At 38.6% G+C, this 72,089-nt stretch overlaps 1 non-coding gene across 1 annotated transcript; it reads left to right on the top strand.

Annotated features, from left to right (window-relative positions):
* The first annotated feature begins 37,192 nt into the window (after positions 1 to 37,192).
* Positions 37,193 to 37,301, top strand: LOC132668106 (U6 spliceosomal RNA). The gene has a single exon (XR_009605473.1). It is a non-coding gene; the product is annotated as a U6 spliceosomal RNA (small nuclear RNA).
* Positions 37,302 to 72,089: the final 34,788 nt, after the last annotated feature.

Below are 72,089 nucleotides of genomic sequence, written 5' to 3'. Positions count from 1 at the left end.
ATCCTCTTACTTTCAATCTGATGGTGTCTTTAGGTCTAAAGTGGGTCTCTTGTAAACAGCCTATAGATGGATCTTGTGTTCTGATCCATTCTGTTACCCTATATCTTTTGAATGGAGCATTGAGTCCATTGACATTTAGAGTGAGTACTGAAAGATATGAATTTATTGCCATTATGTTGCTTATAGAGTTGGAGTTTCTGGTGGTGTTCTCTGGTCCTTTCTTATCTTGGTTGTTTTTGGTATTTGTTTGTTTGTTTGTTTGTTTGTTTATTCATTCATCTTTTCTCCCCTCAGAGAATCCCCCTTAAAATATCTTGCACGGCTGGTTTACTGGTCAAAAACTCCTTTAATTTTTGTTTGTCTGGGAAAATTTTGATCTCTCCTTCTATTTTGAATGACAGCCTTGCTGGATAAAGAATTCTTGGCTACATATTTTTCTGATTCAGCACACTGAATTTACCCTGCCACTCCTTTCTGGCCTGCCTAGTTTCTGTGAATAGGTCTGCTGCAAACCTGATCTGTCTTCCCTTGTAGGTTAAGGACTTTTTTTCCCTTGCTGCTTTCATGATTCTCTCCTTGCTTGAGTATTTTGTGAATTTGACTATGATATGCCTTGTTGATGTCGGTTTTTGTTGAATCTAATGGGGGTCCTTTGTGCTTCCTGGATTTTGATGTCTGTGTCTTTCCCCAAGTTAGGAAAGCTTTCCACCATGATTTGCTCACATAACCCTCCTACCCCTGTTTCTCTCTCTTCCTCTTCTGGGACCCCTATGATTCTGATGTTGTTCCTTTTTATTGAGTCATTGATTCCTCTAATTCTTAAATTGTGCTCTTTTGCCTTAATCTCCCTCTTGTTTTCTGCTTCATTATTCTCCATAAGTTTGTCCTCTATATCACTGATTCTCTGTTCTGCCTCATCCAGCTTTGCCCCTGTGGCATCCATCTGTGACTGCAACTCAGTTATAGCATTATTTATTTCATCATGACTAGTTTTACTTCTTTTATCTCTGCACAAAGGGATTCTAATTTATTTTACACTCCAGCTAATACTCTTTTTTTTTTTTTTTTTTTTATTTATTTATTTATTTTTTTTATTTTTTAATATATGAAATTTACTGTCAAATTGGTTTCCATACAACACCCAGTGCTCATCCCAAAAGGTGCCCTCCTCAATACCCATCACCCACCCTGCCCTCCCTCCCACCCCCCATCAACCCTCAGTTTGTTCTCAGTTTTTAACAGTCTCTAATGCTTTGGCTCTCTCCCACTCTAACCTCTTTTTTTTTTTTTTTTTTTTTTCCTTCCCCTCCCCCGTGGGTTTCTGTTATGTTTCTCAGGATCCACATAAGAGTGAAACCATATGGTATCTGTCTTTCTCTGTATGGCTTATTTCACTTAGCATCACACTCTCCAGTTCCATCCATGTTGCTACAAAAGGCCATATTTCATTTTTTCTCATTGCCACGTAGTATTCCATTGTGTATATAAACCACAATTTCTTTATCCATTCATCAGTTGATGGACATTTAGGCTCTTTCCATAATTTGGCTATTGTTGAGAGTGCCGCTATAAACATTGGGGTACAGGTGCCCCTATGCATCAGTACTCCTGTATCCCTTGGATAAATTCCTAGCAGTGCTATTGCTGGGTCATAGGGTAGGTCTATTTTTAATTTTCTGAGGAACCTCCACACTGCTTTCCAGTCCAGCTAATACTCTTATTATTGTGATTCTAAATTCTGCTTCAGACATCTTGATTGTGTCTGTGTTGGTTAAGTCTCTGGCTGTCATTTCTTCCTACTCTTTCCTTTGAAGTGAATTCCTTCATTTCATCATTTTTTTTCAATATATGAAATTTATTGTCAAATTGGTTTCCATACAACACCCAGTGCTCATCCCAAAAAGTGCCCTCCTCATTACCCATCACCCACCCTCCCCTCCCTCCCACCCCCCATCAACCCTCAGTTTGTTCTCAGTTTTTAACAGTCTCTTATGCTTTGGCTCTCTCCCACTCTAACCTCTTTTTTTTTTTTTCCTTCCCCTCCCCCATGGGTTTCTGTTAAGTTTCTCAGGATCCACATAAGAGTGAAAACATATGGTATCTGTCTTTCTCTGTATGGCTTATTTCACTTAGCATCACACTCTCCAGTTCCATCCACGTTGCCACAAAGGGCTATATTTCATTCTTTCTCATTGCCATGTAGTACTCCATTGTGTATATAAACCACAATTTCTTTATCTATTCATCAGTTGATGGACATTTAGGCTCTTTCCACAATTTGGCTATTGTTGAGAGTGCTGCTATAAACATTGGGGTACAAGTGCCCCTATGCATCAGCACTCCTGTATCCCTTGGGTAAATTCCTAGCAGTGCTATTGCTGGGTCATAGGGTAGGTCTATTTTTAATTTTCTGAGGAACCTCCACACTGTTTTCCAGAGTGGCTGCACCAATTTGCATTCCCACCAACAGTGCAAGAGGGTTCCCATTTCTCCACTTCCTCTCCAGCATCAATAGTCTCCTGATTTGTTCATTTTGGCCACTCTGACTGACGTGAGGTGATATCTGAGTGTGGTTTTGATTTGTATTTCCCTGATAAGGAGCGACGTTGAGCATCTTTTCATGTGCCTGTTGGCCATCCGGATGTCTTCTTTAGAGAAGTGTCTATTCATGTTTTCTGCCCATTTCTTCACTGGGTCATTTGTTTTTCGGGTGTGGAGTTTGGTGAGCTCTTTATAGATTTTGGATACTAGCCCTTTGTCCGATATGTCATTTGCGAATATCTTTTCCCATTCCGTTGGTTGCCTTTTAGTTTTGTTGGTTGTTTCCTTTGCTGTGCAGAAGATTTTATCTTCATAAGGTCCCAATAATTCATTTTTGCTTTTAATTCCCTTGCCTTTGGGGATGTGTCGAGTAAGAAATTGCTACGGCTGAGGTCAGAGAGGTCTTTTCCTGCGCTCTCGTCTAGGGTTTTGATGGTTTCCTGTCTCACATTCAGGTCCTTTATCCATTTTGAGTTTATTTTTGCGAATGGTGTGAGAAAGTGGTCTAGTTTCATTCTTCTGCATGTTGCTGTCCAGTTCTCCCAGCACCATTTGTTAAAGAGACTGTCTTTTTTCCATTGGATGTTCTTTCCTGCGTTGTCAAAGATTAGTTGGCCATACGTTTGTGGGTCTAGTTCTGGGGTTTCTATTCTATTCCATTGGTCTATGTGTCTGTTTTTGTGCCTCGTTTCATCATTTTGAAGGGAGAAAAGGAATTAATGAGGTAGAAAAATTAAAGTAAAAAATATTAAAATAAAAAAATATTAAAATTAAAAAGTTAAAAAAAACACACACACAAAATAGAATAAATGATACTAGATCCTGTGTGTTTTGATCTTGGTGTTGAAAGTGGCTTGACAGGTTAGAGAAAAAAGGGGAAAGGAAAAAAGGAAAAAAAGGAAGTTATTTGAAAATTTGAAAAAATGAATACACTGAAGTAGACTGAAATGACATGATGGAAGTAAAATAGAATTTTAATTACAACCAAACCCTCAGAAATACAAGCAATTATCAGGGAATACTATGAAAAATTATATGCCAATAAACTGGACAACCTGGAAGAAATTGACAAATTCCTAAACATGCACACACTCCCAAAACTCAAACAGGAAGAAATACAAAGCTTGAACAGACCCATAACCAGTGAAGAAATTGAGTCAGTTATCAAAAAACTCCCAACAAATAAGAGTCCAGGACCAGATGGCTTCCCAGGGGAGTTCTACCAGACACATAAAGCAGAGATAATACCTATCCTTCTCAAGGTATTCCAAAAAATCGAAAGGGAAGGAAAACTTCCAGACTCATTCTATGAAGCCAGCATTACTTTAATTCCTAAACCAGACAGAGACCCAGTAAAAAAAAGAGAACTACAGGTCAATATCCCTGATGAATATGGATGCAAAAATTCTCAATAAGATACTAGCAAATTGAATTCAACAGCATATAAAAAGAATTATTCACCATGATCAAGTGGGATTCATTCCTGGGATGCAGGGCTGGTTCAACATTCGCAAATCAATCAGTGTGATACACCACATTAATAAAAGAAAAGATAAGAACCATATGATCTTATCAATCGATGCAGAAAAAGCATTTGATGAAATTCAGCATCCTTTCTTAATAAAAACCCTCGTGAAAGTCGGGATAGAAGGAACATACTTAAACATCATAAGAGCCATTTATGAAAAGCCCACAGCTAATATCATCCTCAATGGGGAAAACTGAGAGCTTTCTCCCTGAGATCAGGAATACGACAGGGATGTCCACTCTCACCGCTGTTATTTAACATAGTGTTGGAAGTGCTAGCATCAGCAATCAAACAAGAGGAAATCAAAGGCATCAAAATTGGCAAAGATGAAGTCAAGCTTTCACTTTTTGCAGACGACATGATATTATACATGGAAAACCCAATAGACTCCACCCAACGTCTGCTAGAACTGATACATGAATTCAGCAAAGTTGCAGGATACAAAATCAATGTACAGAAATCAGTTGCATTCTTATACACTAATAATGAAGCAACACAAAGACAAATAAAGAAACTGATCCCATTCACAATTGCACCAAGAAGCATAAAATACCTAGGAATAAACCTGACCAAAGATGTAAAAGACCTGTATGCTGAAGACTATAGAAAGCTTATGAAGGAAATTGAAGTAGATATAAAGAAATGGAAAAACATTACGTGCTCATGGATTGGAAGAATAAATATTGTCAAAATGTCAATACTACCCAAAGCTATCTACACATTCAATGCAATCCCAATCAAAATTGCACCAGCATTCTTTTCGAAACTAGAAGAAGCAATCCTAAAATTTGTATGGAACCACAAAAGGCCCTGAATAGCCAAAGTAATTTTGAAGAAGAAGACCAAAACAGGAGGCATCACAATCCCAGACTTTAGCCTCTACTACAAAGCTGTAATCATCAAGACAGCATGGTATTGGCACAAAAACAGACACATCGACCAATGGAATAGAATAGAAACCCCAGAACTAGACCCACAAACGTATGGCCAACTAATCTTTGACAAAGCAGGAAAGAATATCCAGTGGAAGAAAGACTTCTCTTTACCAAATGGTGCTGGGAGAACTGGACAGCAACATGCAGAAGAATGAAACTAGACCACTTATCTTACACCATTCACAAAAACAAACTCAAAATGGATAAAGGACCTGAATGTGAGACAGGAAACCATCAAAACCCTAGACGAGAAAGCAGGAAAAAATCTCTTTGTACTCATCCGTAGCAATTTCTTACTTGACACATCCCCAAGGGCAAGGGAATTAAAAGAAAAATGAACTATTGGGACCTCGTGAAGATAAAAAGCTTCTGCACAGCAAAGGAAACAATCAACAAAACTAAAAGGCAACCAACAGAATGGGAAAAGATATTTGCAAATGACATATCGGACAAAGGGCTAGTATCCAAAATCTATAAAGAACTCACCAAACTCCACACCCGAAAAACAAATAAGCCAGTGAAGAAATGGGCAGAAAACATGAATAGACACTTCTCTAAAGAAGACATCTGGATGGCCAACAGACACATGAAAAGATGCCCAACATCGCTCCTCATCAGGGAAATACAAATCAAAACCACACTCAGATACAAGCTCACGTCAGTCAGAGTGGCCAAAATGAACAAATCAGGAGACTATTGATGCTGGAGAGGAAGTGGAGAAATGGGAACCCTCTTGCACTGTTGGTGGGAATGCAAATTGGTGCAGCCACTCTGGAAAACAGTGTGGAGGTTCCTCAGAAAATTAAAAATAGACCTACCCTATGACCCAGCAATAGCACTGCTAGGAATTTACCCAAGGGATACAGGAGTGCTGATGCATAGGGGCACTTGTACCCCAGTGTTAAAGCAGCACTCTCAACAATAGCCAAATTATGGAAAGAGCCTAGATGTCCATCAACTGATGAATGGATAAAGAAATTGTGGTTTATATACACATGGAATACTACGTGGCAATGAGAAAGAATGAAATATTGCCCTTTGTAGCAAAGTGGATGGAACTGGAGAGTGTTATGTTAAGTGAAATAAGCCATACAGAGAAAGACAGATATCATATGTTTTCACTCTTATGTGGATCCTGAGAAACTTAACAGAAGTCAATGGAGGAGGGGAAGAAAAAAAAAGAGGTTAGAGAGGGAGAGAGCCAAAACATAAGAGACTCTTCAAAACAGAACAAACTGAGGGATGATGGGGGGTGGGAGGGAGGGGAGGCTGGGTGATGGTTATTGAGGAAGGCACCTTTTGGGATGAGCACTGGGTGTTGTATGGAAACCAATTTGACGCTAAATTTCATATTTGAAAAAAATAAAATAAAATAAAATAGAATTTGAAAAAATTTACACAAAACTCAAAAATATAGTATAAAACTCTAAAGAAAAATATTTTTAATAAAAATTGAAAATAAAAATGTATTTTTTCTTTCTGTATTCAAGAAAAAGAAAAGAACGGGCGCCTGGGTGGCTCAGCTGATTAAGCGTCTGACTTTGTCTCAAGTCATGATCTCACAGTTCATGGGTTTGAGCCCCGTGTCAGGCTCTGTGCTGACAGCGTGGAGCCTGGAGCCTGTTTTGGATTCTGTTTCTCCCTCTTTCTCTGCCCCTCCCCTGTTCACGCTCTGTCTCTGTCTCAAAAAAAAAAAAAAAAAAAAAAAAAAAAAAAACATTAAAAAATCTACTTAAAAAAAAGAAAAAAGAAAAAGAAAAGAAACGAAGCGAAATGAAAAATAGAAAAAGAAAGAAAGAAAGAAAATTGAAGTTAGACCAGCTAACAGACTGAAATCCAACTGAAATTACTTCATTTTGTCCTAGAAGTCAAACTCTGAAGTACTTTATAGTCCATAAATTAAGTTAGCAGTGAGATTTTTGTTCTTGAAGAGCGAGGTTGGCCCAGTTGGACGGGGCTTAGGGTAATGGCTCCGTTTGCCACTAGATGGAGCTGTTTGCCTACTGGGGTGGATTGTTGTGGTGCTCGTAGGTGGGTACACGCATGTGCGGGAGCAATGGAAATGGCGTCACACATCTACCCAGTCTCTAGTATCAGATCTCTGTTCTCCTCAATCAGCAATCGCATACCTATCCTTCGTCTTCAGCTTCCGTCCACTCCATGCTTCCACACTGTCTGTGACCAAGCCCCAGACAGCACCTCCCTCCCATGTTTTGTCTCAGATGTGGCTGCCTTCCCTGGCCCCCCACTTCTGAGGGACTGTGGCTTTGACCTGCTCTGTCCTTCTGCAGAGGGTCTCACTGAGCAATGGCCGGGTGCTGGCTACACCCAGGAATGCTTGTGGGATTGTGCTGCTGCCAATGCCCAGAGAGTGCAGCCAGGTGCCAGTTTTCCCAGAAAAAGTTCTCAAGACAGTGTAGCAGCAGTGCCTCAGGGATTATGGAAAATCACAACACACATCTGGCACCAGGCTTCACCCCCAACATCCTTGTTCAAGCACCAGCAAATGTGGCAATTCTCTGGGGTCTGCTGGGCCTTGGTGGCCTCACAGCCTCTACCAAATGTCCTTCCAGCAGTGGAACCGCTTTTCCCCTTGTGGCCCGAGAACCTCCCAGACCCCACTCTGCTCCTGGGCATTTGCCCCTCCCACCAGAGCACCACCAGGTATGGAGCTGTGGAGTTTTAGATTCTGAACTCCCCCTGTTTACAGTCTTAATTGAATTTAAACCCTCTCCTTTCTCCCTTTTTAGTTCAGTCTTTGCAGCTATTTCCAATTTTCCATTTTCTCTCCAGCTGCTTTTGGGGAGGGGTGCTTTTCCCGTATTCTCCCTTGCCCCCATCTCCATCCTCTCTCTACACGCAAAAGCAGCTCCCTGCCCTCCACGGCTTCTCTTTCCCCAAGTTCACCTCTCCATGCCTCGTACCTGTTGATTTCTGTGGTTCACGTTGTGCAGATTGCTGTGTTAATCCTCAGATCAGTTTTCTAGGTATGTAGGATGGTTTAGTGTTGGTCTGGCTGTATTTCATTGATGAGAGACACACAAAAAACTTCCATGCTGTTCTGCCATCTTGCCTCCTCCTCCGAGAGAGAGAATCTTAAGCAGGCCCCATGCTCAGCACAGAGCCCAACATTGTGTTTGACCTCAGTGACCTTGAGATCATCACCTGAGCTGAAATCAAGAGTTGGACACTTAACCAGCTGAGATACCCAGGTGCCCCTTCATGTAAATCCTTTAAATCTGCCCTCTGTGCCTTCCTATCCCTTCTTCCTGTCTTATTTTTCTTCATAGCATTTATCACCATCTTATATATTATTAATTTGTTGATTTTTTTTATTATCTTTCTTTCTCAAGCTAGAACGTAGGCTTCATGAGGTCAGAAATCTCCTGGGTGCTTTTAACCGGTGAATTCCCACTTCCTAGAGAAGTATCCAGCACATAGCAGGCATTAGGTAAATCCTTGAATGAATGAAAAAACAGTCACAGGAATTGGCAACAGTATCTGAACATTAAGTTTCTTGTCCATAGACAGTTTCCCCATATAGGCAGATTTTGTCCTCATACCTATGAACCCTTGAGCTTATGGGTTAATGACCTTATGGGAATAAGAATTCAAATCTCAGTTGGAGTCCAAAAGTTCAAGTACCAGGAGCACCGATGTCTGACAGCAGGAGAAGATGAATGTCTCATCTGAAGCAGAAATAAATACACCCTTCCTCCACTTTTTTTGTTCTTTTTAGGCCTTCAATGGCTTGGATGATTCCCACCACATTGGTGAGAGCAATCTTCTTTATTCAGTCTACTGATTAAAATGCCAATTTCTTCTGGAGATACCCTCATAGGCAACCCCTGTGAAATGATGTTTATCAGCTCTCTGGGCTTCCAGTAGTCCACTCAAGTTAACACATAAATTAACCAGGATCCAGATTAACCTGGATCTTTTTTTTTTTTAAACCTGGATCTTTCATATGTGGGTCTTTCATATATGGATATTGAGGTATGTTCCTACTTTCTCAAGGGTTTTTATCAAGAAAGGATGTTGTATTTTGTCAAATGTTACTTCTGCATTTATTGAGAAGATCATGTGGTTCTTATCCTTTCTTTTACTAATGTGATGTATCATGTTGATTGATTTATAGATATTGAACCATCCTTGCAGCCCAGGAGTAAATTTTACTTGATCATGGTGAATAATTGTTTTAATGTATTGTTGGATTCAATTTGCTAGTATCTTGTTGAGAATTTTTACATCCCTGTTCATCAGGGAAATTGGTCTGCAATTCCCCTTTTTATTGGAGTCTTTTGCCTGGTTTTGGAATCAAAGTAACACTGACATCATGGAATGGAGTTTGGAAATTTTCCTTCCATTTCTATTTTTTGGAACAGCTTCAAAAGAATAGGTATCAACTCTTCTTTAAATGTTTGGTAGAATTCCCCCAGAAAGCCATCCAGCCCTGGACTCTTGTTTGTTGGGAGATTTTTGATTACTGATTCAATTTCTTTTCTAGTTATGGGTCTGTTCAAACTTTTTATTTCTTCCTGTTTTAATTTTGGTAGTTTAAAATGTTTCTAGGAATTTATCCATTTCTTCCCGATTGCCCAATTTGTTGGCATATAATTGCTCATAATATTCTCTTATTATTGTTTGTATTTCTGCTATGTTGATTGTGATCTCTACTCTTTCATTTGTGATTTTATTTATTTGGGTCATTTCCTTTGTCTTTTTAATAAATCTGGATAGGGGTTTATCAATTTTCTTAATTCTTTCTAAGAATCAGCTCTAAGTTTCATTGCCCACAGGGAGGCCATATATCCTCTACCAAATGTACTCCAAGCAGTGAACTGCTTCTCCCTGTGTGGCACAGGAACCCCTCAGACTGCACTGGCTCCTCCTAGGGATTCACCCTACTTCCTTGCAGGAGCACTACCAGGCACTGAGCTCTAGACTTCAGACTTTGAGCTCCACTGTTTATAGAAACCCGGGAGGGAGTGAAACCCTTTCCTTTCTCCCTGTCAATGGTCTTGAGGAACAGATTTCTTTTCCAGTCCCCTAAGTGTGTTTTCACTCTCTCTCTCTCTTTTTCCTCCAGCTACTTTCAGGGGGAGTGCTTTATTTGCTCAATCCCAAAGCTCTGCACTCTCTTCCCCTTTCTCTTTCTCTCTCTGTCCTCTCTCCACAAAAATGGCTCCCTAACCTCCATGGTTCTGTGGCTTTCTCTCCCTAATTCACCTTTCTGCACTGTATACCTGCCAGGCTCTCTAGGTCAAATTTTGCAGATTTGTTGCATTAATCCTCAGATCAATTTCCTAGGTGTTCATAATGGGTTGACGCTGATCTAGCTGTGTTTCAGGGACGAGACAAGCTCAGGGTCCTTAAACTACTCCACCATTTTAACCATCCTCCAATATTTATCATTCTTAATGCTGGGAACAGAAGGGTCTCCTCATCCTTCAAATAACCACTGGAGTCTATAAAGGGATTGAGACCAACAAAGTACCTAGTGACTCCAAAAGCTTCCTCATGTAGATGGCCCTCATCTCTTCTGTCTTGAACCCAACCTTAATTTCTTGGCATACTTGGTGAAGGTCCATGATGGGTGGATGAAGGCTGCTCTGTGGCCATAGTTTCTAATCCATCACACCAACTCACATACAAGTTTGGCTGGTTTCTCCTTTACCTCCTACTGCTGTCATGCTAGGGAAGAAAATGGCCAGGGGTCTCTTTTCCCCTAGGAAGGGCTAATAACTTGTAAAGTTTAGTTCACTTGGGTTTCTTTGAGTCCTTAGGTCACTGAAGGGGTTTCTTGTTTGTTTGTATTTTTGCAACTATAATTATATACTTTATATTGGTTGTCCTCATTGTTAGGGTGGGAGATCCCATATCCAGTGGCTTTCTAAGTGGAAGCAGAAGATCTGTGATAGGGATATGGACAAACAAAAGCTTATAAATACTCCAGGAAAATGTTATTCTATCCCTATCAATATTTTTTAAGTGAGAAAAATCAAGCACCATGCTCTTCTAGGCACTTAGAAAGTAAAAAAATAAAAGATGACAATCTGGGGCATCTGGGTGGCTCAGTTGGTTCAGTGACTCTTGATTTTGGCTCAGATCATGACCCCAGGGTCGTGGGATTGAGTTCTGCTGAATGTGGAGTCTGCTGAAGATTTTCTCTCTCTCTTCCTCTGCCCCTCTCCCCTGCTTGCACTCTCCCTCTCTAAAATAAAATAAAATAAAATAAAATAAAATAAAATAAAATAAGTGTGATAATCAACAGCTTTTCAGGTCTCAACTGTTGCATTTGCTAGCTGAAGAGCTCTAACAAACTTGAGATAATAATACATTCATTAAATTTCATTACTAATTTTAAAAATGAAAATATTCCTTTAAAATATAGTGCAATTTTACTTCTTTATAAATAGATATGATATAAATAACAGGTGTGATTTGTATTCAGTTTATAAAGCCAGAAAGTTCCTATATCCTGCCACACATGACAGTAACTTAAAATTTGTTTTGATTACAGAGATAAGTAATATTTTTAATGATACTTTTATAATTGCTCTAGAGTAGTTTGGTTATTTTTTCTAATAAAAGTCCAGGTTATTTTGAGCTCTTGTATATTTTCCTCTGTCAATTATTTCCATATATGTGACAAGAGCAAGGGCAAATAAAAACTTCTAAAATTCATTGCCTAATTTTGGTCTATAATACTCTTATTCCAACAAAAATCAAATGGAAACTTATATATATTATATACTATATAATATATGTGTAATCTATAACATAATGCAGTGAATAATATAAATTGAGGTAGAATCACATGAGAGATCTTATAAAACATCTGGTCCAGGGGTGCCTGGGTGGCTCAATCAGTTGAGCAACAGACTTGGGCTCAAGTCATGATCTCACAGTTTGTGAGTTTGAAGCCGGAGTCAGGATCTGTACTGACAGCTCGGAGCCTGGAGTCTGCTTCTGATTCTGTGTCTCCCTCTCTTTCTGCCCCTGCCCCACTCATGCTCTGTCTCTCTCTGTCTAAGAAATAAATAAACATTAAAAAAATTTAAAAAAACATCTGGTCCAAAAATATTAACTTATAGAAGGAACTAAGACTCTAAGAAGATAAGAGACATGTTTAAAATCACACAGCACACAGAAGCTCCTTAACACCTCCCCTGTCCTTGGAATGTGGATGATGCTTTCCTTTCCCATTCCCAGACGCTTTCCAAAGATACAACATTGAGATAGTGATGTTGTACTGAGAACATCTGCACCATACATATGTGACTGAACCCAGTTAAGTCCTCTTTAAAAATTTTTACGATCTGGTGGGCGGGTGCAGGGATTTATACATCTTGCTGCTGTCCAAGACAAGCCTCATCTGTAAGTTTCCTTGCTTATTAAAATGGGCCACCTATCATCCTAAAGTAGACTTCATCTTTCATCAGTCTTTCCCTGCCCTCTGAGTACAGGAGATAGTTCAGATTAAAACACAAGCTCCAGAGAGGCTTACCTCAAAGTCATAAAAATATTTTCCTAGATTATTCTAGAGCTTGATTTATTTTTAGCTTCCACTAAGAAACTAAAGGTCAATGATACACTTCAAATTAACTTTTATGTATGGTTTGATGAAGGATTCAAAGTTTCTGTTTTTTCCCATGTTTCTAATTGCCCCAGCATTATTCATTGAAAAGAAGTTCTTTTATCTTCATTGACTAGAAATGATACCTTTTGCTAAACCAAATTGCCATATATGTATGTGTCTATTTATGGCATCTCTGTACCATTGTTCTATTTTTCTAGCTTTGCACCGATGCCAAGATGTCTTAACTACTATAATATTACATCTTTATAGTAAGTTAAAATCTGGTGGAGGAAGACCTCCAGATTTGTTCTTTTTCAAGACTCTCTTTGCATTCTCATATACAGTTTAGAATCATGCCTGCCAATTTCCACCAAAAGAAAAAAGCTACTATGATTTTGATTAAGAATACATTGAGTTCAAAGACCAATTTGAGAATTGACAACTTAACCATTTGGGTCTCCCAATGCATTAATCTATAATCTTTCTCCATCTATACTTCTTTATTTAGGTCTTCCTTAATTTCTCCATTGTTATTTTTACTAATGGAGAAGTTTTCACCTATTTCATTAGATTTATTAGTAGGTATTTGACGTTCAGTACTGTTATAAATGCTTATTGTTTTTATTTTCCAACTGTTTGCTGTTACTACATAAAAATACAATTGCTTTTTATACATTGATCTTGCATTAAGTAATATTGCTAAATTCGATTATTTATAATACTTTATAGATTCTTTTGGATTATTTATGAAACATTATATATGGATAAAAAAGTTTTTATTTCTTCTTTTTAATCTATATGCCTTGTTTCCTTCTCTTGCATTATTGCCCTGGCTAGTTCTTTCAGTACCATGTTGAATAGAAATGGTGATAATGAACATCTTTGTTTTGGTGTCAGTCTCAGGGATAAACTTTCAATATTTTACCACTGAGTGAGTATGGTGGTAACTACCCCTCTAAAGTCCCCTCAATGTAAGCTAGAACTCTTCATTGAAGAGGAATGAAAAAAATTATTTTCACCAGCACAAAGAGATGACTAAAGGGCCTGCATCCTGGCTAAGGTTCTAAAAAATTATAGCAACCACATAATCTATGTTCATATAAAGTGTGGTATGAGTTAATGCTACCTACATGGTATAGAAAGCTCCTCCAATAGAAGTTACCTTAAAAGTTGGTCCCTGGGATATTTAGCATAATTAAATACAAAGCCTCTTTGGAGGGATGCATTCCTAGCCAATAGGGCATATTTCTTTCTTTTTTTTATTTATTCATTTAAATTGAAGTTGGTTAACATAACAGTAGTATTGGTTTCCAGAGTAGAACCCAGTGATTCATCACTTACATATAAATAACATCCAATGTTCATCCCAACAAGAGCTCTCCTTGATGCCTGTCACCCATTTAGCCCATCTCCCCACTAAACACTCCTTCAGCAACCCTCAGTTTGTTCTGTATTTAAAAATCTTCTATGGCTTGCCCCCCCTCTCTATTTTTATCTTATTTTTCCTTCGCTTCAACTATGTTCATCTGTAGTGCTTCTTAAACTCCACAAAAAGTGAAATCATATGATATTTGTCTTTCTTTGACTGACTTATTTCGCTTAGCATAATATACTCTAGCTCTTTCCACATTGTTGCAAATGGCAATATTTTGTTCTTTTTGATCGCAAGTAGTATCCCATCGTGTGTGTGTGTGTGTGTGTGTGTGTGTGTGTGTGTGTGTGTGTAAAACATATTCTTCTTTACCCATTCATCGCTCAATAGACATTTGGATTCTTTCCATAATTTGGCTATTATTGATAGTGCTGCTAGAAACATTGGGGTGCATGTGCCCCTTCAAATCAGCATTTTTGTATCCTTTGGATAAATACCTAGTAGTACAACCCAGCATGTGCTGGGTTGTAGGGTAGCTCTATTTTTAATTTTTTGAGGAATCTCCATACTGTTTTCCAGAGTTGCTGCACCAGTTTGCATTACCACCAACAATGCAAAAGGGTTCTCTTTTCTTTGCATCCTTGCCAATATGTATTGTTGCCTGAGTTTTTAATTTTAGCTGTTTGGACAGGTGTGAGGTAGTATCTCATTGTGGTTTTGATTTGTATTTCCCTGATGATGAGTGATGTTGAGCATCTTTTCATGTGTCTGTTAGCCATCTGGATGTCTTCTTTGTGAAAGTGTTCATTTCTTTTGCTCATTTCTTCACTGAATTATTTGGGTTTTTTTTTGGGGGGGGAGGGTGTTGAGTTTGATAAGTTCTTTATAGATTTTGGATACTAACACTTTATCTGATATGTCATTTGCAAATATCTTCTCCCATTCTGTAGGCTGCCTTTTAGTTTTGTTGATTGTTTTCTTCATTGTGCAGGACCTTTTTATTTTGATGAAGTCCCAATAGTTCATGTTTGCTTTTGTTTCCCTTGCCTCTGGAGACATGTCTGGTAAGAATTTGCTGCCTGTTTTCTCCTTTGGTGTTTTGATGGTTTCCTGTCTTACATTTAGGTCTTTCATCCATTTTGAATTTATTTTTGTGCATGGTGTAAGAAAGTGGTCCAGTTTCATTCTTCTGCATGTTGCTGTCCTGTTTTCCCAGCACGATTTGCTGAAGAGACTTTCTTTTTTTCAATTGCATAATATGTCCTGCTTTGTTGAAGATTAGTTGGCTGTACATTTGTGGGTCCATTTCAGGGTTCTCTATTCTATTCTTTATTTACATGTCTGTTTTGGGGAGTACATTTCTATAGATGAAGGCCCACTGACGATGAACTCACAATTTGAAACAACAAAACATAGAAGTCTAGAAAATCCAACCTGATCAAGAGAATTTATACTGAAAGAAACAAGATTTTTAGACCTTCAAGAACTGCAGATAATATAATCTGATAGACACTAAAAAATATGAGCATGTTAAAAATAAAATGAATCTGATTAAATCCATTCAATATGTGTAACAGGGATAGAAAAGGAGAGAAAACACTAAAGTTTTCATCTTAACACAGCAATGAGTCCATAAATACTTTTATTCATTCCTGAAATTAAAATTTTCATTTGAGCCTCACAGCTCCAGCTTTTCCTAGCATCCCATCTGACCTTGCTATATAATCATGGACCTGTCCTCTTAAGGACTGCTGTCATCCAGAAAGGGAGCTGAAATTGTATCAGCTGGGATACCATATTCTCTTAGTAGTCTATTTGAAAGAACCAATAAATGCATGTTAAATATTTTACTATATTCTATTTAGATGGGTATGTAGTAATATCCACATTACATTCATATAATATAATATAATATAATATAATATAATATAATATAATTAATATAATATATGTATAATCATACAGAGCATTAAAAAGCATTCACTAACATGGAAGTATTTCAACAACATGATGTTGCATATAAAAAACAGATGGCATAGCAGCATGTATAATATATCTTTCTATGTATCCAGAAAGCCTTATGTTGGTACTCACAGACAGAGGTCCATAGAATGCTCACCAAAACATTGATGTGACTATTTCAGGGTGGTAGGATTTCTAGAGACTTTTGCTTTTATTTCTATACCTTTTTAATTTATTTGAACTTGTATAGACAGAAAAATAAATACCTAAATAAAGGCCTAAATTAAAATTTGTTTTTAACTATTATATTTGGAATTGAAGCTGGCCTTTTCTTTAAAAAGAGTAATTGGTGTGGGAGATAAGAAGGGCTGCTTTAGCACTTAATGTTTAATGAAAATATTTAAGCCATTGATGGAAATTGGGAACAACAGTTCTAAAGCTTCAAAAACCTTCTAAAACTCCATAGCTTAAGCTTATATTTCTACTTAGCTCTGGGGAAGACAAGATGAAGAAAACACCAACATGCAGTATTGATAGAGATATAGAGAAGAAAACAGGATGAGAGGGGCCACCATAACCCTGAGGATTCACGTATGGTGGGGTCTCACCTCCAAGATAACAGAGAGCACAGTTCTCTGCAACCAGGCTCCTTAGCAGTATATCTGGTAAGTGGTCACTCAGCCTTTGTTTGAATAGGATTGAATAGGATAAAGAATTTACGATCCTACAGTAGATGCATTTGATTTTCAGATAGCATGGCTTGTTTAGCTGATTTATGTAATTTGATATCTGCTCCCTATGCCTATGACCCTCTGCCCCCAGAGCTGGAAGAAAGTCATATCACTCTTTACAGGGGAGTCCTTCAGACATTTGGGAACTTACCCCAGAATCTATTCCTTCACCTCCTTTCCTGGACAGAGTCTCATTCTCCAGGTTAAATATTTACCATCCTGGTCCTAAATCCCCTGCAAATAATTCATTTTATCATTACTGTCTATTCAGCATAGAATACAGTGAGACTTTCACCCCTCTTTCTGGACATTTTGATTCTAATTCATACTAAAGTCACATTAGTTTGGGCGGCAGTCTTTTCATGACTGATTATTTATACTGATCTTGTTAATTAAAAAAGTCTTAATGATAAGCAATAATACTTAGTCATATCTCTCCCACAATTATAGATACATTTTATGTTTTTAACTCAAATGCTGGCCTTTCATTTATACCTATTATATATTTTGTATTGAACCAGAACATCATTCTTTTGAATACTGAGACTGTATGTCTGATGTTTCCCCTATTCCCTACTTTTGTGACATCTTCAAATTTGTTAACATGCATCCTCTCTATCTTCAAAGTATTGATGTAATGTTGAATGAAGCAAAGACATAAATGGATTTCTTTTTTAAATGTTTATTTATTTATTTTAAGAGAGAGAGAGAGGGAGGGAAGGATGGAGAGAGAGGGAGAGAGAGAATGCCAAGCAGGCTCTGTGCTGTCAGCACGGAGCCCAATGCAAGGCTCAATCTCATGAATTGTGAGATCATGACCTGAGCCAAAATCAAGAGTCAGATGCTTAACCGGCTGAGCCACCCAGGCACCCCTGTAAATGGACTTCTAAACCATTAACCAATTCTTTTACTTTCTTTCAGCCCATTAGGGATCTACATAGTTTAATAGTTAATATTTTCCACATGCATTTATTACCGCTTTACTTGGTGTACCGCTTTACTTGGGGGTTGACCTGCACGGACAGGATCCCTGGCCTCTAACCTTTGGGTGGTTTGGCCAATAAGTGACACCAGGTGAAATCCACAGGTGAAGAGTGAATAACCCCTTTTGTAGTTTAAGTAATTCCCTTTGCCAGGTTGCTATGGTTTGGCTCCTTTTCTTCATTAAGTGCATACCTTCTGTCAGACCTCTATATAGGAATTCTCTCTGCCATCTGGTAACCTCTCTTTCTCCTTGCACATGCAGGCACCAGGTGGTAACAATTGTCCATTATAGCTAATCCCTCTGTACTACACCATCCCATGTGGGTTTCCCCTAAATGTGCTCCCACTTTGTAATTGTCCCTTTATTAAACTCTCTTAGGTTAACCTGTTTGAATGTTTCATTCCTACTGGGATTCTGACTGATTATTACCAATTTTAATACCATTCAAGCCACAGTTATTGATATTTTCAATATTTTAATCAGAATAACATGAAATGAATTTTTGGAACAAAACAAGCTAGATAAAATTTAAAACATCCTCTTTCTTTACCATTCTATTGACTTTGCTATAAAAGGAACTAGGGTTAATCATGTATCATTTTTGTGTTACTTATGCCAGCCTCCAACAGTCACCTCTTTTTACTCTCTAAGAATGAGATTTTTTTTCCCTAGAATTTTCATCAAGACTGACAAGAAGCTCATCACTACATGCTCTAAGATACCGAGTTTCTTGCTCTTTAAAAAAAAAAAATCAGGTTTCTTGCCTAACAGTGGAAAAGCCTAGAGAATAAATATGTTGAAGTAACATCTCCTGATATGCTTTAATATTAAAATGAAGAATTTTTCCTTTAGGGACCAAGAAGAGTAAAAGATAATAAGGAAGTTAGATATTTGTATAGGATTTTTGTCTTGTTTAAACTACTTTTCTGATTATAGTATTGAAGGAAACTTGTAAGATACAAAAAAATATAAAAAATAAAAATCACCCACATTTTTACAACTCAGAGATAGTATATATTTCCTTTATTTTTATTTGCATTTTGTATAACTGGAATCATTCTTTATATATAAAGTTTTATACCTCTCTTTTTTGAAAATTCATATTATATGTTAAGAGTAACATGGAAAAGCCTTTGATAATCTTTGAAGCCTAGGGTTGGGATTTCCATGCCACAACTCAGGCACAAAATCTTGGTGGCAGCATATGTAAATCATGATCTATAGAAGAAAACAGAACTCTTTAGAGCACTACCTCTCAAGCTTTAATGTGTACATGACACATCTGGGATCCTGTTAAAGCACAGATTCTGATTCAGTATATCTGGGGTGGGAGCTGACTACATTTCTAACATGCTGTATGATGTTAATGGTGCAGGTCTACAGATCACATTTTCAGGAGTAAGAATTCATATGCACATTAAAGTTTGAGAAGCACGTGTCTAAAGCATTGGTTCTCAACCCTGCCTTACATTTGAAACCGCTTGTAAGTCACTGAAAAAGAACACCCAGAGATTTGTTTTTTAAAAGCTTACCAGTCAATTCTGATGCACAGTAGAGGTTAAGAGCTACTTCTCTAGACCTAAATGCATAGTACATGTCAAATGTGGCAACTATAAATAACTCACATAGCCTTTGTTTCTAATTTCAGTTAGAAAGAAACAAAATAACAGCAACAGCCACAACAAAACAAACCACCTGACTATTGTGTAGGAAGGCTGAGGCCACAGCTGAGGAACCACAAATCAAGATTCTGATTTGGAGCACATAGGGATTTGAACTAAATTAGGCCACCTGAACCCAAAATTGGTTTGGAAATCTCATCTGCATGATTTACCCTGTATGATTTTCAAGGTTTCAGTTTAGGTTCTTTAATAATCAACTTGGGCAAATTTTAGAAGTGATACACATCTCAGGAAGGATTGTGTGAGTATTTGGTCATGACAGAGATCCAGAGGCCATCAGTCAGAAAAATTTGTGCACACAGTATTTGGAGGCATAGGAATTAAGAAAGTAATCACCAATTTTTCTCAGCATTAGCTCCATTATTTCAGAGAAGGACAGGTCAGTTTGCATCCAATTTTAGCTGGAAGACTTTGTAAACAAAGGCTGGAAAGAGTCAGTGCTTACAGAGTCCCAACTTTAAAATACCATCAATGACTTCGATTATATCTTTTCTTCCACCATCTGGACAGGACAGTAAATTAGATGAGAACGGCTGCTGCCTTCATTTCATAGAACAACAGAAAATGCACTGAAGCTTGTGAAAGTGCAATTTTCTTTGTTATGATGAGATGGCACAAGGCCCATGAATTGGCAATTTGGTGACCTTGCCGTAGACTTCTGGATCTACTTGCACTGTCTCTTGTGCATGACTGTTTCATGGTATCACCATACCATGAGAAGCCACATGAGAAGGCACAGGAGAAGCCTGAGGAGGAGCTAGCTCTCTGCTGGGCATCTCTGTGCTATACATTCTTCTGTCTGAGGGGCTGGGGCCAATTGGCAGGTCTGGCTCCTTGTAAGTAGCTAAAATCCAAACATCGTGACACAGAAAAGATAGAGAATGACCAAGAATCTAGAGATCTGGATCTAGACTTAGGTCTACTGCCTGACTTGGGACTGTCAATATGTTTCAATGAACCTCAGGTTCCTCATCTGTAAAATGAGCTAATTAGACAAAATTATATCTAATAGTAATGGTAATGATAATAATAGCTAACATTTAGTGGGCACTTACTATGTGCCCAAAACTATTCTAAATACTTTATGTGCACTGAGTCATTTGACCATTTTTTTAGTAAATACCATTTTATCCCGCTTTTATAAATGAAAAAGCAGGTTCAAGAGACAGGATTCTAACCCAACCTCAGATCTTTTTTTTTTTTAAGTATAATTTATTGTTAAGTTGGCTAACATACAGTGCATACATCGTGCTCTTGGTTTTGGGGGTAGATGCCCATGATTCATCGCTTACATACAAAATACCCAGTGCTCATGCCAACAAGTACCCTCCTCAATGCCCATCACTCAACCTCAGATCTTGAGCTCTTAATCACTGCAGTTATCACACACTGATATTTACATATTCTCTGAACATTTTATGGAAACTTGAGAAACATTCCATTTATAATCGTAGGAGATTCGCTAAACATTACTATTAAATAGCATCAAGAAAATTGAGCAAAGTAAAAGGCAGAATTCAGCAATGTCATCAGTAAAGTTCCTCGATAAAATTGCTCATGTTTCCATACCGACCTCTCTGATCAGCTTTTCCACTTAGGTGCTCCCATTCCAGCTGTTGTCTTACTTTACCAAAACTCTTCTTTGACCTTCCCTCTCATTGTTTTCCTTTTTAATCAGCAGCTTTCTCTCTTCACTCTCTTCACTTTCCATTATGGATTTCATGGTCTGTCTTACCACTCCTTTGCTCCATTTTCTTTCCATTGACTTGCCTAGAAAGAACCTCAACCCTTGATGATTCCACATGCCCAGTTCTCTGAACCCACACTAGGCTGCTGGAGAAAAATCACATAGTCTCCCCACTTCAGGTGAAAATGGGCTCCACTAAAAATCATGGACTCCTACTTAATCAGAGCTTTTAGTGTCACAGGCAAAATTTCTGCCCTTCCCTAATCAAGCTCTCTCTCTTCCATTCATTGCAGGGGACTACTTATGACCTTCACTTCTCACAACTCCAGTCCTGATAACTTTAAAAAAAAACAACTTTTAAATATTTATTTATTTTGAGAGAGAGAGAGAGTGAGCGAGGTGGGGAGGGGCAGAGAAAGAGGGAGAGAGAATCCCAAGCAGGCTCCACACTGTCAGTATAGAGCCTGACACAAGGCTTGATCTTATGACCTGTGAGATCATGACCTGAGCCAAAACCAACAGTCAGATGCTTAACCAACTGAGCCACCCAGGTGCCCCTCCAGTCCTGCTACCTTATGCCTTTGTTCACAGCAGTTGGTTTCTTCTCATTCTCAGAGAAAATAGAATTTCTCAGTTCCTAGAATAAACCTACAAACTTACCTGAATCCATCCCCTTTCCTTCCTTCCCATTCAGGAAAAAAATCTCTTCCCTTATCTAAAATCACACCTCTGCTCTGCCTGAATTTTGTCCTCCCACTTTCTCAAGAACTTGGATCTTTCAGGTGTCTTCTCACCCCTGTATCTTCAGTCTCTCACTCTAGTGCCTCCTTCCCATTGCAATTAACCTGCTCAAGTGCTCCATCTCCAAAATCAATCAATCAATCAATCAATCAATCAATCTTCTCTCCACTTCTCCAGTCACTCATTCATAATCAAACTTCTTGAAAGAATTACCCTCCCTTCGTGTCTCCACATTCTCTTTCCTACCCATTCCTACTCACTGCAAAATGGCTTCCATTCTCCTTCACTTTTCTGATTTCTCAGTAGTCATGTTGACTTTGGAGACCACTTCACCCTCCCTGAAGTGTTCCCTGCCCACTATGGGTTTCTATACCAGCACCTTCTCATGATTTCCCTCTTCCTTGGTCTCATACTTAGTCTCTTTTCCAGCCTTTTCTCTCTTTATCATGTAAACATTAAAGGTTAGAACCCTGTTCCTCAAAGTTATGATCTCCTCCTATTTTTGGGCCATCATAGCTACTCCCATGGTTTCAATTGTCACGTGTATGCTGATGATTCAAAAATATATGTTTGCATCTCAGGCTTTTCTCTTGAGCTTCTAACTCAACACATCTTTCTACTTGGGCATCTTCACTTAGAGGTACCACACATGCTACTAATTTGTCCAAAACTGAACTGAACTCATTATCTCATACCTGAAACATACTGTTCTCTTGTGTTCTCTAGTGGTAATGCCAGTGTCTTAACAAGATACCTGATAGTTGTAATCATTTCCTATTTTTCTTAATCACTTATATCTAATCAATCATCATATCCTACTGAATCTATAACCACATTCGCTTTCTCCATTGTCACCGCCATTCTCCCTTTCCAGGTCACTGTTTTCACTAACTTGGACAACTGAAGCACCCTCTTAATTCTCTTCATGCTTCCCATCTTGACCTGCCATTTATTTTCCACATCCTGGCCCATGTACATTTTTATAAATACAGACCTAAATATTTCTCTCCTTTTTTAAATACCCATCACTCTCTGCCTTTGCCTTAGAATAAAGTCCAAAATACTTACTATGGCTTGCACAACCCTTTGAGACCTGAAGTGACTCATTTCTAACATTCTCCAAATGCAGCATGCTATGTGACAGCATACTGAATGCCTTTTGTCTTTTTGAATTTGCCTTGTTTACCATCATCCTCAGGCTTAAGTGTATGTTGCTACTTCTGCCCTGAATGCTTCTCCCCTTAATTCTCACCTGTATGACTTCTACTCAGCTTTTAAGCCTCAGCTTGGGAATCAATTCTTCTAAGAGGCATTCCCTAATTCCCCACAATACCCTGAAGTACACTAAACTTTTTATTATTTTTAAAATATTTATTTATTTATTTATTTATTTATTTATTCATTTATTGAAAGAGAGAGAATGAGCTGGGGAGGGCAGAGAGAGAGGGAGAGAGAGAATCTCAAGCAGGTTTCATGCTCAGCACACAGCCTCATGCAGGGCTTGATCTCACAACCATGAGATCACAACCTGAGCAGATATCAAGAGTCAGACACTCAACCTACTGAGAAGTCCAGTCCTGAAATCCATACATTTGTAAATCTGTCTTAAATAAGAAGGTCCTCTGAATCAGCATAGTATATGAATGGCCAATAAAAATTTGACATATGGGAGGGTTCACTGCAATGTACCTAGCTATAATTTAGATTAAAGTCCTATGCAATTTTAACAATAATATCTACAATTTTTCAAGTGTCTGTTATATGCAGGCACTATATTAAGTATTATAGGTCATGATTCTGTTTGATTCTCTCAACAAACCCTATTTTACTGACAAGGACTCAAGATTCAGTGAGGATAAATAACTTTCACAAGGACACAATACCAGGAATTAATGAAGCTGGAATTTGAGTGCCAGCAGCCTGGCTCCAGCACTCTTAACCTCTACAACACACCTCATATATAACCTTTTGTATATAATATATACATAGATATATAATCTCTTTAGCCCATAAAAGGGGTTCTGAGCCATTATTTTTCCTGATAGCTGCAAAATAAATAGCTCCATTGTTCCAAAGAAGATAAATATTAATGAAATATTAAAATTTAACTGTGGGGTGGGAAAGGGAAAGACTGGGCTGGGGGAAATGCCTATATAAAGAAGAACAAGAAAGGTGTTCAAGTCTTTTTAACTCAATCCCACTAATTTTTTAGCACAGATTTTTGATAAGAAAGTCTTCCACATATGTCCTCTCTCAAGGAATAGAAGTAAAGGCCATGTGTATTTGTGTATTAAATAAATAATATACAGAAGTACATTGTGTCACCCATTGTCCATTCTCTAAACCAAATCTCTTGCCATGATGACAACTGGTTTGGACTGTTACAGGATTAGAGTGCTCATGGTTGAAGCTACACCCTTTCCATGAACAATAACTAACATGGTCAACAGTCCTGGGATAAACCTGCCCCCATTGCATCACAGAGTTAGATCACAAGTCATAAGTAGCAACTTGCCCTGGTTTTGGCCATGATAAAGTCTATTTGTAATGCCCAATAATTCAACAATTTGTTCGATAGTGTTTTGATACCCTTGTCAAAACATGACGATAAGCATCTCAATATGTGGTATGCAAAAATATATTTGCTAAATAAATTACGATCTTAAGAAATCATGCAAGTAAAGCAATATCATACCCATTTCCAACTGAGGCATTTAAAAAATTAACTAACTTGAGAATAAACAGCTAGTGTAAGTAGGGACTTAAAATGAATTCAGCCTAATGCCAAAGTGCCCTTATTTCAACTATAGAGAAAAAGAAGAGGGAGCAAGAGGGGTGAGGAAAGAGAGATGGAGGTAAGGAGAAAAATCCCAAAACTGTGAACATGCACAACTTCAGGATTCTACCTCTGACATATATTAGGACAACAATTATAAAAAGGAGAAATTCTATTTTGTGGGTTTTCAGATAATCAAATTGTCTGCATTACATGCAAAACATTGATCAGACACGCCCATGATAAGTGGAAAGAAATGCTGTAGACAGATGTTTTCAAATGGCAAATAATGGTAAGCAGGGTGTTGAAGATATTAATTTTCATGATTGGTGCCTTTGTTATTTTGCTTCATTGTCCTTCACCCTACTTGGTCTAAAAATACAGAAAAAAGAAAAAAAGAGAGAGAGAGAGAGAAAATTAGTTTTCAGGGCCAGTTTTTGAAAAGCCATCAGAAAAAAAAGGGAATGAAGTATAAAATTTCTAAAAAGTTCTCTTCTCCCCCTCACTATTCACATTCACCTCACAATGTGGACATGTGGCTCTACCTCCACCTGTCCCACCGACAGACCACTAGTCAAAGACCAAGAGATAAACTCTTGAGAAGAAGGCAGCTGAGGGAAAAAAAACAACTTGATTTTTTGTGTATTCCAAAGTGTTTTTTTTTCCTTATAGAATTGTTTCTGCGTGTTTCCTTTTTTCAATGGGCAATAAATAACTTTTAGGGTAATAAATGTGAGCAGATTTGGTTAAGTGACTGGGATGAAGAGAAGGTTTTGCCATCTGTGAGGAGTGCTTTAGAATAGACTCACTCTGGGAAAAGGTTATCTGTGTTGCCTGTCTTTAGGAGATGACATTTAAATACAAGTACTGGTTAACATTTATTGATCCCTGTGCATTAAAAGGCATATCAAAGAGAAGTGTGGTATGAATAACTTAATTATGGGCTGTTTGTACAGATGGAAAACCACATGGGCTCTGTGTGTAGAGACACATGGTGATTGTAAGCTATTTAAGGAAATTTGTATCCTGGGGCTTCTCATCACACTATTTCATGAAAATTCAACATACTGATGTGTAGACATTTCCATAGTTTCTCAAAAATAAGTTGCTGAGATAGTTTCATACACACATACACACACACACACACGTTTTGCATATACCTTAGTTACCTATAGGCTGAGCGTAATTAAGAGAACAGGTATGGGTGTGGTGTGAGTGGGAGATTAACAGAGAGAAGGAGAGGAGAGGGAACTTACAACTTAGGGCGACTTTTTGAAGTGTTAAGCCATCTGATGTTCCAACAGGATTTCCTTGGCCTGGTGATGATGCTAGTCTTGGTTGCCCAGTTTTATTAAATATTACCATGTTAGGAATATAACATAGATTCTCCAGAATGAAAACTAGAATTCACCCAATAGCTGAAGGATATTTCTGAGAAATTATGTCACCTGGACCTGCTCAAGGTCAGAATTTTAAAGTCTCCTGAGGAGTCTCCCACTTCTCCACTCCAGTAAGTGATATTTTCAGATTTGAAATCTGATCTTATTTACTTAAATATTTATTTCCCTCTTGGCTTTCCTTCTTTACCCAGTCTATATTCAAACTTCCTTATCTCTTGCTGTACTCTTCTTTAAGCTCACAGTTCACCCACACCAGAATACTCTCCTAGCACCTTCTAAAATAGAAGTAGACATTTGCAATGGAGATCAAATTTGCAATTAAACTGATGCAATTTAACTTTCTTTTTATATCCTATTGCCTTGTAGCCTTCTACCCTCTGAGGCCACAGCTCGAGATTTAAGTCCCAGGATAAAACAGTAAGCTTAAATAGAAGACTAGACAGAAGATTTTCCAAATTCCTCTGACTCATCAAGAACTAAGCCTTGAGACAACTTGAGTTGTCTCCTCTAAGGACTTACTCCCTTCCTCTTATACAGGCTAAACCCCAACTCTTCTGCCCTCTGGAAAGATGAGACATCAATAGGGGAGACAAAAGAGAGCCCAGTCCAGCCAGTCCCAGAGTATTACAGGAGGAAGAGAGACAAGAAAGAGGAAATAAAGGAGTAGAGTTAGAATCAGCATGGATGTTCCATTCTCCTCTTCAGATGTATGCTTAGGAAAAAGAAGGAATGTTAGATACATTGAAAAAGATCCTAAAAGCAAAGGATTCTGTTCCAGTTCATGTTTTTACTCATGGAAGACCTTATCCTATATACTGCCCGTGCCCACCTCACCTCTACCCTCCCTACTTGGTTGGGGATGGGAGGATCACTCATGGTTGAGAGACACTGCTCTAGACTTTTATCAAGCCAAGAGAAAGACTGGAAAATAAGTCACATCTGTTGTACACTTCAGTCATAAGGGCCAGTGGGATGATCAGCAGTCAGGCAGATGAGAGATATTACCATGGAGACAGAAAAACTTGAAGATCTAAGGAACACATCTTCCCAGTCACCAAGTTACTACACAAGCCACATACCTTCCCATAACCCTAGATGCCATGTTGGAGAGGAAAGTGTAGTGACCAAGATAGCCCTCAGCCTGACTAAACATTAGACAGGCTTCTTCCGGGCTCTAAGCCCTGACCTCCCTTTCCCTATAGCATTTACTTAAGAAAATTTATTATCATAAATTCTTTTTCTGCCTTTTTGAGATATATGTAAATCTTTTTCTTGCTGGTTTTACAACATAGAAATGTCTTTTTCAAGGATTTAGGAGCCATCATTTTGAAATGTAAGCACTGGGGAAGATAGCACCCCTATCTCCTGGTTCCTGTGAGCCTAACTTCCGCAGGTACTTCAGTTATAAAACTACCTTCTGCCTCAAAGACATGAGAAAGCTTACTTTTCCTTTGGGTAAAGCCAAGAGGCAAACACAGGTGACCTTTGTTCTCCCTTTAATGCTGATACTTAAAAATCCTCACATTCTTTGTTTCAGCAGGGTTGAGTTTAGACTGAGTTCTGATCTCTCACCCCTATTGCAATAGCCTTAAATAAAATCTTCCTTACCAGTTAAACTTTGTCCAGTGAAATTTTTGCTTTGATCATGGAGAGAGAAAAAGAAAAAAATATATCTAAGAAACTAGTGGGTTTTTTTTTCTTAAAGACATTGAGCATAGCCCAAAGGAACTGTTAAAAGTTTATCACATCAAATTAAGATCACCATATCGGAATACAAGTTTTTATTTTTTTGTTTCATTTTGCTTTCACTTGGTATCCAGCATGTGAAGACTGTGAGGATGAAGAGAGCAGTTTTATATGAAATAGTCAACATTTTCTCTGCATTCTAGCCCTTTGAGTCCCCCTTTACATTTTCTACATCCACCCTAACAAATTCTGCCCTGTATCATAGGGGTCTGCCTGAACATTGGAAGTTCCTAGAGTGCAAGAATAATATCTTAGTATCTTCTCTCACCCTCATCTATCACACAGCAGGGCATAAAGTAGACACTCAAATATTGGATGAATTCACCCATCAATTAATATTTATTGAGTGAATTCTGTGAGTCTGGCAATTTGCCAAATGCTAAGACAAAAAAGAAATATAAATCATGGTCATGATTTCAGGTACTTACAAATTAATTGAGAAGACACACAAAGGACAATGAATAAATTATAAAATCAAGGCACCATTTTAGTTGAGTTATTTAAAAAAAAAAAGGTATTTTGGAAGTTCAGATACACAACCAGAACAAGAAAGGGAAATATAGAACATGAGCTGGAACTTTTTCAAATTTAAAAAAAAAAATTACCCAACTTACACAAAAGTAGAAAATACAACAATCCCCCTGGTAACCCATGTACCCATCATCTAGCTTCAAAACTATCAATATTTTCCCTATTGTTTCAAATATCCCTACTTCAAATGGACTTGAAAGAAGGGCAGAATTTAACAGAAGTTCTATGTGGCCCATGTGACATGACTTCTTGTTACTTCTGATTCTGACTGTCCTGCTGGTCACTTTGCTACAGTACTCCTGGCCTCTTCCTCCAAATACAATACACTAAAGCACACTTTTCCCTCAGGGCCTTTGCATTCTGCCTGAGGCTTCCCCCTTCCACCTCCCACTCCATATACACACACTGCACAACGTACCCCCTTACTTTATGTAGGTCTGTGTTCTGATAGAACTTACTCATAGAGATCTTTGCCAATGATATTTAAGATAGCACCCTCCACCCTCCTCTGTCCCCTTAGCCTGATTTATATTCTCCATAAAACTTATCACTACCTGAATTATGTCCCTGATTTCTTTTTTCATTCATCCTCTGTCTCCTCACTAGGATGAAAGTTTTATGAAGGCTTGTACTATGACACAGAATCTAGAATATAGCAAGCACCCAACAGATAGATGTTAAATGGAAGAATAAAAGAATAATTGTTACTTCCCTTGCTCAAATAAACCTCCATCATTCCTGATCAGACAGCAGAGTGGCCTATGGCCTAAATTCAAGTCATAGAAATATTGTCTAACCTACAAAACTTTTTTAAATTTAAATTAGTTGACAGCATTTAGAAATGAGAGACTGCACATGAAATCCTCTTTAAATAAATTCTTTAAAATCTTGCAGGATCTTGCACTACAGGGCTCATAACCTGTAGAGAGTAAGATGGAGTCACTCATGTCAAGCAGTGACTAATGTCAGGCAGTGACATAAGCAAGCAATAGTGTTGCAGGTAAGATCAGATATTACCAAAACCAGACAGAATTATTACACCCAGAAATGGTAACTGGCAGTCTGCAAAGGCCCAAGACTGATTAAGCTCCTTTAAAAAGGGAGGATATTTGCAGCAAACTGTCAGACTTTCTAGACAATGACCTTCTCATGTCTGACCACACCAAAACAGCAACTGCTGCTGAAGGCTCTGCCCAATTGATCTCTGAACATAACAGAGATTCTCCACTGCTTAAACATAATAAGAGCAAGTGCCAAGAACTGACCCAGACCAGACAAAGGCCTCATCTCTATTGGACATTCATGGACTGACTTCATTTTTTGTTCATTAACTTCCTACCCCTTGTTGTATCGTTTGTTGTGTGACTTTGTATTATGCTTTGTTTTGTGTGACGTGTAGGAAGCCAAATTAAATGTGCAGTGAAATGTCATTGAGTTTGTAATCCTGAAACTGCTTTACAATTATGTTAACTTTGCTTTACGATTGAATAAACCTGACATTGTGGAAAGACACAATTTTTGTGTGTGCCCTCGTGGCATGGTTGCAACCTAACTTCACATGGTAGCACTAGAGACTGAACACAAATATCTTTTCACATGGGGCATGAGCTCCCTGATGGGAGCTTTCCTGATGTCTTTTGCTGTTTACAAGAGTTTTATCTGTCTCATTCATTTATAATCCCTGCCTGGATCCTGTGGGCATTCTAGTTCACAAATCCAAACTCCAGAGTCTCTGTAGATTAATTGCTTCTGAGAATGGTCTGCACATTTCAGTTCTGCTACTTTTACCTTGCTTCCATTTGCCCAAGTGTACAAAGAACCATCTCCTATTTCTGACGCCACAATAACCCATGAATTTGTGTCAACCTCATGGAGTGGGCTCAGGTGCTTCTATTGATCCTCAATTCAGTCTCTCTTCCCCAATTTATATATTTTTAATTCCAAAAGGCCAGGTCCAAGATTATTTCACATCTACTGATTTTCTTTTTGTAATTGAATAGTACAAATAAAGGTATGGCCATTAGGTAAGGAAATAGCATACTGTTTACATGCTAATCAGAAGTCCTGCCTCCAAGCACAACACAAATCAATTTTTATGAATCTTCTCAACCTCCTGTAGCCTCCCTTCCCTTCCCATATTTTGCATTAGATCATGAATCAGTGAACTGAGATTGGTTGGGTAGGAATTAACTACCTACCCAATAGCCTCTCAGGAATGGTGCCTCCCCCTGTTCACCCATAATTTTGAGACTGATGCTTTAGATTAAATCTTTTCTATCTTTTTTTTCCCCATGCACAGAAAGAAAGTTTATCCTTGGGATTTACAGGAGAGTATAACAAATTGTCAGGGGAAAGATTTGTTTTGAAAAATTTTATTTGAACAATGATTTCCTCATTCCAGATGAAGAAATTTTTCTAATAATTTAAACACAGGTCATCATTATTTTAAGAAATTAAAAAATAAAAGCAACCAGAATGACAAATGAGATTCTTTACTGGTAAAAAACAAGTGAATAAATAAACCCAGCACATGAAAAAACAAGGTTCTTTGCTCTTATAGGAATGTCATAAACAACATCTGTAATTAAAATAGTATGATTCTGCCAAGTAAAGGCAAGGTACTGTCGGTACCAGGGAGGTTTCCCTAGTGCTGGTGGTGGGGTGGAGAACTCAGGTTGTCTTAATGCCAAACAGAGAAGGTAAATAGCTCCAATGGGTAGTGTCATTCATAATTAATATATATGAAAGTATTCACAGGGTGGCCAAAGAGACACAGACATGCAGACAGATGGAGAGACAGAGAAAAAAGATAAATCTCTAAGAATATGAGATTTGAGCTTCTTTTCAAGGTGTATTTATTTTCTCCCTGACTTCTATGGAGGCATTCTACACATCTCTTGGGATCTTCTAAGTGAGAATTAGGACCATCTGTCTATTAACAGACAGAAAAACAAACAACAGTAATGATAATAAGAGTAAGTTAAGTATAAGAGTAATCTTTTCTTCCTTGAGTTCCCACCTGAGTCCTAGAAATAGGAGCTTCCAACACTTGTACTCTCTGAAGAATGTATTGGAAACATACCTGTTGTGCTACTTTCTGACAGACTCACCTAGGGAAACCAGCAAGAGGGTAACACTGAAGGGATGCCATTTCTCCTCTGGGCAAGTATGCATTAACAGTCACTACTCACTAGCTCTGTATCTTATGATCTGTATCATGCTTCTTGTCTTATGTCTCTTCAATGCTTCCCATTTCCCATTCAATAGCTAGAAGGGCAGCAAAACTGAGGGCAGCAAAACTGGTTTCCAAATACTCTAAGAAAAAGGAATAATAAATAGGGCAATGCAAATGGGAGTTGGGGAAAAGATAAATACTAACTCTTCCTCCCCTCAGTCTTTAAGCAATTCTATCTGCCAACAATGGCAATAAAAATTCCTTGGGTGGAGTCTCACCTACATACTAGACCTGGGCCAAGGATTTTATATACGCTATTGCCAATTCTTAACAAGAATCATGCAGAACAGTATTATTGTCCCCATTTTACTCATTAGGACATTGAGATTGAAAGAAGTTTTTTTTGTTTTGTTTATTTGTTTAACTATCCCAGCAATACCCAGGATCTAAATGGTTTGCCTGATTCCAAAGCCCATTCCTGTTCCAATACACTATACTGTCTCTCAGTAGCTATTTCTTAGATATTGATTGAGCACCACTGGAATATAAATGAAAGAAAGCAAGATTTTAACGTGCTCTGATCACAGCTAGTGCCCAGAATAGTGTCTGGCACAAGATAGGCACTTAATAAATATGAGGTGCATAAATGAGTGGTTTTCATTCTTCCTTGGAGAACTGTGGTCTGTGTAGGGGGCGTGGTGGGTGCTCAGCCAATCCCTAGTCCTGATCCAGCTTTTGCTGTCTTTCCTGAAGACCTACTTCACCATCCCACCCAAGAAACAGACTTCTAGCTCCTCCCACCCAAGATTGCAGACACTTTTGACTTCTGGATTCAGACAGTCTATTATTATCATAATTTTATACAAGTTTTTTCTTTATTGCTTCTGGATTAAAAAGTGTTTGTTGCCCCTAATATACACAAAGTAGAATAGGTCAGGATCTGCCAAAAATCATATGTAATATTAGAGGCCAATCCTTCCCCATAATTTCAAACTGCTGTCTCTAGTGCCAGAAAAGCTAAGAAAGTGCTACCTCCTGGTTCACAACACTCAATCTGGAAGTGAGACAATCACCAAATGCTAGCAGTAGAGAAGCAGACTTACTATCTTTGGGTCTGTATCAATTGGTACCCATGGACATTACTGGAACATTACTTCCCACTGACCAAATGGCTCTTGTCCCACCTGGTTGTGACTTTGGAAATACAGGCATAGTACACCTGTGCTAGCCAGGGTCGTCCAAAGATATAGAATCAATATATGGAAAAAGACTTTATTAGAAAGAGATTCCTAGTATAAAGAGATTTATTATAAGGAATTGGCTCAAGCAATTGTGGAGGCTGAGAAGTCCTACAATCTGCTGTCTGAAAGCTGATGACCCAAAAAATCCAGGGTTATAGTTTCAGTCCAAGTCCAAAGACATGAGAACCAGTAGAACTCATAGTAAAGCCTGAACAGGAAAACAGGAGAAGGTCAATGTCTTAGCTCAGGCAGAGAGAGTGAATTCTGACTTCCTTTACCTTTATGTTCTATTTAGGCCCTCACTGGATTAGATGATTCAGTGTGAGAGGGCAATTTGCTTTGCTCAGTCTACCAATTCAAATGCTAATCTTACCAGGAAAACCCCTCGGAGACACACCCAGAAATAATGTTTAAACAAATATCCTCGCACCCTGCGACATAGTCAAATTGACACATAAAATCAACCATCACAGCATCTCTTCAGAGGTGAAGCTCCATATTATCAGGGACAATTCATTTGTGCCGAAGTATCCTGAGATAAGCAAGGGTCTTAGCTGTTTTTTTATTCACTTTAGGGCTCATCCCCCCATATCTGACTCTAGAGTTTTAACAAGGACAATTATCATTTTATTTCTAACCCAAGTATTACATACTTGTTCATGGGAGTGACAAATAGCAGTTCAGTTTGCACCCCAGAGGAACAGGTTGGAAGCACTACCCTGAATATCACAGTGATGCTACACCTGCTTTGTACAGACTTCACTAAGGTGCCAGCATCGGCGCCTGTGCAGACCAAGTAGAATCTGGAGGAAGGAGAGTGAGGCCAGCCTCTGGAGGGCAGTGTCCTTCCATGAGTCATGAACCTATGTGACCAGTGACCTAGCTTTTCCAGGCAGGTTCCTCTACTTGTTCAAAATGTACACACACACACACACACACACACACACACACACACACACTCGTCAATCTTTAGCTTTCAAAAGGAACATAGTACTGCAACTTATAACATGAAGGAAAAATAGGACTTCATTTATCAATGTGTGTATATATATATACACATACACACTCCTCTATTGCCAACATACTTATCTAAATATGCACTTGCTGGGGCGCCTGGGTGGCTCAGTCAGTTGGGTGTCTGACTTAGGCTCAGGTCATGATCTTGAGGTCCATGAGTTCGAGCCCCGCGTTGGGCTCTGTGCTGGCAACTCAGAGCCTGGAGCCTGTTGTGGATTCTGTGTCTCCCTCTCTCTCTGACCCTCTGCCATTCACACTCTGTCTCTCTCTGTCTCAAAAATAAATAAATGTTAAAAAAATTAAAAAAAATAAGCATGCACTTGCTGATTCTTTACTCCTTCCCAAATCAACAGAGTGGGGCTTGGTTTTATGAATAGAAATAATGTTTTATTTACTCTTATCTCATTAATGATTCAAATTAATTTTAGAGCTCTATTGCTGCCTACAATGTTGTGCTTTTTATAAAAGCAATATAGCATATCAGCATGATCTTCTGTTGATTTTAAGGTCAACCTGCATATATACTTTTCTTGGATTTGTGCAGAGAATCATGTTGGTGTCTTTGTATCCAAATTACCTACTCTCTTGAGAACTATCAGCTTGACTCTTCCGGTTCATTAGAATAGTGGTTTATGGGTATTTAGTGGTGTAATGTATCTATACCTATATCTATATCTATATATCTATCTATATCTATATCTATCTATCTATCTGTATCTATATCTATATACTGTGTTTTGGGAACTAACTTTTTGACCAGAACCCCAGGAGATGAGAGTCTGAGGTATAGTTCAGAACACCAGAGAAGGCACGCATTAGTAAAAAATGTAGAGGTCCTGTAGCATAACCTTCTCATTAAAAACTCAGGTTCTAAGAGGCTAATAAGTTCAAACAGATGGTCAATAGCTCTCTTGAACTCTAAGGTCACCCCCAGACTAGGCTAAAAATTAAAAATATTTAACAACTGGTCAGAAACTGGTAATGACAAAAAGTCTGTAAGCCACAGACGATTGATATTAATGTGTGCCATCTGGGTATCATCTATGACCCAGATGGGTACTCCTTTGCATCTCAGAATCACCCTTCCACAATTCCCCCAGCCGTATAAGGAGGCACTCTAGAGCTGTAGCAGCAGATCTGAGTCACTCACAATCATTCAGTTCCTATGATCCTAGAGAACTTTAAGTATTAACCAGTTTTCCCTGGATGCTAAAAGGATAACTAGAGAGATTAGGGATTTAACCAGGATTGCCTGAGTAAATCTCTTCAGGGCATTTCTTTTCCTGTAGTTAGACTGTCTTTTGTTCAGTCTCACCTCCCTGGTATTGAACTAAGACTTCCTATAGTTGGCTCAATTCTTCCTCATAATCACCTCCTACACCATTTTACAAATTAAGAATCGATGGCATAAAAAATCCTAGTGGGCTAATGGCACCTTTGTAACAGAACCCAGATATCAGCATCCCCCAACTTATCCTTTCTGTACCCACATTGTTCTAAGGCTATTTAATAAAACATTATTTGATTTAGTACAAAGAATAAAAACAGCTTGTGATTCTTCTCTCTTTTCAATGTTCCATTTCTATTTTTGTACACTCTCCCCCAAAGTAATTTTTCTTCAGAAAAGATAAAGCTAATGCCCATGTCAAGTGCCCATTTAGCAGAACTTTGCTCCACCAGCTCTGCTGGGCTAATGAAGGGTAATTGCTGTCACCCACAGACCTGTGGCTTTAGTGCCAGCGAGTCATGAGGCTGATGCTTCCCCCAGCATGACAATTTCCTTCTCTCAAGGGTTTTCCCAGGGAATCTATAGTGGCACTTGAAAAGCAAATAATTAAGAGCAATAAATAGCAAAATCCCCTAGAGAAATATAAATTATTCATAATAATAACTGTGCAGGCTGACTGGAGGAGGAATGTGCAAGAATTTTCTGAATCTGCTCAAATATGTTTAAAATCTTGGTTTAAAACACTGTTAGTCCCTCAAACCAAATAGAGTCATTCTTCAATGATTTCTTAAAACACCAAAGTATCAAATTTAATCACTTGCTCTCTTTCATACTGTTAGTGCAAAATATTTTTATCCTACTATACTACCCAGATCCTATGTGACCACTGCTCATTCTTCAGGCTCAGCAACACATCTTAAGGTTGGGAAGAATAGTGCGGTTCAGAGGAATGAAATAAATGGCATAACTCAGAAATCTGGATTGTAACTCAATTACTAGTTGAATGCCCTTTAGCAGGTAACAACCTGCTGAGCTTCAGTTCCATCACTGATAATTCTGAAAGGAATCAATCCTGTATCACAGGGCATTGTGAGACCCTAAGGAAATGGAGTGTATAAAAGTAATTCTAAACAACAAAATACTAAACAACTAGTTAAATAAATTATATCATTATTTCTTCTGCTTTTACCCATTGTGTTCTATGAATGCCACCATATCACTGTTAGAACTTAATATTTCTCATCTTTCAGATCTTCTTGAGAAGTCTACTTGACCATTCCTAGTGGTTGAAGAGTCTCTGTTTGAAGAGTTTTTATGTACATAGACCTTATCCTCTCCTCTTGATGGTGTAGTGACCAGAATTTGGGATGTAGGCAATATGCTACCTTGGGAAACGAGAGGACAATCAGCAATAAAGAGTAATGGTGGCCTCTCACCCACTCCTGGTTTAGACTCTACAGCTGAAACTTAGAGAACAAACTGATGGTTACCAGAGGGGAGGTGGGGAGATGGGTTAAATAGGTAATGGGGATTTAAGGAGTGCACTTGTCATGAAGAGCACAAGGCGATGTACGGAAGTGTTGAATCACTATATTGTACACCTAAAACATTACACTGTAAGGTAACTAACTAGAATATAAATGAAAACTTAAAAAAAAAAAAAAAGCCTTTCTCACTGTGTCCTGGGGACTGGTTCCCTCAGGCAATCATTCTAGTCTGTGCTTGAAATGTTGCTCCTCTTTCTCTGTTATATTGTTTGATGTTTATTTAGCTTTATTGATCTAGTAACTGATCTAGTTACAAGCCCTCTTCTACAAATAGTACCTTTAACAGTAGGTACATCTTATGTTCCCCTTTACATGGTCAGGACTGACCTCAAGCCCTCAAAGTCTCATTTTTCCCTTCATACCTGTCCTGCTTATCTTCTTATATCTGTGCTCCACTTAAGGTTCGCTCTTTCTCTTTTTGTTCATCAGCCTTTTAAATGTTTACTTTTTCCATAACTTTTGTTGGACTGAATAGGACTTCTCTATTTGAAGAATTATTTTCAGATTATTCCAGTTCCTTACTTATTTTCTGGGCAAATCTGATCAGGGAATTCCTGGAAAACACCTTTTTTATTATTTTCCTAGGTTCTGGGTCTGCAATAATTTTATTAATTCATTTATATCCATTGAAAAATTTGGCATGTTTTTGTCATAATAAGGGCTTAAAAACCCTTGTATTGTTTCATTAGTGAAATCTACCACACTTCTTTGGTTCAACCCTGAGCTTAGCTCTCTGAAAACTAAGGTCAAAGATAGAGATTCTGTCATTAAGAAAGCCAGAGCCAGTGCTCGCTTCAGCAGCACATACACTGGAAAATTGGAGCAATACAGGGAGGAATAGCACAGCCCCTGTGCAAGGATGACCTGCAAATCTATGAAGCTTCCATATTAAAAAAAAAAAAAAGAAAGAAAGAAAAGATAAATCCAGAGCCAATTTAAAGTAATATGGTAGCAAATAACCCACACTTATGTTAAACCACATAAACTCAAACGTAGCCTAGAGCCTCTCTTGTCCTCTCTTACTCTACAATGTAAGTGGAATGGAGGCAGCCAGTGCAGGACAGCCTACATAGACCTGGCAGGTAAAACTGCAATCTCAAACACCACGGCTGCTCTGTAAGATGTACAGAACGTAGATCCTTTGACATCAAAATTCCTGACTACTGACCTGGCTGGAAAACACTGTCAATGGAGCAAATATTGTTTGCCTAACCAATGCTTAAAAGGTCTAATCCCATCCTGCCTTTCTTGTAATACCAAGCCACACTGAAGCAGCCTATACTTTAAAACCTAAACCCGTTTGTTGTGGCCACATGAGTTAAAAGCCCATCTTACTAATTAAACAAAAATCCCATTTCACCAATCCCACAGTTGTAAAAATGGGTAGCATAACACAATACAGATACCCGTAGTTGCCAAACAACACAACAAAAAATCTGGCCTGACCCATTCCACAGTCTCAATCTCTGAGTGTTGCTTTTCTTCCCAAACTCCAGTTCTTATTTATTTCTCAAGATCCTCAGCCCATGAACCAGATGTTGGATCAGGGAAGGATCACTTAAGGACACCTCTGTTCCCCATCTCCCTATAATGTTGAGCCTACCCCTGAGCAATAGCAATACCATTTGAAATTTGGGATGCTGTGAAATAAGTAGTAATTAATGATTATTTTCATTGTCATGAATTATTTATTACATTTGAAATAATACTATAAATTTTACGATTGCGATAATGTGATATAACAAGGACTTAAAGATGATAACTTTTATAATATTTAATTTGGAAATTCTTTTATATTAGGCCAATAAGGAAGTAGATTGAGTAGATTGGGGTCTGCATTTACAAAAGAGTATATGATAGAAAATTACTGCCAAGGAATTTAAACAGAATTGTGATTGCAAGGACATTTCTTCAAAGAAAGGCTTTTGCAGGTTACCAAATCTCCTGAGAACTATAAAACATTATGTGACATAGATCCCTGGCCAAAAGAATACTCACTGATAACCTCAAGAGATTCTATTGGAGTTGAGATGATCAAACACCAACATAGACAGGGATCTTCAGGGAAGTCACTCTTGAGTTCTGCATATATGGAACTCCATGCAGGTATTCCATCAAAACCACAAGTGTCTCTCATCAAAACCCTCACTAGGTCTGGTCCCTCAAGTAAGGTCTCTAACCAGTGTAACTCTGACAACTCACGACTGAACCATGTACCTGTCTGTAGTTCGTGATGCAACTTTGTGACAACTATTAAGAATAGGAATTTCATGTCATACTGCAGAATGTTAAATTGTTTAATTTGACAGAGTGTCTTCTCAACAGGCAGCTGCCACTAATTTGTGGGCTCTACCTCTGGAGGACTTATCAGAGCAATAAGAGTAAGGAAGAAACACTTCTGAGCTGGGTGTCACGTGTTCTCAAATGGAGGTTTTCTTACTGAAATAAAATAGAAATAGGGTCACCTTGGGTGGCTCAGTCGGTCGAGCAGTCAACTCTTGGTTTCTTCTCAGGTCATTATCTCACAGTTTGTGAGTTCGAGCCCCACATCAGGCTCTGTGCTAACAGAGTGGTGCCTGCTTGGGATTTCTCTCTCCCTTTCTCTCTGCCTCATCCTGGCTTGCTCTCTCTCTCTCTCAAATAAATAAGTAAACATTTAAAATTTAAAAAAATAAAATACAAATGTTTTTGTAACTAAGGAGCTTGAGAAGTTAAGATGTATGTTAGCCACAAAAAAAAGGAGTGTTATGTACAACAGGGGCATGAGGACACAGACTTTGCAGTAAGTTCTGTAGCTGTGTGCTGCCCTAGTTTAAGTGTAGGTTGGAGTTAACCCAATGTAGTTTTTCCAACAAAAAATAACTTTTCCCAAGCCCTGTGTATCCCTTGCCTGTTCCTTTGTTATTTAACCCTACAGACCCCTAATAAGAATGCACTTTGACAGGTAAAGGAGGAAAACTTAAACATTCCTTTTGGTATCTACCTAAAAATATATATTTAAGCTTAAGTTCTATGAAGTTATACAATATTTTTTCTTCAGTGAAAAGAAGCAGCAAATTCCCAATGTCTTGCAATGGGTCCTTTTCTAAAGGTAACAAGTCTATCCAGGAAAATAGTTACCTTTCTTCAAATAAGAACAAAAATACGAACTTAAAAATTTGAGGAGCTTGGGGAATAGATAAAAATGGAAACTATGTGTAGGGAGAAAATGTTATCATTTGATCACAGCCTTCCTTTCTATTCATTTAATATAGCTCCAATTTGCATATCTGAACACTCTCCCTTTCCAGCATAGGAGTAGATAGTCTGTTTAAAAATAATGTCAAATTGAGACAGGTATATGATAAAACAAGGGGAAGAAGAAGAAAAAAACACTACTTCACTGCTTTCTTTACTCTATAATATCACCCACCCATCCATCTTTCTATTTTTGAACAAACCAGGCATCTGCTTTATTGGGTCTGCACCAGCAGTAAGTTGACAACTGACGATTTTCAGGCAGTCTTCAGCCTTCAAGGCTTCATCATGGAGTGACAGTGCTTGACTGCCCATCTCTCCCCACCCCTTTCCCTACCTGTGGGTTTGAGTCTGTCCTTTCCTCCTCGTCCCACTGTCAGAGCTCCCAGGTTTGGTGGCCAGGCTGTTGGGGGTATACAGCCCAGGGGCTCTAGGGGCTTATAGGAAGCTCAGGCTTAATGTCCAAGTGATCTCCACTCCTACCAGGTCTCTTTCAGTAGCTAAAAAATGGATTAAATAGATGTTGGAGGCCTCATCTGGAAGGCTATCTACCAGTGATAGCCTTTGAGTGCCAATAACACTTATAATAAAGCCCATTCATATATTACAGGCAATCATTTGCACCTACATTAGTGTGGGATCTTGCTTCTGTAGAAGAGGCCTATCCATGAACCAGCTGAATCAAGAAAAAAAAGTGCATTAAAATAGCTACATATTAATATTAAAATGTAATAGAGTAAACTAGAAATGAACCAGAATACTTTGAAATGCCCATTTCCCACGTGTTACCAGATATTTGATACTAGGCTAAGGTACAATAGCTTGAATGCCAAGATATCCGCATTTAGAGTTCTCTTCTTTTTTTTCACAAAAATATGTTTTAGTCTATTTTTTACTATTCTTGTTCCTCACCAGTAGGACTTCAATGATCCTGAAAGAAGTACAACTGCCCTCTAGTATATAAACATTAAGCAACTTTGGGTCTGACAAAGTGTGGTGCCAATTTTAATTTTACAACTTGATGTAATCAATAAAAAAGAGATTAGGTCTTAAGGAAATGCATATCCCCAGCCCCCAATCCCATTGTACACTATTTTGTGTGAGCCTTGATCAAACATGCAAATCTGATGTTTTAGGTATCACACTGCTTTTCCCATGGAGCTTCTTAACTTCCCCAGCACCAAATCTTGGCCTCTTTGAGACCCACGTAGAATGCAGCACAAGCCACACAAACTCCTGGGATACAAGTTCTGGCCTCCCAACACTGGGAGCCTCATGAAATTTTTCATCACTTTCTTTGACACTTTTTGTTATAATTTTGGAGTCCCAGAGATCCCAGTCTCTGTCTCCAGTCATGTAAATAGTTTCATCTTCATAAGTGTTTGAAGTAAACACTCTTCATAAGTGTTTACCTCTATGTATCTGAAACTACTGACCACTACCACCTCCTTCTTGAATTCCTCCTGTCTTGATGTTCCAAGGTCTTGCCCCTGTAGTGGCCAGGCCAGCTCCTTGCCCTCAGTTACCCCGAGTGTAAGCAAAGTGAGTGGCAATTAATGCAGTATGCTTCCAGGTGCACCTGAAAAATCTCCCTGTGTGCTACCTTCATAGATGTCCCTTCCTAGGCTCATTATCTTGATTTAGCCAACCTTCTAGAGGAGTTCTTTGCTTAGACTTAAAAGATATATAGCAGCACAGATGTGAAATCTCTGCACTAAGGAGCAAAAGCTTGATATCAGTGGCATAAGACTCTCCCCCATTATGATTTCATCCTTCCCCTAAATACACACAAACTTCTTGTGAGCGTCACTGCCTGCCACTTTCCTTCCTCCTCCACTGTGAGATATGGTGCTTTCTCTTCAGTCTCTGCCCAACTCAAAGAAAATGAATACTCTGTTTTAAAAGAATTCTAACCATCAATCTATGATCCACTGTCATATTCTATAAGTTTCTTTCTCACTCTAAAATCAAAAGATTATGTAGATGAATGAGGATATCTTGATAAAAAGCATACAAGATGATAAGCATTTATTGTGTTAAATCAACATCTTGAGCTGTCAAACAACATGTATGTTTCAGTTCTTTTCCTTAATTCACCAGTCCCTGCCTCCAACTTTGACAGAAAGGCGAGGGTAGGCATTTTCTCAAAGGAAAGTATATTTCATTCAACATGTCAATACATCAATAACAGGACAGGAGACTTAATCCCTGGGGACTAATAGTTAGGGAAAGAGAAGTGATTCCGGGAAGGGTTAGAAACAATACAAGGGATGCGTGGGTGGCTCAGTCAGTTAAGTGTCTGAGTCTTTTGATTTCAGTTCAAGTCATGATCCCATGGTTCATGGGATCAAGCCCTGCACTGGGCTCTGTGCTGACAGCATGGAGCTTGCTTGGTACTCTCTCTCTCTCTCTCTCTCTCTCAAATAAATAAACATAAAAAAAAGAAGCAATACAAGCTGATGGTTAGCCCTGATGGCCAATTTGAAATGAGTCATGAAAAGACAAAGCAGTTTGGGGGTAGACAGATCTGTAGCTATATAACAGGTGTCAAAGAACTTATCTATTTATGCTAGTAAAGACATTACATCTAGAGGAGCAACTGTAATTCAAGCCACCCACTAATTAAATCGGAGTAATTCATTGCTAACCCTACATCTTCTGCATAGGTCAGACAAGTGGGTAAAATGAGAATGTGATGACAGTCACCACCCCTCCACTCTAGCCTCCCAAATCTTTGCAATTTTGGTATAGGAGGGATGGAGAGGGCAATTAGGAACTCCCATTTGACCCTGACTACCACACGCAGTATACTAAAGTCCATGGGTCAAGGAACAAAAATAGAAATTCTACAAGCTGATGACAAACTATTTATTATATACCCAGGAACTAGAGAAATAACTACAGGTGGTTTGATGGACCCATTAAGTCTATTTCCAGATGCTTCCCATTTTACAGATGAGAACATTGAGTGAAATAACTTGTCTAAGTCCAAACATCTAGTGGCAGTTGGGACAAGAGTCCATGTCAGTGCCTCCCAGGACAGTATTATTAAAAACCACCCAGGGTGCCTGGGAACCTCAGTCAGTTAGGCATCCAACTTCGGCCCAGGTCATAATCTCGTGGTTTGTAGGTTAGAGCCCCACATCGTGCTCTGTGCTGACAGCTCAGAGCCTGGAGCCTTCTGTAGATTCTGTGTCTCCCTCTCTCTGCCCCTCCCCTATTCATGCTCTCTCTCTCTCTCAAAAATAAATAAACATCAAAAAATTTTAAAAAACACTCCAAAGTGATTTCTGTAATGTAAAATAGCCATTCCTTCAGAGTGTGCTGTGTTTCTGTCTGCTTTGAAGTCTTTGTCCTGTCCCTGAGAAATAAATTCTCTTCACAGCTGTGGCTCATAGAAACTAGAATAGTTCAGAACAGAATATCCCTATCATTTATTATGTACTTGAAAAACAACTTAACACTGTCACTAAAGTCGTCTGTGATTTGTTTAGACCACATCACTTTTGTGCTTCTGAAGTTAATGCATTCTTCTCTGTCACATCTTTGCTGGGACTCATAGTCATTCCGGTCATCACAGGGGCAATAGAATGTGATCTACTTTCTACTATGCTCTTGATGCAACCAATACATCATCAGATTTTGGAAGTTTTGAGTTTGATGGTGCATGTCACAGCTTAAATTAAACCTCTTTCTAGAGGTGAATGCCATTTTAGGCTTGTGAAAAGGCAACATACACTGTACTTTTTCTTGGTGTGTTTTAGGCATTTTGCAGAGAATTTTTCTTTTCTATTAATGGCCTGGTTTGCCTTTATAATTTCAATAAAGTATTAATATTTGTCCACAGTAGATGTGTAGATCCACATCAAGTTTTCAGTCATACAAATACATACTAACAAAATGGATGAGAGGCTGACAAGGTAAGAGCCACAACCACCCGGGTTCATGTCTGGAGCAAAGGGCAGCTCCTGAGGCATAACAGCCTATGACCCAGTCTCATGCTCTACACCTGGAGCTGCCTAGCTCCCAAACCAAACCTCAGGGCCAAATGTCCTGCCTGATCCTTGTAAGTCTCTTCTCTGACCTAGGAGCTAGAGAATTTAGCGTAGTCTTAATTAAAGCCATACTCACCCGCTTCTTGTATTCCAGGAATAATGAGTTCATGAAGATGTCAGAGAAATGAGAACAAGTTGTTTATTTTTTTTAATTTTTCTTAATGTTTATTTATTTTTGAGAGAGAGAAAGAGAGAGTGTGAGTGGGGGAGGGGCAGAGAGAGGGAGACATAGAATCCAAAGCAGGCTCCAGGCTCTGAGCTGTCAGTACAGAGCCTGATGCAGGGCTTGAACCCATGAATGGTGAGATCATGACCTGAGCCGAAGTCAGACGTTCAACCAACTGAGTCACCCAGGCACCCCAAGTTGGTTATTTTCTATTTATTTTTTTGTTATCTTAGTTGCCCCAAAATGGCTTTACTTAATTTATGATTTCCTATGGATCTTTAAGTGCAACATGTACACAAAAGGCAGCAATAGAAATATGAAATGGAAGAAAGATCAGAAAGTCAAAATCAGTACTTAGACACAATTCTGATCAGGTACAAACTTCAAGGCAAAGAGAAACATTAATCTCCACAGTCTTGAGATTAACAATTTGAACCTTCAGCACTTACATTTATGCTTTATGCAATTTCTCTCTTGTTACCCTCTCTGTAATCCTCCTGCTCATGTAAAAAGTTCCAAGAGTGACCCTAGGCCCGTGCTTCTCAAACTTTAATGTGCATATAATTGACCTTGGGATCTTGTTAGAAAGTTGAGTCTGATTTAGTCATCCAGGGTAGGACCTGAGGGACTGCACAAGCTGCCAGATGATGCTGATGCTGCTGGTCCACAGACCTCAGACCACTCCTTGAACAGTGAGATTGAGGGCAAGCTCCTGGAGACAGGGAAGAAGCTTTATCCACTGCTGTATCCACTTTCCTGCTCACCACCCCCACCCTGGGCCCCCATACCAACTAAGAGCTTAGTTAGTATTTGTTACCTCATTAGGTAAGGGACAGACATTGCTCACCACCCTCTTCTACCATGATCATTCTTCATGACCACAATTACTTATTGGGTCTGTCCATCTGGCCGTCAAGTCTTACCAATTCTGCCTCCTCCTAAATCCCTCTCATATGTCTCTCCTTTGCCTTCATACTGCATAACAGTTTCTTGGCTGGACTTCTTACCTCTAGCCTCTCTTCCCTCTAATCCATGCTTTCTGTTTTTGCCAGGATGATAATCTGAAAACAGGATTCTCATTGCCTCAGAAAAAAATCTAACCCCCACCCCCATAGCATATAAGCCCCCTTCACCTTCTGACTGATGTTCAAACTTCCAGGCCAATAACATACCACTTCCTCGCACAGTCTTTGGGCTCCTGCCAAAGAAGCCATGGTTCCCCGAAGGGACTATGTTCTTTCACCTTCCTGCCTTGTACATGCTTTATTTTCTCTCAGAAAGGTTCTTCTCCTCCCCCATCCCTTCTATTTATGTGAATCATCTTCAGAACCCAGCTCAAATGTTATTTGCTCTTTGAGGCTTTCCTGAATCCCCCTCTCAGGCACGGTTGCCTATTCTCTCCTGTATGTCTATGCAAATGCTTTATGTCCTCTGAGTGCACATATTATGTTTCATTAGATTGCCTTATCTGGCTATCTAGCCACATTAAACTAGGATTCCTTGAGGTAGATACTGTGTCTTACTCAATTTTCTCCCACGAACATATAGAACAGTGCTTCATACATAGTGGCTCTTAAATAAATTTTTTCTGCTTGAATAAATAGGGAGTAAAACAACTGTAGAAGCACATACTGATAACTTGCACAGCTACGTGCTGGGGGCATAAGGAAACCTATATCCCTACCACAGATTTCCCCTCACAGCACTTCAGCTGACCTCCAGTATGGGAAGACCTCCAGTAGTAGGGAGCAGAAGGAGTACAAAAAAGAGCTGATGGGACCCAAGAAGCCCCAGTCTTTGTCCTGGATATTTGGGTTTCACTTGGAAACATCAGGGAGGGAAAGTTTCAAAGATATCAAACCCAAATTCTTGCAGGAGATTAAATCTGATAATAAGCAAATGTTAAAAACAAAAAGGTAAAGATTTCTTTTTTCTTTGTCCTTTTTTTTCTTTTTTGGCTAGGCACAATGTCTGAATAGTCACATGGGATGTGGGAGGCATTCCACAGGACTTATTTATGACTAATGAGTACATTCTTCTCTAGGAAAGGCATGATGCATGTGGAGCAGGTTCAGGCTCCTCTGAAATCCTCATTTATCAGTTGGATATCAACTCCCACCTTCCTGATGGAGCCTCCCCCTATCTTTGGGCTCAACAGACCCGAGTGTGTGCTGGGTACATAAGCACAGCTCATTCCCCTGTGGAACTGCATGAATTCTTGCAGGAGGGGCCTCTACACTCAGTGCCCAGTGGGATTTATTTTCCTGCGGGGTAAGTGCTGAGTGAGAAAGTTTGCCTTGACTAGTCCTGTCACTTGCTTGTGTGTTCCCACTTGCTTCCCCCTGCCCCCACCCTGTGCTTTCCATAATCCAAACAAAAAACATATTCTCTAAAACAGCACTGAAGTACAATTTCTTTTCAATAGCTGTTCAACTGCAATTTTTTTTCTTATACCAATTAAGTGATTGAGGAATGTGAGATGACTTAAGGATGCTCTTCAGAATCTCATTTTGCTGAAGAAGTGAAGAAACTGAAACCCAGAGAGAGGAAGGGATTGAGTGAGGTGACTCTAGATGATGACAGAAATGGATCTACGCTTCCTGTGTATTGGGCCAGTTTGATATCCAAGGTGCAGTACATGACTGTTGATTGTATTCTTATTAATCTTCATGGGCTTTGGCGTCAAAAGACACAGACCTACCAATGTCTAGTTCTTCTTGATAAGCTACTGAACTGAGCCCAGCATTGTTATCTATAAAACACGTAAAGCAATAATGACTGCTCCCACGATGGTCTTGTGAGAAACAGATTCACTATGAAAAAGGAAGTACTCTATATAAGACATCATATACTTTGTGAGATAATAGAAAATATATATATTAGTCCCTCTTCCCCCCATTCCTGGCACAGAGCTCCTGAAACCCTTGTAATCTTCTAAGTGATAAGAACGCTAGGGGAATCTCTTGTTCTATTATTTGTCTTTGGCTCTGACTCTGACATAGAACTCCTAAAATTCTTATAAGTTCCTAAGTGATAAGAACACTAGGAGCATCTTTTGTTCTAATGAGGAGACTCTAGGTGGGCTCTTGGATGGCTCCTGGATGGAGGCTGGACCCAGAAAGACGAGGCCATAGTTAGAAGTTTGGAATTTTCAGCCTTACCCCACCATCCTCCAGAAAGTAGGGAGGGGATGGAAATGGAGCCAATGATCAATCATGCCCACACAATTAGCCTCCATAAAAATCTCAATACTATGGGGTTCAGATTGCTTCCAGGTTGGTGTACACATCCACACTGTGAGGGTGACATACCCCAACTCCACAGGGACAGAAGCTCCTGTGCTCAGGACCCTCCCAAACCTCACCCTAAATATCCCCTCTGTGGCTGTTCATCTGTATCCTCTACTACATCCTTAAACCAACTGGTAAATGTAAGTAAGTGTTTCTCTGAATTCTGTGAGCCACTCTAGCAAATCACTTTAACCCAGGTTAGGGGAGGATGGAACCTCCATTCTATAGCTGCTTGGTCAGAAGCACAGGTGACAATACGAGCTTGCAACGGGCATCTGAAGTGTGGGCCAGGAGGCAGTCTTGTGGGACTGAGACCTTAATTTGTGAGATATGATGCTATCTTCAGGTAGAGAATGTCTAAATTGAATTAAATATTGGACACCAGCTGATGTCACAGAGAATTGCCTGGTGTGGGGAAAAGCCTCTTCACATTTGGTGACCAGATATGTTAGAAGTGTTCTGTGTGACTAGTAAAGGAGACACACAGGAGAGAAACATACAGTAGGGAAGAAGTGGGTTTTTCCCTACACGGAAAGGAAGAAACGGTAGGCTTTTCCTTTACAAACATTAATTATTGCTACTTCTTTCTAACAATGAGTTTATCAATTTTTTTGCATATCAAACTTCATAGAATTTTGTGCCACCCACAAAGTTAAGACAAACTGATTTTAGAAGTACACTTGTGAACTATACAAGATGTAGAAATTTCTTCAAGCTATAAATCTGTCTTTAGTATTTCATTTTTTGCTGCTGGTCATGTCCCAACACACCTCTTAATCAGTCTTGAGTATGTAAATCTGTTTTGAGAATTAGCCAGGATGTTCCAATCACTGGGCTACCTCAACCACCTTTTTCCTTTGTGACATCCAGTGCCAAGCAGAGGTCTAAGACTGAATTGGACCAATGACTCATGGGACTTCTCCAGCAGGTTTCCTGGAAGATTCAACAATCCAACAGAAGTTTAAGTACTGACTATAACAATGATAACTAACACTTGGACAGACTCAACCGCTAACAAAGCCATTACTTATACAGTCTGCAGAGGCAGGGAATTTTTTTTTCATTTAAAAGTGGAGGCTCACTGACGTAAAGTAATTTTCAGGTGCCCTAGTGGCAAGTTCTGATACTAAATACAGTGTGTTTCCTGCTTTAGCATACTGTTGCCTCTGGCTATTCCTAAGGTTAAAAGGAGCCCTTATATCTTCCAGAAGCAGTATTCACCATGTGGGTACAAATAAGGGTGAAGAGAAGGTCTGTCACTCAGATTTCTGGAGTCCGTATATTTGGTGAAAATCCTTATATGGTATGTACTTATATGATATGTAGGCTGTTAGCATCAATGGTGAAGTACAACAGCAATATAAAAGATGTTAAGGACAGTTTGCCATAACAGTTGTTTTTGCATGAATATACATCCCTTTCCCTGCTGTGATGTGTTAGCATGAAGGAAGGAGGAAGGGTGTGCCTCAGTATTTCTATCAGCCTCCATGGGGCCAGGCTCAAAGTCAGAAGTTGATGCTGAGAAGCAAAAAGTGTTCTGTCTGTGAATGCCTATGAATCTCACTCTATTCACCAGATGTGGGCAGAGACAACTATGGGGTTTAGATGCATTTAATGGTAATGCTTTTCAGCTGTTGCCCAGATGGAGCTCAGATCCAATCTCCAGTAACATCTTTGCTCCCCTCTCATCGTACCCATGTTGTATCCCAGGGTTGGCATAGAAAAGCACTCATGATCTTTCATAACTTAGACATCTGGTACAAGAGAAATTTTTCCCTGGGCTGCTTGAAAATTCACAAACATGATTTGGCTGACCTCAAGCATTTAGAGCTCAAGTGCATAAAAGTGTGAGAAACTGATAGGATGTCAGAACACCTTGGCTCACACACTGTACCTCACAGCCACCTGGTTCTTTCAGCTCCTGGAACTTGCCATTACCTCTTCCATGGCCCCTTCCTTTTGGGGTCCTCACAGAAACTATCCAGAGGTCAGAAAATTAGGAAGCCAAACTGGAGATCACATGACCCTGAGGCTGGTTAGATCTATATCAACATGACCTAGACTGTCCCTCCACACACCTGAGCTCCAGAAGCACTTGCCTGGACCTCTCCTTGATTAGCATCTTCTAGTTTGACCCAAACACAAAATCATTCTGTCCATGCTCTTCCTGATCTTTTCAGACCTGCCCTGTGGTTGAAGATTTCTCTGCTCTATCTAGGAGCAGCAGGCCTGGCTACATAAATTGTGGGGCTCAGTGCAAAATGAAATGCAGGAACCCCTGTTCCAAAAGCAGAGGGAAAGTGTCATTAAAAGTATTCAAATATAGAACTTTTTTTTCTTGCATGCCCTCTCTTTCATTTTGTCATGGTGTTTTCTATTTGATATATAATGTCATTCTAAGTAAAGAAAAATTAAAAATTTAAATTACTAACTTCAATTTTACCAGTCATCTTTATATTGTGCAAAGCCAACTTTAAATGCAAATGCAAGAGTATTTAACTCATATGTGGAGTCACCAACATTAAGCTATTTGTATATCATGAAAGCATATGTATTTTGCTCTTACCAGAAGGGTAGGAAAGCTGCACAAAATAAAATCCACTGTTTTTCTTTCAGTTGTTTATACATGCACATATTACTGCCTAAACTCTGTACCACTGGCTTACTCATAAGAAAGGAAGGTAGAGACAATAGAGAACTAGGAGTCGCCCTTTCTTCCTTCTGCATCATCACTTTCAACGTAAGTGGTTGGCTAGTGCAGGGAGGTACAAGAGTAAGACCCTTGGTCATTTGTGTTTCTTAGAATACCACTGCCTTCTTTCTGTGTTTGCAGCAAGAAAGCATGACTTACCAGGATTGTCATCCCCTCCACTTACTTAATCATAGATGTAATATGTTTATCCTGTACTCACTTTGAGCCTCACTGATCTCCCATGCACCCTGAAATCATGGGCACCCTGTGCTCATGGGGTATCCTGTACTCATAGAATCCTATGTTCACAGCCTGTGTTCATGGGCACCCATGCTTATAGACACCTCATTCTCATGGGGCATCTTGTGCTCATGGGCACCTTATTTTTATGGGCACCCTGTTTTCATGGATATTCTGCGCTCACGGGGCGTCTGGTGCTCATGGGATGTGGTGAGCACTATATGCAAATGAGGAGGAAGTAACTGAGGACATGCATATGGCACATTGCTCCCCTTTTTGTTGCATCTCCATTGCTCCATTGTACTTCACTTACAAAACAAATGCATCTTTACATTTTGATACTTTCTCTTACTGTCCTCATGGTTTTAACCTGTTTTACATCATAGAACTCTGACCTGTGTGGGTATCTCAGGGTCCTAGCTCTAGTACTCTCCTGATACTTTGTTATTCCTCCTCTTTCAGAATTCCAGCCACCCATCACTGGTGTTGGCAAAAGAATCAAAAGCAAGCAGCTTCTAGGAATCCACTTGGCAAATAAATTCCAGAGTTTGAACATTCTAGTGTGTAACTGGTAGTGTAATTCCTAAAAATGGCTACTATAAAATCTAATCACTGCCTCTGTAACTGCCACTGCCTGTATGATTTACTAAAATAACATAACAAACTATGATTTTTAACATTTTCCTACCATAACAGATGGTCTGTGAAGCATCATTGGGGTAAAGACAGGTTTAAATCTAGCATGTAACAATAACCATTATGAATCAGGCAGCAGAGTTCAAGTTTTAGCTCTGCCACTCATGATCCAAGTATCTTAGCCTTCAGAAGCCTTGGTTTTCTCCTTCATAAAATGAATCACTCACCTCACAGTATTATTTTAAGATTCCAATGAAGTAATGATTATGAAAGTATTTTGCAAACTCTTAAAATGCTACACAATTTGTGAGATAATATTATAATACTATTTTTGATCTGAGTTTAGAAATAAAAAATAAATCTGTAACATTAAAATGATAAGTGAATTCTCTACTCCCAAAAGTGCATCGTTCAGAGAACACAAGAAGAAAGCTACGTCTTCTGATCCTGGCTTAGCCCCCCTTCTCCTAGTTTCCATACTCCCAGAGAGAGGGAAAAAGATATGGACATTGGGAGGTGAATGACAGCTAGATGGGATAGGCACATCTAGACACTCTACTGTAAGTTGGTTAATTAAGAACATGTCTTCTCTGCTTAATATTAAGTTCCACAAAGATGGATATTTTGTCTTGCTCTTTGCTGTGTCCTTAGAGGCCAGCTGGACATGTTAGTAAGTGTTCAGCAATGGCTTTTGGGATAAATGCATAAATGAAGGAGTAAGTGAAAGAATGACAGAATAAATGCATGGCTGAGAGATCGACAAGGAGAGCGAAAGGTATAGAGACAGGTGAAGCTAAGCTTATCCTCTAACTGCTAATTGTCATCCCAACCACTTATTTATCCAGATGACAAGGCAAGAGTCTTTCAGCTTCTTTCAGCCTTCTCCTTAACCTGCTGTTGAAGATTAATAATACTACAATTCCCTTCTGTCACATCACAGGAAGGAATGAGATTTCAGAAGAACATGGTCAATGGACAAGTCTGGGGAATACTTTGGGGATCGGTCCCCAACATTTTATGTTCTTAAAGAATAGCTTTATGCTTAATCATGGTGGTTTCATCCATTTCTTACCACACGTGGCATTTTCTACAAGAGAAGTATACCACAAGTATAAACAGCCAGAACCATTAACTGAACATGACACATGGGCTACATGTATTTTTTTCTACAACACAATGAAAGCTCTTTTACAAGATGTTGATGTGCTAAAAATATTACATCCATTCTGTTTACTGTGTTTTTCTAATGAAGCTTAGAGAATTTGCCTTATGGGATTTGATAAAATAAAGCCAACTCATTTATTCTGCACAAATAAAATATTATTCAAAAAGCAAAGTTATGACATAAAGTCTTTTTTTCTCTGATTCTCTCATTTTTTCCCAAGAAAGTCTACAATATTTTTATTTCTTTTTAAAAAATATTTATTTATTTTTGAGAGAGAGAGAAAGGACCAGTGGGGGAGAGGCAGAGAGAGAGAGGAAGACAGAGGATCTGAAGCAGGCTCCTTGCTGACAGTGGAGATCCTGACACGGGGCTCAAACTCACAAATGGCAAGATCATGACCCAAGCCAAAATTGGACACTTAACCGACTGAACCACCTAAGCACCCCTAAATTCTTTTTGTTCTAATATGTACTTTTTCTGTTCCCAATGAGTTAAACAGATTTTAATCTAAATTCTTGTGGACATTATACAAAAAGTTTAAATTTTATTTTCTTTTTGTAAAAGTGAGCTAGACACTTTGCCACCACTTTAAAAATAATAAATAAATGATTTGATTTATAAAACACTGACTAAAAATTCTAGAAAAGAGGACCTGAGTATGCCTTTAGGCCTCCCTATAGTAAGGTACAGGCCTCCGTTGGAGTGGGGTCCTTGGTTCATCGTAGTTTACAAGCAATACGTACAAAAAATACAAAATTATAAGCAAGCAACTAAATAAAAATTATTTTTTTCATGTTTTAAAATTTTATTTTAGAGAGAGAGAGTATGTGTGAGGCAGGAAAAGGGGCAGAGAGGGAGAGAGAGAGAGGCTCTCAAGTAGGCTCCATGATTAGCTTGGAGCCTGATGCGGGGCTAAATCCACGACCATAGGATCATGACCTGAGCTAAAATCAAGGGTCAGACATTCAACCAACTGAGTCACCCAGGTACCCTTAAAAAATTATTTTTTAAAAAACAACAAATTATTAACATGAAGCAACAGTCCCTCACGTATTATGAAACTTGATATCCTAAATCCTGAAAAATGGATTACAAGTAGTGAAATTGAACCAGTAATTTAAAAACTGCCAGAATCAAAAGTTCAGGACAATATGGCTTCAAAGGGAAATCCTACCAAACATTTAAAGAGGAGTTAGTATCTATCCTTCTCAAATTATTCTTAAAAATTGAAGAGGAAGGAATGCTTCCAAACTCAAAGACACAACAAAAACAAAAAGAAAATTAAAGGCCACTATCCTGATGAACATAGATGCAAAAATTCTCAACAAAGTATCTGCAAACTAAATTCAACAATACATTAAAAGGATCGTATTACAATCAAGTAGGATTTATTCCAGAGATGCAAGGATGGTTCAGTATCTATAAATCAATCAATGTGATATACCATATTAACAAAACAAAGAATAAAAGTCATTTAATCATTTCAATAGATGCAGAGAAACATTTGACAAAATTTAACATCCACTTATAATAAAAATTCTCAACAAAATGTATACTCCCACATAATAAAGGTCATATATAACAAACCCACAGCTAACTTCATACTCAATGGTGAAAAGCTAAAAGCTTTTCCTTTAAGATCAGGAACAAGACAAGATGCCCACTCTTACCACTTTTATCCAACAGAGTTTTGGAAGCCCTACCTATTGCAATTGGGCAGAGAGAGAGGGAGAGAGAGAGAGGAAGGAAGGAAGGAAGGAAGGAAGGAAGGAAGGAAGGAAGGAAAAGGAAGGAAGGAAAGAGCATTCAAATTTAAATTTTTTTTTTCCAACGTTTTTTATTTATTTTTGGGACAGAGAGAGACAGAGCATGAACGGGGGAGGGGCAGAGAGAGAGGGAGACACAGAATCGGAAACAGGCTCCAGGCTCCGAGCCATCAGTCCAGAGCCTGACGCGGGGCTCGAACTCACAGACCGCGAGATCGTGACCTGGCTGAAGTCGGACGCTTAACCGACTGCGCCACCCAGGCGCCCCTCAAATTTAAAAGGAAGAGATAAAACTGTCACTATTTGCAGATGACATGGTACTATATATAGAAAGCCCTAACTCCATCAAAAAAACTTAGAACTAATAAATGAATTCAGTAATGGATACAAAATTAAGATATGATCGTGTTTCTATACACTAATAATGAGCTATCAGAAAAAAGAAATTAAGAAAACAATCCCGTTTATAATTGCATCAAAAAGTATAGAATATGTAGGAATGAATTTAACCAAGGAAGTGAAAGACCTGTACTCTAAAAACTATAAATTGAAATAAATTGAATACCACAAAAATAAATGGAAAGACATATTGTGTTCATAGGTTAGAAGAAATAATATTGCTAAAATGTCCATATTACCCAAACCAATCTACAGATTCAATGCAATCCCCATCAAAAATACCAATGGCATTTTTCAGAGAACTGGAACAAAGAATCCCAAAGTTTTTATGGAATCATAAATGACCCCAAATAGCCAAAGCAATCCTGACAAAGAAGAACAAACGTGGAGGTATCACACTCCCTGATTTCAAACTATACTACAAAACTATAGGAATCAAAAGATTTCATGGTACTGGCATAAACAGACACATAGATTAATGGAATAGAATAGAGAGCCTAGAAAAAAACATATATGACCAATTAATCTATGACAATGGAGGCAAGAATATACAACGATGAAAAGACAGTCTCTTCAAACCCTTCAAACTTCAAATGGTATTGGAAAAACTGGACAGCTACATATAAAAGAATGAAACTGGACCACTTTACAATACTATACACAAAAATAACTTCAAAATAGATTAAAAACTTAGATATAAGACTTAAAATCATAAAACTCCTAGAAGAAAACATAGGCAGTAATCTCTTTGACTCTTAGCAATATTTTTTTGGATCAGTCTCAAGCAAGAACAACAAAAGCTAAAATAAGCAAATAGGATTACATTGAAAAAAATCCTTTTTCATAACAAAAGAAAACATCGGCAAAATGAAAAGACAACCTACTAAATGGGAGAGATATTTGCAGATCATACATCTGATGAGGGGTTAATATACAAAATATGTAAATAACTTACACACTTAATATTTTAAAAACACTTGATTTAAAAAGGACAAGGACGGGGGCAGGGGCATCAGGGTGGCTCAGTTGGTTGAGCTTCTGACTTCAGCTCAGGTCATGATCTCACGGTTCATGGGCTTCAGCTCCATCTTGGGCTCAGGCTCTTTGGATCTTCTGTCCCCCTTTCTCTCTGCCTGTCCCCCACTCATTCTCTCTCTCTCTCTCTCTCTCTCTCTCTCTCTCTCTCTCCCTCTCTCCCCCCACTCTCTCTCTTTCTCTCTCAATTAATTATATAATGTCAAAATAGGATATTACGTCCATTATATTTCAACTTAACAAAAACTGATGTACTAGTCATTGTGACTTCTAAGTTCAATTCGGTGAGTTTCCTACTTTGTTATTCAGATTCTTGTATCAATAGAAAAGTCACCATTATTGCCATTTAGTATTATACTACATCTGAAGGGAGTAGGACCAAGATTAGGTAGCACCATCACTGAAAGCATAGAAATTTGAGTTTTCTTTTGTTAGTGCTCTTGGCCTGTAATGTGCTTACTTGGCTCTGCATCCCTTAACCGCTCTAGTCTCAACAAACATTTCTGTGGAAAGATAAGAGGTATTGATGCTTCCAGGAGAATTTGGTTTTTCTTCTGATAGTATGTGGGAAAGCACTTCCAAACTGCCAATCTTGCTCTTTCCAGTGAGAGATGGTAAATGCTTAATAATGAGCACTAAGAGGAAGGAGAGGATGGGGTGAACTGATTTGTTGCCTTTGTTGAGTTCCTGGTGTAAATATTCCCACCAAGTCCTTTTTCTATAAATTAAAAATCTGCATAGAGAAAGAAATAGATCTTACAGTTCCCAAGGTCAGAAGTCCAAAATGAGTCTTACAAGGCTAACGCAAATGGGGAGTCATACCATTTGTTTAAGTAGAACCTGGTATCATAAAGATGTCAGTACTCTATAAATTAATCTATAAATTTAATGTAATATCAACAAGATAGTTTTCATTAGACAAGTTGACTGCAAAGTACATGTGATAGAATTAACAAGCAGGGATAGTCAGAAGAATTCTACAAAGAAAAGAAGTGGAAGAGTTACTAGATATTAAAACACCTGGCAACAGCTGAAATAATTAAAATAGTAAACAACTAAAAAAATCATTGTGGCAAAGACTGTTCATTTTTTCACAAATAATTCTTAATTTAATAGAACCTTAATTTTACTGGAGGTATGCTATTGTCTGAACATTTTTGTCTCCCCAAAATACATATGTTAAACCCCTGACTCCCAAGGTGACAGTATTAGGAGGTAGGGCTTTGGGAGATAATTAGGTTGTGAAGGCTCTGTCTTCATTAATGGAATTAGCATCCTTATAAATGATGCTCCATGCCTCTTCTAATATGTGAGGACACAGCAAGAATTCATCAGTCTGGAACTGGGAAGAGAAGCTTTGCCAAAACCCAGCCATGATGGCACCCTAATCATGGACTTCCAGCCTTCAGAACTCTAAGAAATAAATTTCTGTTGTTTATAAGCCACCCATACTGTGGTGTTTTGTTATAGCAGCTGGAATGGACTAAGACAAAGTTTCAATGTGCCCATATTTTAAAAATACATTTTTCAACTTTCTCTTGCAAAGAATGAGTAGCCATATGACCAATTTTTGACCATTGTGACATGGCTGGGTGTCAAGTTTCCTACTTCTATTGTAACAAGTTGCCACAACTTGTTTAAAACAAAATAGTTCTGAAGGTCAGAAGTCTAAAATGAAATTTACAAGGCTAAAATCAGGGTGTCACAGGGCTGTGTTCTTTCTGCAGGGGAGAATCGGCTTCCTTGCCTTTTCCAACTTCTAGAGGCCACCTGCATCCCTTGGCTCATGGTCTCCTTCTTCTAACAAAGAAAATCATTCCAACCTCTGCTCTGTTATCATATATGCTTTTCTAAATTTGATACTCCTGTTTCCCTATATGGGCGTTAGTGATTACACCAGATCCACCAGAATATTTTCCCATTTTAAGGACCAGGACTTAATCATATCTGCAAAGTCTCTTTTGCTATTGAAAGGTAACATGTTCACAGATTCCAGGGAATAGGACATGGACATATTTGGGGGAGCACTATTCTGCCCATCACAGCTGGCCTTTCTGAAAACCTTGATGGAAGGAAGCTAAGGACTTCCACCGCCAGCCATGATGGAGAAACAAAAGCCAGATTTAACTTCCTGTCATAAACAACCAGAAAACCAGAAGAAAAAAAAAATCCTGTTATTTTTAGTTATTGCACAATAGGCAGCACAGGACTATGATCCCTGTGATAAAGGACACAAATGAAGTATGTGCTACAGTCACCCCAGTTTTCTCTCCGGAGATAATTTCTAGACACCTTGGGAGGAAAAGGAAACCATATAGAGCCTTGGAGACTCTGAGTTAAAGATCCAAAGTATGGGGTTCAGTTAGCCAGAAGTAGCAGAGTTCTGTAAATGAGGATGCTATACAGGAAATGAGCTTCAAAAATGTTTACGACAGTCATCTTGAACCTTTGCTGGGTAATAAGTCATGCATGCTAGAATGAACTTCACAAAGGTAGACAAATAACTACAAGGTAGCTGTGACTTGAACAATAACGAGCTCACACAGGGCATGGAGATTTCAAGCCCCAACCAGGCAGAGTAGAGATCCTGATGATCACCAGTTCATTCAGTGGAGACTCTACGTGGGTCACGCCTTAGTAGTGATACTGAACTAACACTGCAATGAGGATTACTCTGAGAAGAGGGGAAAGAGAAAGGAAGAAAGTGGGTGTGTGTGTGTGGGGGGGGGAATGAATGCAAATAAATAAAAATTAAAAGGCAAAAATTTAGATGGCATTCGTCATTTTGCAATTTCCTCTTCCTATCTCTTCCTGCTTAAAATTTACATATGGTTTGTAGAACTACAGCAGCTATGTTACCACCATGAAGTACTTGAAGCTGAAAGCCAGCATTAAGGTTGCCAAAACAGAACAATGGAGAGAATTTGGTATATTCATGATACTGTAGGACCACCGCTACAGTGCTAAGTGCTTATGTTAAATAACTTTATGACTTTATGTTAAATGACACAAAAATAAAACCTATCTTGTTTAAACAACTATTATTTGGGTTTTATTTTATACGCAGCCAGATTAAACCTTTACTGAATCACAAATTAGTAGAACAGACTAGAAAATCTAAAAAATAGATAAAAATATACACAATATTTGGATAAGAAGATATGTGATAAAAAATGATAATAGTAACACTTCAAATCAGTAAGGAAAAAGTAGACATTTCAATAAATGTTACTGGGAAATGGGATAATCACTGGAAAAAATAAGTGGAAATGCTGCTTCACATGTTCAAACTAAATTTCATATGGATCAAAGATTGAAATGTAGGAAATAATACCATAAAAGTGCAAGAAGAAACCATAACAATTCTAAAAAGAACCTCAGAGGGGAAAAGATCTAAGTATGACACAAAATGGAAAATCCATAAAAGACAGAAAAATTAAATTATGTAAGGGGTGCCTTGGTGGCTCAGTTGCTTAAATGTCCAACTCTTGATTTCAGCTCAGGTCATGATCTCACAGTTCACCAGACTGAGCCCCGCGTTGGGCTCTGTGCTAACAGCACAGAGCGTGCTTCGGATTCTCTCCCTCTCCTTCCAGCCTTCCCCTGCTCTCTCCCTCACTCTCTCTCTCTCTCAGAATAAATAAGTAAGCTTTAAAAAAATAAACAAAATGTGTACAACATGGCAAAAATGCATAATCCAAGTCAAAAGAAAACTAACAAACTGAGGACAATATTTTCATGTCATACCACAGCTAAAGGATATCTTTCTTTATGTATATAATGTTCTACAACAAATAAATAAAAGACCACTGACACTACAGAGCATTAAAGGGTGTGAACAGATGGGTCACAGAAAAGTCTGCTAAGCATATGAAAATGGTACTTAATTTCACTTATGACAAGGCCAATACAAATTAAAATTAAATGACAGAGCATTTTAACTCATCAAATTGAGATACCATGGTGGTGAAGAGAAGTAGGACTGTATTCTCATACGTTATTAGTAAGAATATCAAATAAAAGTTAAGGAAATTTGGTGATATCTTCTAAAATTAAAAACGCACATACCCTTTGATTCCCTGATTCCACCTCTAGTTATTTATCCCAAAATACACTCCCACACATATGAAAGGATTTATCCATTCATTCAATAAATGAGTGCCTGCTCTACTTAAAGCAATTTTTTCCAAGCACTCTTTATAAAAAAAAAAATACACTAGATAGCACATATTTTGTGATAGGAGAAAATTATAAACAATTTAAGTACCCATGAATAAAGGCCTGGCAAAATAAATTATGGTACATCCATACAATGATAGATCATGAACCTATTACAGAGAAGCAGGACCAAATCTTGCTATATGGAAAGATTTTTCAAAATATAAGCTTCCTGAAGGCATGGATTTTTGTTTTGTTTACTACTATATCCCTAGCACATAGAAGAATGTATAGTACATATTAATTTGTAATAAACCTTTGGTGATCTAACAAAGTGAGAAAAGACAAAGCACAGAATGGTGTGCTACAATATATGTAGGGAAATATGAATATGTACATATTCATATACATTTCTAAATCATCGAGAATCTTTGGGTGCATAAATCCCCTCTGTGAAAAGTAAGTGAGATGATTCATTTCCAGAAATACCAAATAAAAGCTGTACTGTCTAGTTAACAATAGGTTTACAATCTATTGGAAATATATATGAACCCCTCCCCCTGACACAATGGAGTCCCAAATCCTTAGACACTTCACTTCCTGGTTCTTCTTCCCCTCTCCATTTCATGGGCTTATTTTTTGTGGGCTTTGCAATGAGCATGTGCCAAAGAGCTGAAGTCTCTGCATCACCTCAAGGAATGTACATTTGTTCCAATCAGGCTACATTTTGGCCTTACACAGCATAGGCGACCTCCAGGTAAGGCTGTAACCTCCATAGTACTCAGCCAGTGAGGAACCAGGGGAGGGACTCATGCTAGGAGATAAATTGCTGTAACTGCTCTGAGTGTGCCTATCCATCAGCATCCACTCTTGGCAAGAATGTGGATTTAAAGCCTCACTTTATTGTGCTCTGAGTCTCTGTGTCCCTCCTTTGATTGGGGCAGTGGGCTTATTTCTCACACTTCCCAGTAGAGTATTAGGGGATGGGGGGCCAGAGAGGGAATTAGGCTCCTCTCATACCGTATATCTTCTTGTACATTTTGAATACCGTCCGTGTGTATTAATTGCCTCTTCAGAGAAGTATACATATTCACCACATCTGCACCTCTTCAGGTGCTTTTTTGCTTCCCCACTGGTAATGGCTTGAGTGGGAATTAGCATTCCTTGGTGGCTTCTGAGATACTTCCAGCAAAATGCTAGGCATTTTTTATAAATGTATTCCTCTTGCTAACATTTTATAGGGTCGTGTCTGTTAACCCTGCATCTACTCAAAAACAATTCAGTTGATATTTCAAGGAGTAAAGTGACTCATCTCCAAATACAAAGATGTGTGTGGGCCCTCCAGGGCCCTATGAGAAAAAAATAATAACCTTCATGGTCACTCAACAATTTCAGTGGGTATTATTTGCTAGATCAGCTCTGCTCAGAAGCTTTTCTGACACCCCATCCCACTCCATCTCTGACACACACACCTTCCACAGCTATGTTTTCAAAGTGCCCTATGATTACATCTCCCAAAGCTCTCAGTGTCCTGTATTGTTATCAGTCTCCCACACTAGACTGAGAACCAGCACCTTAAGGCAGGAACCATGTTTCAATGTCTCTGTAGCTCTGACATCTAGCATAATACCCAGCTTAGTAATTCCTCAAAAAGTGTTTGAAAAATGAATATATGAAGGATTGAATGGTCAGATGCCTTTTGCAAAGAAATCCCAGTCACACAGGTAAGCATTTTGGTGACATGCTAGAGGCTTGACTGTTCCCATAAGTGGAGAGAACTCATCCAGTGGATGGATGTAAACTGTACCTGTTGAAGAGGTCACTATCAGAATCAGAAGAATAGTAGTGAGACTCCAGTAGAAGGCCAAACCAGAAATCCAGTGAGGAGAAGAGATGAAAGGCCAGAGCTCCAGAGGAACAAGCCAGATGCAGACTGTAAACAAAACAAGTTCAAACCTTTAAAAAGATTGACCTGGGTGTGCCTGGGTGGCTCAGTGGGTTGAGTGTCAACTCTTGGTTTTGGCTCATGTTGTGAGTTCATGGTTTGTGGGATCGAACCTCACGTCTCTCTCTGTGCCTGGGATTCTTTCTCTCCCTCTCTATCTGCCCCTCCCCCATTTGAACATGCTCTCTCTCTCTCTCTCTCTCTCAAAAATAAATAAACATTTTTAAAAATAATAAATAAATAAATAAACAAATAAATAAAATGGTTGGCCTTGATTACAGCAAGAGCTTGGGCTTGGTTATGAGTGTGGGAGTGCAAAAGGGCAAGGGAAGGGAGAATATCAAAAATATACAAGGTTGGGCTGGAGAAAGTGCTAGTTCTGAGTTTAGACCAGGGATCTTACTTTCTGTGCCAAGAATTGTCCCCACACAATGTCATCCTACCTGTGCAACAAATTGATGGCATATCCCCATTTTGCTTATTTATCAAATACAGCTAAAGTTGTGATTGTACGAAAAGGGGTAGGGGAGGACTGAACATCCAGATTTCATCAGTTGAAGTTTGAGTCAATACCATTCTATGTTGTATTTAATTGCTTCTAATTATTCCACATTACAATCTCCCTGTGGGCGGGAATCCTTCTTAGCATCCTTCAAGAGGCTTTGCGGCTGCACTGGGCGCATACAGTGCTTGATAATCACTTGCTGATTGACTAATTGAAATATGCATCCTGCCCGCAGGCAAGACCCAAAATAGTGCACCATGTTCTTGCTCAGACAATAGGCTGTTTGAACTCTGTCATTTGCAAATCCTTTTTACTCAGCTATGGAATGTGCCTTTCTAGGTTAATGTACACATGTATCTGAAGTAATGCTATGTTAGCTCTCCTTGGCAGATTCTGGTTTTTATTAACATCTTCATTACTTTCTAATTCTATTTGTACAAGTATCTCACAGGGTAGAAATTTATTCTGGATTTAGGTACAAATGTGTCAGCTGTGAATATTCCAATAAAACATGAAGAGAGACACCCGGGCCCTAGCCTCAGCTAGTCATTAGATTTGGGCAGTCTCTCCACCCCACCTTCAGCCCCCACACTTGGATTCAGCTTCTTTGAACTGGAGTGAGTCTCCAGGCTGGATGGCTGCTAAGGTGCCTTCTAGCACTGCCCTTCTATGAGGTTTTGTTATAATGGCTTTACCTGTGGCTTTCCTCTGCAGTTAATAGTGCACCCTGCCACCAAAGGTCTGAGAGGATGGGACATTCCACATTTAGCCTTTTATTTACAATCTCAGGAATAACTCAATTTTTAACTCTGAAGCAGCAAGCTAAGGAGACTTCTATTCTACTATACCCCAAAATTTCATTAACATGCAGATGGTCTAGCAATCTCACTGCTAATCATTTCTTTTACATAAAGATATCCAATATTCCTATTAAATATACAACTGTTGGGGCACCTGGGTGGCACAGTCAGTTAAGAGTCAGACTTCAGCTCAGGTCACGATCTCATGGTTCATAGGCTCAAGCCCTGTGTTGGGCTCTGTGCTGACAGCTCAGAGACTAGAGACTGCTTCAGATTCTGTGTCTCCCTCTCTGTCTGCCCCTCCCCTGCTCATGCTCTGTCTGTCTCTCTCTCTCTCAAAAATAAATATTTAAAAAATTTAAAAATACATGCAACTGTTGGGCATGAGGGATAACACATCAGCTGTATGTTTCAGAGTGACCCTAGTATGAAAAGTATCTGGAGGGATCAAACAAAGGATATAGATGAAAAAAATGGAAATAGCAGTGGATTTAAAATTTACACAGTTGTGTAACATGTGGGATTTTGTTTCTTCATCTGTGATGTGTGAAACAAAGGCAAAAGAAAAAAATTAAATTTCTGTACAACTTACGGCCCATTGTCAAGTCCTTGAGACAGCAGAGTGACATTCCTTCAGAACGCCCAATTGTCTTAATGTTAACGCTTTGCTACAGGAAAAACAGGTGGTTAACTGACAGAGATCACGGTCATGCAGGCCAGAGTCTCTATCAGTTTACAACTGTCTTAATGATTTACAAGAGAAAAGCAATTATATCAATAGTCAAACATCCAGAAACCTATAGATTCAATTTCCTGGGACCCTTACACCACCCTCCCCTTCATAGGATAGAAAATCTTATATAATCAGTCACTCCTCACAACCCAAGTACAGCTCTTTCTGACCACAGGTCCTGTCCCTGTGCTTTAATAAAACTCTCTTTTTGCACCTAAGCTGTCTCAAGAATTCTTTCTTGGCCATCAGCTCCATACCCCAATATTCTCCACATCATCTGAAGGGTGCAATAATAAAATCTTTTCTATCACCTTATGGGTTAAGAATTAATGATATGCTTAAGAAATCGTGCATGTGAAATACCTGAGAAGACACTCAGTGAGGTACTGTGGACATGAGTACTGGAGCTTGGCCTCACAGAATCCAAGGTTCATGTGTCAAAAAGAATGCCAAATAATAAAGGAAAGGAACACAAACAGGGACGTGCCTCACCTAAGACCCTGCAGCTCAGTGAACTTGCAGAACTCAGCTGTAGATCATCTGCCTCCATGAAGAGATGGATAACTCAAAATGTTGAAGAGAACAAAAAGAAAACTAAATTTTTTTCAATTTGATTCTATAGGTATTTATTAATGTATATTTACTCATCCCAATCCCATCTCTCAACCAAGCTGGGTTTTTCCTCTATTTGATTTATCAATTCTACCACTTGCTGAAAGTTCTCAAAACCAACACTTATCACTTTCCTTACAAGACTCCTAAAAGGCTGCCTTATATACGCTCTTAGGTTGCTATTGTACCTATAATTGAGCAGACACGTATATTCTCATTGTTTCCAAAGGGAAGTGAGATGATATACAATAGAACTTTGGTTTGCGAGCATGATTCATTCCAGAAATCTGCTTGTAATCCATAGCACTTATATATCAAAGCGAATTTCAAGAACCATTGGCTCAGTTGTGATCATGTGACATTTGGCATCACATACTACTCGTATTGCAAGACATCACTTTTTATCAAGTTAAAATTTATTGAGAACAAGTGACTCACAATCCAAGATTTCACTGTATTTAATTATTTTAGTCTAGTAGTATGTTTAGATATGCACTTTGATGGGGTTTTGGAACGTTAGGGTTTCAGAGCTAATATCTTTGGTGCTTTAAAAAAAAGTAATTTTACTAAAGCATGGGGGAAGGACCCATGCATGGGCAGAAAGAGCTGCACTGGGGTTGTGAAGAGTGACTGGTTATATACTATGGAGTTGGGGGAGGTAAAGGCAAAAGGGAGGCTTCCATAAGGACTTTTATGGCCTCCAGAAGGACTTTGATATGCTAAAGAGGAATCTTAAGAAGTCAGGGGCCTTGCTATTGTCAAGCTAAGGTTATTTTCCCTCTAGTGAGGCATTAATATGAGGATAGTAGGGGGTTCCTTGAGAAATGTTATACTCTGTATTTGTCTCAATTATTTGTCAATGGGTGGCAGGATATGAGGAAATTCAACTTTATCTGCTATTTCCTTCTTGCCTTTGTTCCCCACATCACTATGGTGGGGGGGGGGGGTGATGTTGGGGCTTCAGGAAACTGAGTCTATTGGTTTCTGGAGATTAGGCTTTTGATAACTAAGATATTTGTAAACTGATGGAGACTCATATCTTGCATGGCTGTGATTTCTATCAATTAACCATCTGTTTTGTTCTTGGGCATCCAGGAGTGCCTGAGGAATATCACACATATTCCAGTTGGAGTCGGGGATTGTTATTAGTTTGTGCTTTGCCCTCAGCTTGCCTTATGCTCCTTCATCAACTTGATTAATGTTTTATTGTTGCAGCCCATGGTCACCCTTGGCATTTAATTTATAAATCTAACTTGGAAAGCTGGCTCCAATATGTCCCAGACTAATTTAGGGCACAGAGTCACATCTGTATTCCTGTGTTTTAGGTAGAAATGGTGGTATTGTAGGGGCACCTAAGTGACTCAGTCAGTTAAGCATCCAACTTTGGCTCAGGTCATGATCTCACGGTTTGTGGGTTTGAGCCCCACGTTGGGCTCTGTGCTGACAGCTCAGAGCCTGGAGCCTGCTTTGGATTCTGTGTCTCCCTCTCTCTGCCCCTCCCCTGCTCACACTCTGTCTCTGTCTCTCAAAAATAAATAAAACATTAAAAAAAAAGAAAGAAAGAAATGATGGTGAGAGAGTATTAGAGAATAAGTAAAGAAATTTGGGACTGTTTTCAAGTTGTTTAAACACCTGAGTTCAGTTCTGCCAGAAGAGACTGAAAACCTCCAGAATGCAGCCTTCCTTCCTCCTAGCAGGAGTGTTTCTGGATTCTTCTCATCTACAAGAACTCATTTCCTAACAAAGCCACCTAGGAGTAGGGTCAGTTTCTTATTAAGAACCACTTTTTTAAAGAGCTGTATGGCACTCAGCTTGCCACTGGAGAGCTCTGCAGAAAGGCTGGACTGTTAGTACTGTCCAACTTAAAATTAAGTTTCTAATTGCAAGCAAGCCTGTCTTGAGGCAAGAGAAGGTTCTGAACCCTATTGAATTACCATCTCTCCTAGTATAAGCCACTATTTACAAATAAAAGGGCAAGCTTCTGTTGGCCAATTAAAGTTAGGTTAAAGTTTCTCCCCAATAAGCAAAGAGCCTGCCAGTAGCCAACAGTTCAAGCCAATTACCAAAACCTCAACCATAACAGATTCTCACAGTCCTCCTCCAAAGTGTGTGACCTCAGGAAGAAGAGAATTAAAATACAATGAAGTACTTTGCACTTGCCACTTTTAATCTGCTAGTTTGAAAGACTTATATCCTGTATCCAATTATTGGCAATGACATATGACATTTGAAAAGTTAATGAAGCAGAAAGATTGGAAGAGAGAAATTTGTATTTCCTATGTGCTTATATACCAAAGTAAACTTAAATAAAGAACATGATCACATTTTCCAGTTTCTCCTCACCCCCACACCACTATTATGGTGACTAATATTTCTATTATGTATTTAATTAGCATGTCTGTAGTGTGCAATTGAAAGGACACTAAAGATGTCTCTAGTAAATAATAAAAGAGTCCACCAGCCATAAGTATCTTTCTAATGAAATAATTTATGAAAAGTCTATTTATTAGCATAAACTAAATCAGATACTTCTTTTCTTTTATAGCCTGAATTGTATCTCCTACCCCTAAAATTCATATATTGAAGTCCTAATTCCTCATACCTCAGAATGTGACTATATTTAGAATTAGGCCTTATAATTTTCTCTTGATAGCCTGGCATGATGTACTGGATAAAAGGAAATGCTACAGTGGTGAGGTGTGGGGAGAGGGATTAGTCATTTGATTAGGTCTCAGTCTTAGTGAACAAGCCCTACTCAGACTTGAGCTTCACATATGTTTCTCATACCCTCTCCCCTAAGTGGACCAGGATGGGTAGAGTGAGCTGGAGTTGAGTATTTCTCTTCTCCAATGGAAGGCTAGAGTCAGATGTGGTTGGATATTTCCTCTTCCCTGTGTGAATTAGGCTCTGATAAAACCCCTGGAGTTTAGGCTCTGGTTAAATACCTTCCCCCAAGGGTAGATCTTGTTAGGGAGAACAGAGTGCTCTGGTGTATTTCAAAATGATTCAGTTTCCTCTTCTGTTGGAAGAATGAGAGGAATTATCTCTGGTAGTAAGTGTGAAAATTGGTAGAGCTCTGAAAGGTAAAATTCACAAAAGTGTGTGTGTGAGGCAAGGTGGGGGACACAATGCCTTGCCTCCCCTGGAGTTTTCATCTCTGACTTGTCCACAATAAGCCTCCAACAATTTGTCCATTACAGTTCAGATTTCCCTATCCCAGCACTGCTTCCCACAGCGGTTTCAGCTCTGGTAAATTCAATTCTCGGTATTGGCCTGTCAGTTCTTCAGTCTTAGTGGCAGTGGCTTGCCCTGTGACCTCACTGCCCTTACTGATCTAAGAGTGGCTGATTTTTTAGAATATTCAGCTTTTTATTTGTTGCTAGGGTGGAATGGAAACATCTAAGCTTCTTACACACCAGACTGGAAACTGGAAGTGAATTAGGGCTTTAAAGAGATAATCAAGGTAAAATGAGATCATATGGATGGGCCAATCCAATATGACTGGTGTCCTTATAAGAAAAGATTAGGACAAAAAACACACAGACTATGGACTGACCATGTGAAGACACAAGAAGTCAGCTATCTGCAAACTGAGGAGAAAGGCCTCTGAAGAATTCAAATCTGCTGACACCTTGATCTTGAACTTCTAGCCTCCAGAACTATGAGAAAATAAACTTATGTTATTTAAGCCACCCTGTCTGTGATATTTATAGGCTGTCATGGCAGCCCTAGGAATGAATACACCTTCTTTGTCTCTTTTCAATAGACTCAACACTTCAATTATTTATCATAATAAACCCTTATTGGGTGATATATAAACATAGACATGTCTATATGTGTATGTGTATGTATAAATATAGAGAGAGAGACATGTAAATATTTGACATATATAACTTGATCTAATTGCAAGGTTTTCTCCTTAAAATGTGTTACATGTCAACTTGCTGGTGGCTAAAAAGGTTTAAATAAATTTGACAGATTTGAAACTCATTTATCTGTAATCATTGTGAAAGAGCTGAGATTTTATTCCTCTTGCAAGCTAAAAAGTTAGCTTGCTTAGTTTCAGAGATGTTGGCAAAAGACATGAGACTGTTGGGTCAGAGACAAAGAGCCTTGTTACTCATTAACACAGCAGGAAGGATAAGCTTTATATTCACAATGGTTTCCTTTGCCCCCAAAATTTCAAGGGAGTTAAACAAATGTGAGGCTATTTACACAGTGGATTTACATCACAATTGAGGAACCTACACTTGGAAAACCTCCATTTCTTACTCTGAACTGCTAGGATCTTTCTTCCACAAGAAGACATTATCTTCACTATTTTGGACAGTAAAAAAACCTGCCCTCTCTTCTGGAGGCAGACACCATCTCAATCTTCCAAGATTGTGTGGTATATAGACATCCTTGAAAAAATAATCTGGAACAAAGGCAGTCTTACTCAAAGATACACAGAAACATAAAAGGTCCATGATAACTGCCTCCCAACAATCATTTTAAGGGATGGTTGCTTTGACATATATTACTATCAAAATAATGTGTAGAGGCCCAATTTATAAATGTTTATTTTGGAGAAAATGGTTGAGTAATGATGACAGCACAGCCATAAATTAATATAATGCTTGGACAACAGATTATATAATTGACAGTCTCCCTAGAAAATAATATCTTTAACTTAACTGAACATTAAAAAAAACCCTATGAACAAATAGTGCTTTGTTTTAAACAGATTTGTACATTCTGATTGTATGAGAACATGTTTCTGTAAAGCTGAAGTTTGAGGAAAAACAATTTAACACTGTTAAATCTCTTCCTCCCTCTTAAAAGTATTTTCCTCACTTAATTACCAAGGCAAACTCTAACCTGGATTTCCTCCTACTTCTCTGGCTGCTCGTTCTCAGTCTCCTTTGCTGGTTCCTGCTCTTCTCCCTAAACTCCTAACATCAGAGTGGCCCCAGTGCTCAGTTCTGGGAACTCTTCTCTACTTAAACTTACTTTCTTAATGCTATGATCCATCTTTTTGTGTTACCAACTCACAAATATGTCTCTCCAATCTGGACCTGTCTTCTGTCCAAGACTTAAATGTTCAATTATCCACTTACCTATTCAATAACTCCCTTGGACATCTAATAGATATTTTAATCTTAATATGTTCAAAACTGAACTGATTTTTCACCCAAATCTCTTCTACCCACAGCCTTCTCATGTCGTGGCAGTTCATAGCAACTCCAGCCTTCTGGTTGCTCAGGCTTCAAAACTTGGAGTCATCCTTGTCTTCTTACTTTCTCTCATATCCTATGTTTGGTACATAAACAAACCAGTCTTTTCTTTCTCTGGAATATAGCCAGAATCTTCTTCTTATCTACTGCAATTCAGTCCAAATCAATCTAATTTGCTATTATCTCTCAATGGGATTAATACTGAAGCATCCTTGTTGACCTCTCTTATTCTACTTTTGCCCTTTATAGTCTATTCTCCACAGAGAGTGAGGATCTTGTTAAAATGTAAGCCAGATGATGTCTCCCTTCTGTTAAAAACTTTGCAGTAGCTCCCAGTGTCACTCAGAATAAAAGCAAAATCTCTACAGTAGCCTATAAAGCCCTAGATGATCTGGTCTCCTATTATCTCTCCAGCCAAATCTACTACTCTCCCTTTCATTCACTCTGATCCAAGTAAATGGGCCTCCTTCATATCATCGCACATATCACACATGGTATCCCCAGGGACCTTTGCACCAGCTATTCACTCTATCTGGAGCCCTCTTCCTCCACTTGGCACACTCCTTCACCTGTTTGCGTCCTTCTAGTTGTTCAACAATGGCACCTCAATGGGGATTACCTTGAGCGTCTCATTCAGATTATCACCACTGCCTTTCCACCATCACTCAATCTCCCTTACCCTGCTCTATTTCCTTCCATAACATATATCCCCTTTTAAAATACTATAAAACCTACTTTTTAAATTATGACTATATCTTATACTATATAATTTACTTATGTATTGTGATATTTGTTTATTGCTCTGTCTCCCCCAGATAAAATGTAAATTCCACCAGGGCAGGGATTTTTTCCCCTGTTTGTTTACTGTAGCACTAGCACCTAGAACACTTCCTGGAATGTATAGGTGAACAAAGAGGTACTCAAAAATTTTTGTTGAATTAGTGAATAAATTTCTTAAACTTCAGGTCTGAAGGATTAAGAAAGTATTTTAAATGTTATGCTTTTTTTTTCTTTTTTTTCCTTTTCACAGAATGTGAATGCAACCTCAGAACGTTATAGTGTTTAATTTTATAGCTTACTAGTTTTTGCATGTAAGCATATTCCTAAAAGATATCTTTAAAAATGTAGGTAGTATATTCCTTGCCTTTAAATGTTTATGGTATTTTTTTTAATCACTGGTTATGAAGTTGTGCTATTTTTGATTGTTAAAAGCATTGTTATCACATACGTGGGGTGCATTTATATGGAGGGAAGACTGTTTTTGATTTTTTGTCTGCATAGTTTCCTTTGGCGTTAATGCAAGAAAAATTAAGACAAAATTATTCTATACTTGTGACATGTATTCAAATTTTAGTACCTGTGGCTTTCTAGATATAATATACAATGAAAAATTTTATTTATCTATGTACTGATGAGTCATGTTAAAAAAAATTACACTCTTTGGGGTGCCTGGATGGCTCAGTCAGTTAAACATCTGACTCTTGGTTTTGGCTCAGGTAATGATCTCACAGTTTATGAGCTCAAGCCCCACGTCAGGCTTGACGCTGACAGTGCAGAGCCTGCTTGGGATCTCTCTCTCTCCCTCTCTCTCTGCCCCTCCTCCACTTCTCTCTCTCTCTTTCTCTCTCTCAAAAAATAAATAAATAAACCTTTAAAGAATAACGTTCTGGAAGATGGAGAGAGGTATAATGACACACAAAAATATCTTTACGGTATTTTTTGTATCAACAAAAATTTGAAATATAAATTTTTAACATTAAGCAAATTGTTAACTAAATCATGATGTATCTCTCTGATGTTGGAATTTAAGCTATTTACAAATATTGAAATATAGTAATCTATAAAAACTAGAATAAAACATAATTTCTAATTTCTGTATGAAAAAGTTTGTCCCAAGTTAAAAATCAAAAGAAATTAGAAAATTTTCAATGGAATTTATTACATAAAATTGATACCTTTTCTATGTCAAAATATCTTTAAAAATATTATATATTTATCTTATTGAAGAATTTTTTAATGGTTATTTTTGAGAGAAAGAGAAAGCGGGGTAGGAGCAGAGAGGGGAAAAGAGGATCCAAAGTAGGCTCTGAGCCCAATGTGGGGCTTGAACTCATGAACTGTGAGATCACGACCTGAGCCAAAGTAGGATGCTCAACCAACTGAGCCACCCAGATACCCCTAAAAAGTTTATTTTAAACCAACAAACTGGAAAAAAAATTTACCCTAATATCACAGAGAACTAAAGCCATAAAATATAATTTCAGTCCTCATCTCTATCTATTGGCAGCATTTAATATAGATGACCACTCCCTTTTTGAAGCATTATTCACCTGCCTAGAAGGACATTGTTCTCTTGGTTTTCTTCCTACCTCACTATTTGTTCTCTATTTTCTTTCCTGACTTCTCCTCATTTCTGCTACCTCTGAATGTTGGAGAGCCCAGAGCTCGGTCCTTAAGCTTTTTCTTTTCTCCACTGACACTTCCTAGACGATGTCATCTAGTCTCATTGCTTCAAACACCATCTAATTGCTGATACTGTCCAAATTTAATCCCCCGCCTACTGTCTCCCCTGAACTCAGGTTCCTATCTTCAACTGTCTACTCATTAGCTTCATTGTGATGTCGAATAGGCTTCTCATGTTCAACATGGCCCAACCCAAATGCCTGCTTATACTTTCCCCATCTGTCCCTCCTTCCATTGTCCCTCATGTATTAATGGTCAACTTACTCTTCTGGCTGTTTAAGCTACAAATCTTGGAGTTATTGTTCCTATTTCTCGTTCTCCTCTACCTCTCAATCCATTATCAAAGCCTATTGGCTCTACCTTCAAAACAGATCTGAGACTGAGCTTGTCTCACCACCTCCATTGCTAGTATCGGAAATCATAAAGCATCTCTCACCTGGATGACTGCAAAAGCCTCCTAACTCATCTCCTGCTTTTTCACCCTTCCTTCCTCTGTCTGCTTCCAATTCAGAATCCAGACATATCCCCTTAAACTCATGATGTTGAAAGCCCTCCAATGGCTCCCCATC

This window comes from Panthera onca, chromosome B2, assembly GCF_046562875.1.
Source record: "Panthera onca isolate mPanOnc1 chromosome B2, mPanOnc1 haplotype 2, whole genome shotgun sequence".
NCBI classification, from domain to species: domain Eukaryota; kingdom Metazoa; phylum Chordata; class Mammalia; order Carnivora; family Felidae; genus Panthera; species Panthera onca.
The sequence above is the reverse complement of the archived record's forward strand: the minus strand, read 5'-3'. Positions and strand labels throughout refer to the sequence as shown.